This window comes from Hippopotamus amphibius, chromosome X (assembly GCF_030028045.1).
Source record: "Hippopotamus amphibius kiboko isolate mHipAmp2 chromosome X, mHipAmp2.hap2, whole genome shotgun sequence".
NCBI lineage: Eukaryota > Metazoa > Chordata > Mammalia > Artiodactyla > Hippopotamidae > Hippopotamus > Hippopotamus amphibius.
In genome coordinates this window covers 126,142,039-126,214,127 of record NC_080203.1, presented here as the reverse complement: position 1 = coordinate 126,214,127, position 72,089 = coordinate 126,142,039, and the positions used below count along the sequence as shown (strand labels likewise).

The following is a 72,089-nucleotide window of genomic DNA, read 5'->3' as shown; positions in this document are numbered from 1 at the left end:
GTCTGGGTATACGCCAAGGAGCAGGATTCCTGGATCATATAGCAACTCTATTTTTAGTTTTTTGAGGAACCTCCATACTGTTTTCCAGAGTGGCTGTACCAATTTACACTCCCACCAACAGTGTAGGAGGGTTCGCTTTTCTCCACACCCTCTCCAGTATTTATTATTTGTAGACTTTTTAATGATGGCCATTCTGAGCACTGTGAGGTGGTACCTCATTATAGTTTTGATTTGCGTGTCTATTTTGAGTTAACTTTTGTATATGGTATAAGATAAGGGTTCAACTTCATCCTTTTGCATATGCATATCCAGTCTTCCCAATACCATTAGTTGAAGAGACTATCCTTTCCCCATCAATTGGTCTTGGCACTCATGTCGAAAATCATTTGACTGTATATATGAGGGTTTATTTCTGGATTCTTCATTCTATTCCATTGGTCTGTACATCAATCTTTATGCTAGTACCACACTGTTTTGATTACTATGGCTTTAAAATACATTTTGAGATCAGAAAGTGTGAGACTTCCAACTTTACTCTTCTTTTTCAAGATTGTTTTGGCTAGTCTGGGTCCCTTAAAATTCCACATGAAGTCTAAGATGAACTTTTTAATCTGTGAAAAAAGTGCCATTGGGATTTGGTTAGGGCTTCCGTTGACTTTGTAGATCACCTTGGACAGTATTGGCAACTAAACAATATTAAGTCTTTCAACCCATGAACACAGAATGTCTTTCCATTTATTTGAGTCTTTAACTTCTTTCAGCAATGTTTTATAGTTTTCAGTGTATAAGGCTTTCACCTCCTTGTTTAAGTTTATTCCTAAGTATTTTATTATTTTTGATGCTATTTTATATGGATTTTTTTCTCAATTTCCTTTTAGATTGTTCATTGTCAGTGTATAGAACCATAACTGATTTTAGTGTGTTGATTTTGTATCCTGCAACTTTGCTAAATCATTTATTCTAATATTTTTTGGCATGGAATCTTTAGAGTTTTCTCATATAAGATGATGTCATCTGCAAACAGAGATCATTTTACTTCTTCCTTTCCAGTCTGGATGCCTTGTATTTCTTTTTCTTACCTGAGTACTCTGGCTGGGACGTCCAATACTATTTTGAATAAAAGTGGTGAGAACAGGTATTCTTATCTTGTTTGTGATCTTAGAGGAAAAGCTTTCAGCCTTTCACCAATGAGTATGATGTTAGCAGTGGGATTTTCATATATGGCCTTTATTATGTGGAGGTAGTTTCTTTTTATTCCTAGTATGTTGCTTTTATCATGAAAGGGTGTTGGATCTTGTCAAATGCTTTTCCTGCATCATTTGAGATGGTCACGTGGGTTTTTTCCTTTGGTCCTTCATTCTATTAATGTGTTATCCTTAAATTGAGTAATTCTCATATGTTGAACCACTCTTACATTCCAGGAATAAATCCCACTTGATTATGGTATATAATCCTTTAATGTGCTGTTGAATTGGGTTTGCTAGTATTTTGTTGAAGATTTTTGAATATGACCTCATCTCAGCTAATTACATCTGCAGTGATCCTATTTCTAAATAAGGTCACATTCTGAAGTACTGTGAGTTAGGACTTCAACATCTCAAACCCCTGCGACTTCCACCAAAAGTATGCACATACTTTATTTATTTTGAGTTCTGCAGTCCCAGAGAATTGCTTTTCATTGGTTACAGAGGTCCTTTGAATGGAAACCATTTGTATCATTCCCTTGATTTTTCTCTCCCGTGGAAACCAGCTACTTTTGAATAGTGAGTTCATTTTTAATTCAGGAAAATAAAAAAAATAAACGATTGGTATGTAGGTCAGTTCCTAGTTCTGCCTTGGTTAGAAAACAAAGGATCAGGGCTCAGCTAGAACTTGCATAGTTCAATTATTTCTTAATATGACCTTTGTACAGATGCTCGTGTGCATTTCACCCTGCTATTTCCTTGTGACCTAGAGATAGTAAGCCTCCAAAGATCTGGCTTGAGGCTCGGTTAAAAAGTCGCAATTTATTACATCTTAGAGGAATCTTATTTGAGGCTTTTAAGAATCTTCTTCTGACCTCACTCAACCAGCTTGTTTTCTCTGCATAGACATCGATTATTTTAAAATGAACTTCATATGGCTATTTAAGAGAATGTGTTTTTCTGCCAGCTAGACGATTACTGTAAGATTTTAAGCATATTGTTGAGACTTTAGTACATAATCTCTCAAAACATTCAAGGAATATATAGGCTCTTTGGTTGCTTTGTGGTACCTTTCTCTTTCGGAAATCCCAGTGGTGCCCTGACCGCCCTCCCACATCATCCTAAAGCTCTGACCAATTTCTTACAGCTTTAAGACCATTCTCATGCACCTCACTGATTAAAAGCCTTCTACACAAAGCTTCAACAGGTTGGAAATAAAGTTTCCACTGCAGGAATATTTTTCATATTTAAAATTAAAATTGCAGCACAGCTCTGGTTAGAAGAGTAGCATTTTTAACTAAGGTGACATCAAGTCACACATGATGCAGATGAATCACTTTATGGTGCTTGCCATACGTGACAGAGCAAGATGCTTCAGAAAAATTAGGCACTGGCTTCTAGCATCTGTCCATGTAAATCTATTTCTTGAAAAATGTTCACATCCAACCTTCTTTTGGGAGATTAGGAAATAACAGAATGACTTTTACACAGTCAAGGATCATATTTTCTTATGCATCAGGAAGAAGGTTATAATGTTTATTTAAAAAGGACTTTTTTTTTTTAAGCCAACAAATGTTTATTCAGTATTTGTTATTTTCTAGCATTGTGTTGGGTGCTTGGGGTCAGAAGGATCAAAGTATAAAATACATTTTCTTTTTTTAAAGGAGAATTTTTTTTTTCCGGCCATTCTGCACAGCTTGTGGGATCTTAGTTCCCTGACCAGGGATTGAACCAACCCCTTGGAAGTGAAAGCACTGAGTCCTAACCGCTGGACCACCAGGGAATTCCCTAAAGGGGACTTCTTATTTATAACATTTTGTGTAGTGGGGTACTAGAGCCAGCTCACACTGGCCTATGAGAACTAATTGTTAAAAAATTCAGGACATTTGTGAGTTAATTGGCATTATGTTGGTAGCTTGAAATCAGTCTTAATGGAAGTATTTACACCAAGGGAATCAGCAAATGCTACAAATCAGGACTTTTACCAGCACACCATTGATTTTTGTCCCTCCTTTTTAAAAACCTGCCAAGCAAATCAACATTATGCTTGAAATGCCTGCCATGTCCTTTTTAAGATGGTGGTCTACCCCACCCCCCACCCCCAAAAAGACACATTTTATTTTCATGGAATTTCTAACCTACTTGAGGGGAAAAAACAAACAGGGAACATCAAACAAAAGAGTATAACATGAACCATGACAACAAGAGGAGTCCAAAGAGAGAGAAAGGAGTAGGCACACATAGCACAGCGACAACACGAAAATGTTGGACTTTGAGCCAGGCTTTGAAGGACAGGTAGGGAAGGAAAATGGGCAATCAAGCAGAGAGAGGGTCGTGAAGAAGAAGCAGGAGGCAGACAGAGGAATAAAATCTCCTGTGAATGTGCAAAGCAAGTGTGGAAGGAGAGAGAGCAGTGATGTGGAGACAGCTAGCAAGTGTGGGATGGCAGTTTGTGAAGTCTTTCTTGTATCAATACATCATCTCATTCTGATCTTCTAAGCAAGCCTGAGAGACAGGGCAACTGAGGCACAGAGAACTGGTGCGAGGCAGCTGCGTGGGCCTGTGTTCAGAACAAAATGTTTGTCTTTGAGCCCTTGTTCAGCATTCTTCCCACTGTACTGTGTTGACTCTGCTCATCTAACATTGTACAGCAAGTGACACAGAAAAGCAGCAATGAGAAAGGATTTTAAACAAGTAATATATTTAACACACCCCAGTTTACTTTAAATGTGCAGGTATGATGTTCTGGTGGCTTTGAATGACAGTACAGCCTAAATTCAAAGTATCATTGCTTTCAAGAGTTCAGACCCGATTTCTCTGCAAGGCACCCACAGCTTTGTTGTATTCAACACTAACTCTTGACAGGAAACAGAATTAGAACCAGAGCTCAATTTCTAAGAAAAAGAAAACACAGAACAAATAAAAAATAGTGCTATCTAACCTATGAGGGCTGGATTCTTAGGTCCCCTGAAAGTCAACTTTTCTAAAAGAAATGTTTTTGTTCTTCTCCCCATACTGTACACCAACCCTCAAGAGGGATAAACAAAAACTGAACTTTTGAGTTTAAAATTTTCCAGAAACCTGACTCTCAAAAACAGTGTTAAGTGAAAGAAGCCAGACACAAATGAAATACTTAGGGTTTCATGTCTATAAAGTAGGAGAAACCAGGCAAAACTAAACTGTGCTGTCAGAAGCCAGCCTGGTGGTTACCCTTGGTGGAGTGGGGGGCATGGGGACAGGAAGAGGTCTTCAGAGAGCCTCTGGGTGTAGTAATGTTCCGTTTCTCCATCTGGATGCTATTTTCACAGGTATATTCATTCTATAAAAACTCATCCAGCTTCCACATACACAGCTTGTACATTTTTCCTTAGGTCTGTCATACTTTGATTTTAAGAAAGTACTTAAATGTTTCCTGGATCCTTAATCAGGATAGAGGCAGAATTATAATACTTTAAGAGACAAAGATTGTTTGATGCAGGAAAAATCCTTGATGATAAGAGAGTGAAGTATTAGAAGTCTGACTCCAGCAGATGTTGGGGCAAAGCCATCTTAGGAGGTGGGACAGGATGAAGGCCATGTACGCAGGAGCACTCACTGGTATAGTCCAGCCCTCCAAATGAGCGCCAGAGTGGAGCTAAGGGATACTCAAGAGGATTAGATGCAGTAGGTGGCCCAAGATGGCATATGATATATACTATTATAATACAATAGCTAATATCAGGATCTGGCCCACTCTTGGAGCCACTTTCGCATAATTCAGCTGTCTGGTTGCCCTTTGAGGTCTTAATTCAGAAAGAAATGATTTTAGATGAAGATGGTAAAGACCATGCTCATACAAGCAAAGTGAAATGTTTGATCTTTAGTCACTCAACGAATAGGATACAATTATATAAAAAAGCAGGGAATAGGACCCCTTGAATTTCACTCACTGTTTACTCTTTATAATTTTAGCAGATATTCAGAATCATAGGATTTTTGAGCAGAAAGAAGTGTGTAATTTAAGAAACATTCTATCTTCTCCCTTCCAGCTTTTTAAAGCCTATGCTTATATCAAGTTAGATCATCAGAAAGTTCTGGATCATGTTAGGTTTGTCTCTTACCTCCTTGGAGCAGGAGTCTGATCTTTTGCTATGCTTCAGAGCCCACTTGTGGTCTGATGAAGCCCATAGGACCCTTCTTAGAATAACTATTTCAAGAAAGAAAATGCAGGGGCTTAAAAAAAAGTTACACTAAAATTCAGTTATCAAGTATTTCAGTATAGCAACATACATGCTTCGTAACTAAAGCAGTACAAACAACACCTGCCTGAGGTCTAACGTAATTGTAATTTCAAAGTAGCAAGGAGAATAAATGAAGATTTGAGGTATCTGCAACTACTCTATCATGATAACAAAATATCTGTGATTTCTATCAATGGCAAAGGTATAGCTAATGTGAAAACACTGTGCTGGCTTCATGCTGAAAAAAAATCAGTTAGAAGCTGATGAAAGTAAGGGTACAGTTCTCTTCTATTCAAGCCCATGGGTCCCATGAATACTCCACAGACTTGGGATTTGCAAATCCCCACTAACAATCTCCAACTGACCTATATTTGCACTTACTAGCCATTTGACCATAACATTCTTGATTTCTTAATAAAATGGTTTAAATCTTTGTGTAATATGTAGTTCAAGGTCTCCTGAATAAAGGGTTTAGATTTTAGCATTAAGAGAAACCACCTCCCTGGGGGTGGCTGTGGCTCACCGAGGAGACAGGGGCACTGGTGGCAGGGGTTCTGGGAAGTGCTTGTTGGCATGAGCCCTTCCAGAGTCTGCCATTAGCCCCAGCAAAGAGCCTGTGGGCTCCAGTGCTAGGTGGCCTCAGGCCAAACGACCAACAGGGTGGGAACACAACCCCACCCATTGGCAGACAAGCAGATTAAAGTTTTACTGAGCTCCGCCCACCAAATCGGATTAAAGTCTTACTGAGCTCTGCCCACCCAGCCCTACCCACCATCAGTCCCTCCCATCAGGAAGCACCCACGAGCCTCCTAGATAGCTTCCTCCACAAGAGGGCAGACAGCAGTATCAGGCAGTATCAGCAGTATTTCGTCTTGTGGAACTGAAAACCACAGCCACAGAAAGACAGAGAAAATGAAAAAGCAGAAGACTTTGTACCAGATGAAGGGACAAGCTAAAACCCCACAAAAACAACGAAATGAAGAGGAGATAGGCACCCTGCCAGAAAAAGAATTCAGAATAATGATGGTGAAGATGATCCAGGACTTTGAAAAAAGACTAGATGCAAAGATCAAAAAGTTTACCAAAGACCTAGAAGAATTAAAGAGCAAACAAACAGAGATATGCAACACAATAACTGAAATGGAAATACACTAGAAGGAACCAATAGTAGATTAACTGAGGCAGAAGGGCGAATAAGTGACCTGGAAGACAGAATGGTGAAAATCACTGATGCGGAAAAGAATAAGGAAAAAAGAATGAAAAGAACTGAAGACAGCCTAAGAGACCTCTGGGACAATGTTAAATGCACCAACATTCGCATTATAGGGGCCCCAGAAGAATAAGAGAGAAAGGACCTGAGAAAATATTGGAAGAGATTATAGTTGACAACTTCCCTACCATGGGAAAGGAAATAGCTACCCAAGTGCAGGAAGCGCAGAGAGTCCCAGGCAGGATCAACCCAAGGAGGAACACACCAAGACATAGAGTAGTCAAACTGACAAAAATTAAAGACAGAGAAAAGTTATTAAAAGCAACAAGGGGGCTTCCTAGGTGGCGCAGTGGTTAAGAATCCACCTGCCAATGCAGGGGATACAAGTTCGATCCCTGCTCCAGGAAGATCCCACATGCCACGGAGCAACTAAGCCCGTGTGCCAAAAACAAACAAACAAACAAAAAAAGCAACAAGGGAAAAATGACCAATAACATACAAGGGAACTCCCATAAGGTTAACAGCTGATTTCTCAGCAGAAACTCTGCAAGCCAGAAGGGAGTGGCACGATATATTTAAAGTGATGAAAGGGAAGAACCTACAACCAGGAATACTCTACCCAGCAAGGATCTCATTCAGATTCGATGGAGAAATCAAAAGCTTTACAGACAAGCAACAGCTAAAAGAATTCAGCACCACCAAACCAGCCCTACAACAAATGCTAAAGGAACTTCTCTAAGCGGGAAACATAAGAGAAGAAAAGGACCTACAAAAACAAAAACAAAACAATTCAGAAAATGGTAATAGGAACATACATATTGATAATTACCTTGAATGTAAATGGACTAAATGCACCAACCAGAAGACACAGACTGGCTGAATGGATACAAAAACAAGACCCATATAGATGCTGTCTCCAAGAGGCCCACTTCAGACCTAGGGACACATACAGACGGAAAGTGAGGGGATGGAAAAAGATATTCCACGCAAATGGAAATCAAAAGAAAGCTGGAGTAGCAATACTCATATCAGATCAAATAGACTTTAAAATAAAAAATGTTACAAGAGACAAGAAAGGACACTACATAAAGATCGAGGGATCAATCCAAGAAGAGGAGATAACAATTATAAATATCTATGCACCCAATATAGGAGTCCCTCAATACATAAGGCAAATGCTAACAACTATGAAAGAGGAAATCAACAGCAACACAATCATAGTGGGGGACTTTAACACCCCACTTACACCAATGGACAGATCATCCACAGAAAATTAATAAGGAAACACAAGCTTTAAATGACACAATAAATCAGCTTGATTTAATAGATATCTATAGGACATTACATCCAAAAACAGCAGATTACACATTCTTCTCAAGTGCACATGGAACATTCTCCAGGATAGATCACATTTGGGGTCATAAATCAAGCCTTGGTAAATTCAAGAAAGTTGAAATCATATCAAGCATCTTTTCCGACCACAATGCTGTGAGATTAGAAATCAATTACAGGAAAAAAACTGTAAAAAACACAAACACATGGAGGCTAAACAATACGCTACTGAATAACCAAGAGATCACTGAAGAAATCAAAGAGGAAATCAAAAAATACCTAGAGACAAATGACAATGAAAATACAACGACCCAAAACCTATGGGATGCAGCAAAGGCAGTTCTAAGAGGGAAGTTGATAGCAATACAATCCTACCTCAAGAAACAAGAAACATCCCAAATAAACAATCTAACCTTACACCTAAAGAAACTAGAGAAAGAAGAGCAAACAAAACCCAAAGTTAGTAGACAAACTGGGACATTTGTAGAGACATGGATGGACCTAGAGACTGTTATACAGAGTGAAGTGAGTCAGAAAGAGAAAAACAAATATTGTATATTAACACATATATGTGGACTATAGAAAAATGGTACAAATCAACCGGTTTGCAAGGTGAAATAGAGACACAGATGTAGAGAACAAACATATGGACACCAAGTGGGGAAAGTGGGGAGGGTTGGGGGGAATGAATTGGGAGATTGGGATACCAAATTGTACACTCTAAATATATGCTGTTTATTGTCTGTTAACTGCATCTCAATAAAAGTTCTTAAAAAAAAAAAAAAAAAGAGAGAGAAACCACCTCCGTCAACTCAGAAGGGTTATATGTAACTGTCTTGCTTACATTTTTGCCCACATTAAATTTTCCATTTATTGACAGTAACTATATTAACCTTCGTGGCTTGCTTATCAGGCTTTCTGCCCTTTCACAATTGTAGTTTTCTATGGCTATTGCATGAACCCAGTTTCGTGTGTGTGTGTATGTGTGTGTGTGTGTGTGTGTGTATTCTAAGCCATTGTGTGTGTGTGTTTTAAATGGTTTAGTATAAATACATAAATGAGAGCCATCGTCTGTCACACCTGGGGCTGCAGAGCCACCAGGAGGATCTGGTGGTCTAGTCTCCAGACCATGTGATCTTTCCTAGACCCCAATACCTGCTTCCTGTTGCATTGTTTGCTGGCAAAACTAACCAACAGATTAGATATTTAATCCTGGAAAAGCAAGAGTAAAAGGTCTTATTTCTGGAAACAAATGAAAATGACATATTTTCAGGAAGTTCAGAGCTAAAAGCCCATAGGAGCAGGCAGGCGGAAGGAATAGAATTTGCTAAGGATAACATATTCATCAGACCATGGGAGGAAAATCTCATTTGTGCCCTCCATGCTAAAGAAAGGGCGGGATGGTGTCTGAGTATACCAGTTTGGCTTTTATGTCATCTGTCCATCACATGAAGGTTCTTAGGTACCTTGTGAAAATTCTGAAGTATTAGAAAGATGGCTAGCTTAGGAAAGGCTGTCTACCCTGCTCAGGAGAGCACCAATGAGCTTCTCTATTCTTTCTGGAACATTCTTGAGATTGAAAATTTCATGTGGATAATCCCATCCCCAATCCCAGTTCATTTTCCTCCACCATTTCAACCTCTTTCAAATACACACACAAACGCACACCACAAATTGGATTTTTTCAGGATCTAGACATTTTGAAAGAAATTCATGATCAGGAATAAGAGTTTACCTTAAGGTTAGAGGAAGGAAGAAAAGCAGGGTGAGCTCTTTGTTAATGTCGTATTTCCAAATATTTGAAAACTCTGGCAAATAACAAGCATAAGATTTAGAACTAGCTTGTACTGCAATTGAGTATGGATTTATAGTCACATGGGAAAGACTGGTCTCCAGCAGACAGGAATTGCCTTTGAAAAACAGTCAAATGCAGAATAACATTTGGTATGCTAGAGTAATCCATGCCCAGATCCTGTCACTGAAGCGCGTGTGAGAGGGTCAACCAGGACTCATCTCTAGGCAATGGCAAATTTCCTCTTGTATTCTAATCTTCCCACCCCCACCCCCCATCCCCATCCCTTTTTAAATGTGATTCTTTTTCTTATATTGATTTCAATTTTAAAACTCTAGGCTTAGGGAGAAAAATTAGAAGAGTAGTATAGTCATTATTTTTAAAGATGTTAGGGGGATAGAAAAAGTCTTATTCTGGTTGATTAAATTAATTGTACTGCCTGCATGATATATAACAAATCTATTTGCTGGATTGGAAAAGGGCCTCACACGGCAGCCGAGAGAGAAGATAGATGAACTGCTTGATAATTTTCTCTACCCTTCTTTAGCAAATGCTGTGGGTGTGATTTTCTTCACTATTCAGCTTGAGAGTGACTGTCACAATGGATGACTCCAATTTAGAGGCAGGCCATCCTTAAATGCATTCTCCATTCTTCTGCCTCTATGAAAGTGACAGTGACAGTATGTGACTCCTCTTTAGAGGCAAAAACCATCCTTAATTGTTCTCTCCATTCTTCTGCCTCTACATTTGAAGCAGGAGACACATGAATCATTTATAATGGGTTTTTTTGGGTAATCATCAAAGTCAGGTCCTTACAACTTTTGGATGTGAATGTCCACCCTAGCCAGCCAACAAAGGCACAGGATGACCTTCAAACCCTTTAAGATGGTCCCCCCTTGGGGCCAAGGATTAAAAAGACTTTTCGTGTTCCCTTGAGAAATTTATGATGCCAGGGTAGGCGTTTAAACAGTTTTATCAAAGAACAGGCAAGAGTTTTCTACTACTTCCCCCACTGTTGTATTTAAGTCTACAGTCCAGGTATCCCACAAATCTCTGCAATTTCATGAGACTTGTGCCCATATAATTGGCACATCTGAAACCGGAAGAACTTAACTAATACAGAAACAAACTCACTCTACTGTCCTTCATTTCTGTACAAGACACAGTTTTTAAAGGACTTTCTCTCCTTCATTTGAGAGTGACACATGGTATGAAAGCCTGCAGGGGATTGGATTATTTTGACAAATGGTCTCCCCATTTTCTCAGATCTCATCTTGCTCAAAAGCTCCTGCTCAAGGGCTTTTGAAGAATAGCTCTCTACTGCCTATGGAAGTGAAACTTAAGCTTATTAGCCTGGACTCAACAGCCCCTGTGATTTGCCTTCTTTTTTTTTTTTTTTTAAACATTTATTTATTTGTTTAGCTGTGCCAGATCTTAGTTGTGACCCGCGGGATCTTCATTGCCGTGTGCGGAGCCTTGAGTTGCAGCAGGTGGGATCTAGTTCGCTGATCAGGTATCAAACCCGGGCCCTGTGCATTGGGAGCATGGAGTCTTAGCCACTGGACCACCAGGGAAGTCCCTGTGATTTGCCTTCTGACTCACCTCCCCTGACCCTTCACTATCACAGGTTACATGCCAGCAATACTCATTAAGAGCAACACCCTCAAAATGCCACACTCTCTCCTCTCTTTGGACCTTCACACATAACATTTCTCGGAATGACTTACCTGATTTGTGTGCCTGGGAAATTCCTATGCATCCTTCAAAACTTAGCTCAAAGCTGTCACATCCTGTCAGCCCCTAGCCAACGAATCCTCCTGCCCTATGCTCCAGACACTTCACACATGTCCATCTGCAAGGGGTCTCAGCCTTGGCTGCACATCCTGAGTTTATTACATCAGAATCTCTAAAGATGAGACCCAGGCATCAGCATTTTTAAAAAACTCCCCAAGTGATTCCAGTGTTTGAGGACCACTTTTTTTCCTCCCCAAAATGAAGACTCCAGCAAGCAGTGACCATGTGATTACTCATATAAACTTAGTGCCTAGTCCCGAATCAATAAATACATAGAGCCTGGGCAGTAACTTTCTTCAAAATGTGTTTGTCACTAATGAATTCTTTAGAATATAACTCCAGGGAACAGCAAAAACTGCTTAATCCAAATCTTTTTCAAACCACCTCCCATCACTTGCAGAGAAGGAAGGGGACTTATCCCTCCCAAATTGCTATTTTTCAATGTGGTTTGACATAGCTTATTCATTTAACACAATCAGAAAAAAATATATAAAAGTAAGTAAAATTAGCAAGTTCCCTTCAGAAACAGTCATCATCTGTAGTAGGGAGAGGGGGTGTTACCTAGTAGAGTCCCTTGTCCATGCTGTCTGCTCAGTAACGGCGGCTAGTATTATGGCTTCCGTTTCCCAGAAAGGCTGCCTCATCAACTTGCCTCACACAAAGGCATCTGGACGTGACACCATAAGAGGAAATAAGATGACTTTCCAAATGCTTCCTTTCATTAATGTACAGCCCATGAGATTTCCTGACCTCATTCATCATAAACAGAGAGGTGGCTGCAGCTTGAGAAATTCAATGGATGTGCTCCCCAGGACACAGGCAAAAAAGACCCAGTTCTGTTCCACCTTTTCTCACTCCATTTGGCTACTGCTATTAAGGCCTGCTTTTCTAGACCCTTCTTTTTTTCTTCAGAACGGTGGCTCTACATTTACCCAAAAAGCCTTCAGATTGTTCGAGGACTAGCCAGCTGCTTGTTAGCTTTAATCACACAACTCCACTCCTACATAGGCCCTTCTCTGCTTGGGCTTGTGATTTCTGCCCTCCCCCAAGCTGAGTCATTCAGTCACAGTCACATTTTTTGCCTCCACCTGAGTGACTTTCTTTCAGCAGGCTGCCTTTGTCAAGCATTAAGTGGCAACATCTATTTATGCCCTAGCATTTCTTAGTATCCAAGGTACAAATCAACCCTGCAGGCTTTTCAGGCATGAATTAAAGTGACAGCCCTCCATGTTACAATGACAGCAAAATTTGAGTTAGCTGCAAGTCTCAATAAAGTATGTTTTTATTTAATTTAATTTTTAGCCAACTCAGGATGAACTTTAAAAACTCATTCTGTTTTCATCCCTTGGTTTCATGCTTTAGTAAGTGCCATGCATTAATTCAATAAGGTTTTTCTTTTGACAATTGTCTTTTTTTTTTAATTTATTTTTATTTATTTATTGGCTCTATTGGGTCTTCGCTGCTGCACACAGGCTTTCTCTTGCAGTGAGCGCGGGCTGCTCTTTGTTGTGGTGTGTGGGCTTCTCATTGCAGTGGCTTGTTGCGGAGCATGGGCTCTAGGCTCGCAGGCTTCAGTAGTTGTGGCACGCAAGCTCAGTAGTTGTAGCGCACGGGCTTAGTTGCTCCTGGCATGTGGGATCTTCCCGGACCAGGGATCAAACTGGTGTCCCCCGCATTGGCAGGTGGATTCTTAACCACTGTGCCAACAGGGAAGTCCCAATGATTCAGTCTTGTAGTGTGGGTTCATAATTATGACCGTAACTTTTCACCGACTAGGCCTTTAGGAATTGATTAAGCTACACACAGAAGACTAGACCTTCTTGGCATAGACTAGCTCGCTGTTGAACAAACCCCTCTCCTTTTCCTCCTGGGCACCCACATTTCCCAGCTGCCCTTGCAGTTAGGTGTGGCCATGTGACTGCATCCTGGCCAATGAAATGCAGACAGAAGTAATGTGGGTGAATTCCAGGCCTGGCCCATTAAAATTCTCTAAGCCCTATCCTCCATACTCTTTCCCATTGTCTCATGACCTTGGAGGCCATATGTTGAAAATGACAGAGCCACATGATGGAAAAAAGCCTGGGTACCAGATTCCCACTTGGAGAAACGTCACCCACCTATCAGGAATACCTTTTTTGGGCCTTACATGAAAAAGGAAGAATTTCTATTTTTTTAAGCCACTGAGGCTTTAGATTTATACGTTATAGCATAGTTTTACCTTAACTACTAAAGATTTATACTGTACTTTTAAAACTAAAGTATTATTTCCCCCCAATAACAATAATATATTTTCCTTGTTTACTGTGTAGAAAATACTCCACACTGGCATATTAATATCACCTGAAAAATGCTTATAGAAATAAATCTCTGATAAAACTTTGTTAATCATAACATCGTTCCTTTTTTGGGAACACAGAAGATTAAAAAAAAGGACTCCCTCAACTGAAATGGATTATTCTAGTTAATATTTTAGGAATGACAGAGGTTATTCTAATAACTAAATCAATTCAGAGTATTAAGCAATTTTGGGAATTGTAACTTTCTCAGGCCCCCAAGACATGATGCAGTCAGTTGCAATGACCGCATTTCTATTTTACAACTAGGATACAATTTGAACTCTGCTCGAACTTGTCTCAACATACCTCAGTACATGTGGAAATGGAAATTGTCATGCAGTTGAGGCTAGATATAGTTAGTTATTGTTTCTGGGACACAAATATATCTAACTTTCATAAGTTATATGCAAAGCTTTATATTCAGTGTCACATTCCTTAACTGTTTAGGCTTGCTGTCAGCTTCACTATTCTTTTGTTTACTCACTCAGACATTTATTAAATACCAACTATGAATTGTCTAGATGCTTGGGGCACAAGACTGAATGTGGAAACAGTCTTGATAACTGAGGAGCTTATAGGTCTGGGTAGAGGGGGACTAATTCTCATGAGGAAAAAGACAGGAAAATCTTCAAATACAAGATTATTAATCTGATAGAGGGCTAGAAAGGAGCAGTGAGAATGTGATAGGAATAAACCAAGGAAGGACATCTCAATCTGAGAGAACAACAAGGACCAAGGCATAAGACTCTGAACAAACTTTAAATATTTGGGGAATGATGAATTCATTTGGGCTAGAGTTTAGGGGGAAACCAGGGAGTACCAGAATAGGGGGCTGGAGAGGCAGATTGGGGCCAAGTTATAGGGCCTTGGATGATAGCCTATAAATCTGGAACATTTATTTTCTGTATAAAAGGAAGGCCAAGAAATAGATAATCATAGATGATAGATTTTAAGCAGAGCAGTGAGTGACCTCATCGTGTTAGGTTTAGGGGAAATAATTCTAGGCACATCACGGAGGATGGCCTAGAACAGAGATAATAACCCTGGAAGCTCAAAGGCCAATTAGGAGGCTATTGAAATATTGAAGCTGGGGAGGCACTTGATTTGGGAGATGTTTCTGAGACAGACATAACTAGGACTTGTTAGCTGTTTGGGTGTAAAGGGAGAAGAAGTTAAAGATGCCTGAGATTTCTAGAGGCAGAATCTGGGTGAACGATGACACCAAAAGCTAAGAGGAAATTTAGAAAGGAGAGCAAAGCAGAGGTGAAGCTAAAGAGATTGGTTCTGGACATGTGATAAAAGTGCCTGTGGAGTATCCAGGTGGCACAGGTACTAAAAGTACACTATAGTTTACAGTCTCAAAGTGCCTCCTTATTAGTAGTTCATATTAATTGCAAATGAGAAAAAGATACTTTTTTACAGTGGAGAAACCTGGAAGTCACCACCTTAATCAAATGATGAGTCAACACCAAAATGTGCCCTAATACAATACACTGATAAGGATGCCGCCATCACTTAAGAAATTCTTCTGCCAGAAATCCATAACCTGATCCTAATCATGGGAAAATATCAGACAACCGCCATTATGTTACAAACAACTGCCTTGTATTCTTCAACAATGTCAATGCCATAAAAGACCAAGAAATGTAAGGAACTCTTCTAGATTAAAGGTGACTAAAGAGATATGACAATAAAATGCAATGTGTGATCCTGAATAGGGTCTTGGATTGGGAGAGAGGGGAACTGCAATTAAAAAACATTTTCGAGGTATAGCTGCTATAGCCGGGTAGTACCTCTTGGGCTCTGGAGATTTCAGACTCGGGTCACGTCCTCACGCCACTTCCTGCGCCTGCGCGCACCTCAGCTACATGGGAGACATCCGGGCACTGCACGGCTGGAGTCCGCGTTGTGCACCTGACCAACGCGACCTTCTTTCTGTGCGCCTGTGTGAACCCATACAGCTGACCTACACGGATGTGGCTGGGAGTGGACTGCAGGTGGGCACATCTATGGTAAGCAACCGAAAGTTCCATTTCCAAAGAAATTTGGTTAGCACTCCCCGCCTGCCACCCAGTTCTACAGAATAAAGAACATCAAAAACTTTACTTCCGGCTGTGACTTGCACACGAAGGGAGGGAAAAATAGCTGCTGCTCTTATTATTAATTGCTTATGGGGCGCTCCAGCTTTGACCAAGAGATTAACTGTATTTGGAAGGTTCAAATTCAAAATATAAACACGTTTATTTTAAGCTCTATCTTAGGTAGCAACCTAAGAAAAACAGATAAGAGACCCAGGGACTAGAGATCCAGTGTCTAAAAGAAAATTCCTGAACCAATGGAAGAGAAGCAGTATTTGGAAAAGCGAATACAGTTTTCTTGAGCTGAAGAAAAATGTTTCATCTTCAGATGAGAAGTCCCTACCACAGTCAACACAAAATTGACAAAAATTGGTCAATACCTGTAGGTGAAAAGCTGATGTTTTACATTTCAAAGATGAAGAATGTCATCGATTTTCAGAAAAAAAAGATTATCCACAAAGTACAAAATCGGGCTTCTCCTGAGTGTCAGAGTAACAGGATACACAAGATAGCATATATAGTATTTGCAAGGGAGAAGCTGTTTGTGACTCAATAATAATATATTAAGTCATGGGTGAAAGCCACAGAAATAATTCTCATTTATATACGAGCTCTGAAGAGTCCATCCTCTGAAAAAAAGTCACTCGTGTGTAGTATAAGTGACTGAAAGATTAATCAAAATGAAGACTTTTGAAGTAAAAGTGCATGGTAGAAGTCCTGATGGTGAGTGTAAGTCAATTAAATTAGGAAGTCAGTATAATTATTATAAATATGGTCTAAAAACACTGCAAATGTTTTTTTTGTTTTTATAAATTTATTTATTTATTGGCTGCATTGGGTCTTCGTTGCTGTGGGCAGGCTTTCTCTAGTTGCGCCGAGCGGGGGCTAGCCTTTGTTGTGATGCACAGGCTTCTCAGTGCAGTGGCCTCTTGTGGCAGAGCATGGGCTCTAGGCGTGTGGGCTTCAGTAGCTGTGGCACGAGGGTGCAATAATTGTGGCTCACAGGCTCTAGCGCTCAGGCTCAGTAGTTGTGGCGCACAGGCTTAGTTGCTCCGCGGCATGTGGGATCTTCCTGGGCCAGGGATCGAACCGGTATCCCATGCATTGGCAGGTGGACTCTTAACCACTGCGCCACCAGGGAAGCCGTACTGCAAATGTTTTTAAAAATTCAAATTTTAACCCATTTTGTTTCTTTTAAAAAATTTATTGATAAGAATAATTTGGTTCAATTGGAAAATTATTGAGACTTAGGAAAGTTTGAATTAGAAGTACCTACTGGATAATGGTACTGTGTATCACTATTAAATTTTCTAAATTTGAGAATTGCACTGTGGTTACATTACAGAATGGCATTGTTCTTAAGAAATACTGACGTGTCACTGGGGAAACAGCTATATACACATACAAGAGGGAGAGAGAGAAAGAAAGTGTGGTTAAATGTTAACTGGTGAAGCGGGGTAAAGGGTGTACTGGAGTTTTGTGTTATTATTGCACATCTTCTTTACAATTGAAATCATTTCAAAATAAAATGTTTAAAAATAGCTTTTTAAAAAAAATGTAGGATCGGGATGTTATTAATATTCTGGCGAGAGATATTTCCATGCAGTGGTTGGTGCCAAAGCCAGTTTGGGTGGGCTTATGGAGCAAGAGATGGAAAAAGTAAAGAAAATGAGAGGTGACTCGTGGCTCTAAGATACAAATATTACTTGAGTCTTGGATATTCATAGTTTGAGTTTTCATAGGCAGATCACACATGTAAATTCCGTGATTGATGTACCCATATATATTTTTTCCATGGTATAATGTAACAAGACATAAATTGTGCAGGACTGTCATTATTCTAAACAGGAAATTCCAATTAATTCCAAGATGGAAATTAGAATTCAGGCCAAGGTGCAGCAGCAGGTGAGGAAAGAGAAATACCAGCATCCCAAAGAGTCTGAGGTTTGTTACCAGTGACCAGGATGCTGCATTCTCATGAGCCCCTCCCCTCCCCTGGAAAGTGTTTAGATCCTGCAAGCCTGGGCAGGATTCTTGGGTACAGATGAATGATTGCTTTATAGGCTCTGGCCCTCAGTGGCTACATAGTTATACTCTTTACTCATGAAACAAAACGTGGTTGTGTAAACACATTACGTGTCATTACCAAAAATCACAACATGGCTTCTTCCTGGCTGCCCAGCTAAGTAACTAAATTACCCACTCTGCCAAGGAGGAGAGAAAACTGGACCCAAGGGAAAACAGGGAAGAGAATGACTATCAAGATAGGAGTGTTTGAAATGAATGGATAAAGAAGATGTGGCATATATACACAATGGAATATTACTCAGCTATAAAAAGGGATGAGATGGAGCTATATGTCATGAGGTGGATAGAACTACAATCTGTCATACAGAGTGAAGTAAGTCAGAAAGAGAAGGACAAATATTGTATGCTAACTCACATATACGGAATCTAAAAATGGTACTGATGAACTCAGTGACAAGAACAAGGACGCAGATACAGAGAATGGACTGGAGAACTCGAGGTATGGGAGGGGGCAGGGGGTGAAGGGGAAGCTGAGACGAAGCGAGAGAGTAGCACAGACATATATATACTACCAACTGTAAAATAGATAGTCAGTGGGAAGTTGTATAACAAAGGGAGTCCAACTCGAGGATGGACGATGCCTTAGAGGACTGGGGCGGGGAGGGTGGGGGGGACTCGAGGGGGGGGAGTCAAGGAAGGGAGGGAATACGGGGATATGTGTATAAAAACAGATGATTGAACTTGGTGTACCCCCAAAAAAATAAAAAAAATAAAAATAAAAAAAGATAGGAGTGTTTGTAAAACCTTTATTCGTGATTAAAGTGTTTTTAAAATATATGAAGGACATTTTAAAATGCACAAAATTCCAGTATCTCAACAACATAATGATTTGCATTTGTTTTGGAGTTCTTTCAAACTTTTATCCATATGGATATATTGCTTCTAAGTTCATCAAACTATATATATATATTTTATACATTTATAAATTTTATACATTATGTAACTATTTTAGAAACACTTTCCCTTGATTTTACACTTTTATCATAAATGTTTGATAACCATGTTACATTCCATTGTATTTACATATAATATATGTACTTTATTTAATCATTTCCTTATTATTAGATACAAATGCTGGTTTTTTAAAATTATGAATAATTCTGCTGTAAATGTCTTCATACATATGGATTTTTCTCCTTTTGAATTTTCATATTTCCTCACTTCCAAGATACACATTTTTCTTCCTTTATTATATATCAGGGTACATTTTGTTATAAGGTGACAATATTTGTTTTTTCTCTTCAAAAATTATTATTAAAGATGTTGCATCTTAAAATTGATAGTCTTAGAATTGGAGAAATATAATAATTCTATAATATATATTCAGAATGGGGGTTTACTGAATCAGAATAGGTTTATGATACTTGATATGTGTATCAAAATGTCTTCAGAAAGGATTTTACCAATAACAACATCAGAAATTTATACGTGTTATTATTTTCCTACAGCTCGGCCAGCATGTGAGATTTGACTTTTCTTTTGATTTTAAATAGTCTTAATAGATGCAAATTGTTTCCTCATTATTATTTTAATTTTTAATATATTTAGCTGTTCTGCTCTTTGTATGTGAAGGAGCTATGGATGTAAGGAGAACAAAAGGCAAAATTTGAAGACATCTCAGAAACCAGAAGAAAAGGCCTTGAGATTTAGTCAATAATTTAGAAGGGAAAAAGTAAGAGGTACCATTTTGCTTCTTGGCTCTACCCCTCCCATGTTGTCATATGTGTGTTATGCATAGCACAACTGGAAGAGGGCGGCGATTTCTTTATAGATTCATAGAGACTTTGAGCTAGATAAACCCTTAGGAATCATCTGGTCAGAGCCCTCATTTTACAAATGATTAAATGAAAACCCAGTGAATTCAACTTTTTCAAGATTTTGCAGCTAGGAAGTGGCAGGGCCAAAATTTGAGACCTTTCCACCAGGCACACTGCCTTTCTGGTGCAAATTTCATTTGAGGGCTGATGACACGTCTACCAGTCCTTGCAATTTAGGCTGGGCAGTTTAAAATTTAGGCTTAGGTATTATTAATTCTTACTAAATAAATTAGTCAAGAAAGTGAATTCTTATGATCTCAGATTTAAGATTACAGAGCCAAACGTGAAAAAATTTGCCTGTATCTGAATATGTTGTGTAAAATTAGAAGCACATACCATGCACTTCCTGTAATTGGCTTATGTAATAATTCTGAGTAAGGTGTCTTATGTTTACTAATTCAGATTTGTAGATGATTAAGCCCTCTGGGGAATTGAATCACCATGCTCTTGAATTTTTCTCACAGTAGATTCAGTCTCATTGCTATTAAATATTGATGCTGTGCTTACCTTTTCCAAACCAAATTAGCACTCAAATTTTCCATCTAAAGAATAGCATGTTTTTATCCCATCATCTTTATCATTGTTATTTCTATTCTTTCATGATTTTATAAAATGTTCTAACAACTGTTAACACAAGTCTCAGGCTTTATCAGTGTGTGACAACAATATTAAATCACACTTATTAGTATCTCAAACCCCAACTGCTCTGTCATGAGCTCGCATGAGCAAAACTCATGGAAACTGGCACTCTTCAAACTATTTCCCCAACTATTTCTGAGGTCCCCACGGGTAATGCTTCATCAATGACCAGAACTTGCCACCATCTTTTATCCCTGCCTCTTTGTCTTTCTTCTGGACAGTAATGCTGCTGGGTACCACTGTTCTCCTTTGGCAACCCCTACTGATCCATCCCTATTGTGGTCTCAAACCAAGGTTAGTACTCCTCCAAATCCCCCCTGTCTAAATTGTGACAAAACTGTACTTTTAAAAAATCTATGTCTTGAAGGCTCTGAAAAAAGGAAACTGAAAACAGAATAACTTACAACATCCAGGAGAAGTAGATATCTTTAGAGATGACAAGTCTAAACCCAACTGAAACCCTGCCTAATTCTCAGCGGTCCCTCACATGGCAAGGAAGCAGTTTGAAAGGAAACAGGCAACTCTAGGTATTGCCCTATCTTGGAATTCAAGTCCCATTGCCCCCCAATTTAGAGAAAGAAGAAATCCTCTAGACTTTCTCAAGCCCTAGCCTGGCTTTATTTTCCTGCCCTGGAATTTACCTCTTCTGAGATTGACTGACAAGGGGAATACCATTACCCTTTGGCAGCCAGGTAGTGGTAGTAGAAGTATGGAAAGATGGTGGTGGAAATCCTATACCACTCTAAGGATTGATCTGGGCATCTGGGCTTCATAGCTTAAACAAAATAATCGTAATAGTAGGCAGTATTTTTTTCCAAGTCTGTTTATACAGCCTTAAAATTACCACATTGTGGGGAAACATTTGTGCTTCAGTGGGAAACTGGATTTTCTAGAGTATAGGGCACCTCTCTGGGTCATCCAGTTCTAAGAGAGCTATCTTACAACTCTGTAAATTGACAACTGATCAATGCAAAATACTTGTCGTTTGTAGACATCAAATTATATCCTGTGTAGTAGAGGGGTAGAGCTTCAATTGACTTCTCTCCTATTGTGGAAGAAGACAGTTTTGTCTCAATGTGCATATTCATTTCACTGTTTCTCATCTCTAATTAACATCCTGCACTGATTCCACTTCTGATCACCAACTAATGATTCTGATTCCAATTCTGGTGGCAGGAGGTGGAGGGAGAGGGTTTCCCCATACTACCGAGCGATTTTCTGACACTAGCTGAGTGTCCTACAATTCAACTCAGTTCTGACACTCTCTACTGAGAGGTAGCATCAGATCCCATAGGTTAAGGGCTGAGTTATATAAGATTGCCCCCTACACCATTTCAGACACCAGTTGCAAGTTCAGGTTGTCACCTGTACTTCTGATGGACTGGCTATAGATCAAAGGTTCCATAGACCCCCTCCTTGGGTTCAGTTAATTTGCTAGAGTGGCTCACAGACCTAAGAGGAACATTTTACTTACTAGGTCACAGGTTTATTATAAAAGGGTATGAGTCAGGAATTGCCAGAGGGAAGGGATACATAGAGCATGGTATGCAGAAAGGACACAGAGCTTCCATGCCTCTCTAGGGGCGCTCTTCTCCCTGAGTCACCATGTGTTCACCAACCGAAAGCTCTCTGAACTGTGTCCTTTGGGGATTTTATGGAGGCTTCATTACATAGTCATGATTGAGTTAAGTCATTGGCCATTAGCAATCAATTCAACCTCCAGCCCCTCTGCCCTCCCTGGAAGTCAGGGGGGGTGACACTGAAAGCTCCAACTATCCAATCACATGGTTGATTCCCCTGACAGCCAGCCCCTATCCATAGGTGCTTTCTAAAACTGACCTCATTAACATAAACTTAGGTGTGGTTGAAAAGGGTTTGTTTTGCATATCAGGACACCTTTATAAGCTCTTATCACTTTAGAAATTCCAAGGGTTATAGGAGCTCTGTGCCAGATATGGATGAAAGCCAAATATATATATTTTTATTATAAACCAAAATATCCCAATAACTGTCTGTTCTTTGGACTCTCCTTTGAACTGACTGTAACACCTTAGCATTCTCCTTGTTAATGTGTTGAATAAGATCTTTAACACAAGTTCATTTTTATATCTGTATGAGAGTCATGATTTTACCATTAAAATTTTTTTTTCTTTTAACACCATGTGTGGGACCTTAAACCATCATTTTGTTACCCAAAAACTGGGTTTGCCTCTTGGTGGTTGTGGAACCAAAAGATAAAACTAAGCCAAAGAGTAGGAGAAGCAAGGATTTATTACTTGCAGCAAGTAAGGAGAACACTGGGGATCTTTCCCAAAGCTGTGTCTCGCCAAACAGCAAAACTGGGGAAGTTTTAAGCTAAGGGTATGTGCATATTCATGAAGGGGCTTGAGCAGAGGAGAACTCAATTTAAAATTGGGGCAAAGGTTGACAGAGTTCAGGCTTTAATCTGTTGAAGTCTTGTCAGGAGGATCAGAAAAGGTCAACATCATCATTCCTCAGGTGATCTGGTGGTTGAGCCCTAGAGGGGGATTTGAATTCTGCAGAACAGCTCAAGAAAGTGCTTCAGGCTAACCTTTACCACCGAAACAGAACTGGGGGTCTTTACAGTCTTGACTATGTTTGCTATTGTTACTTCTCTTGCCTAATAACAGCCCTTTGTTCCTGCATTCTTTTTTCCTTTAGGATCATTAATTACTAAGACCTGTTCAAGGGCAAGCATTGTGACCAGGCTTAGATCACAAAATGGCTTAGGCCAAATATGGCTTCTCTTAGGTCAAGAAAACCATGCCTGCTTCTCTTTCTCTAGGGACCCCCTACCCTATAGTTTTCATTAAATCAAATCTCGTTCAGTTCCTTGAGTTAAGTTTTGTGGGGGGCAAAATGAGGACTGCAGCCCAGGAGACAGCCTCTCAGATAGCTCTGAGGATCTGCTCCAATGAGGTTGGGGGGAAGGTCAGTATATATGTGATTGTGGTGAAGGGGGAGCACGTGCCCTCAAGCACATATTATTTTGCAGAAGGTTTCTGCTAGTCACCAGGAGCAGTCATCACCATGAAGGATGTTAGTGCTTTTCTAGATATGAGGAGAGACAAGAATTGGGCTCGTACAATCAGCTCCTGAAAATATCTATCTGAAGACCTGTTCTGTCAGTTTTTTCCAGAGCACAGAGGGCCTTATTGCTGATCTGCACCCTGAACTCCTTTCAGGGGGTGTTGAAAATCAGCAACTGTCAGCATGAGTGACAGAGATAAAGTCTGTGGGCCCCCCCTCACCTCCAGCATCGTATACAGACACACACATAATACACATGCACGTGCACACAACTCCCTCAAATAAGCAAGAATTTTTAGCCATAAAACACTCTGAAATCCACATTCAAGAAGAAAATACTTTAATGCAATAGAGACACGGTTTTGATGATCCAACAAGCAGAACGCATGCTGTCTCAGCTTGAAAGGTCCAAATTTGGGTTTTTTCCCCCATATCCAGAAAATCTTCAAAAATGTAGAATACTTGGCTTTCATCTATATCAGAGTTTGTCAACCTCAGTACTGTTGTCATTTTAGACCAGATAACATGCCGGTGGGGGCTGTCCTGTGCATTGCAGGATGTTTAACAGCATCCCTGGCTCAGTAGCACCCCCACTTACACTCTTGACAACCTAAAATATCTCCAGACATTGCCGAATTTCACGGGGGAGTGGGGTGGCAAAATCACCCCAATTGAGAACCACTGGTCTATTTTATTAAAAGTATCCCACAAGGGTTCCTTCCAGACTAAAGCGAGGATCTTTCCAAAAATAAGTGAATGTAGTCAACTAACATGTTTCAACATGGATGGGTCTCAGTAACAGTGTTGAGTGAACACAGAAAGTTGCAGAATGCGTTGCACAGCACGATACTATTTATGTAAATCTTAGAATCACAGAACCTTATCACATGCATTGCTTATATTGTTAGAAACATGCATATAGAGTAAAAGTATAAAACCATTGTCACGAGAAAGAAACTTTCCTCTGTCCTTCTAGGTTCTTCTGGCTGGTCTAAAAATTAAATTGACATGAGACAGATTAACAGGAGAAAAATCAAACAAAAATTTAGTAATATGTATACATGGGAGAGACCCAGGAAAACTGAGTAACTAACTCACCAACATGGCCAAAGCCCTCAGGTAAAATACCAACCTCAGATAAAGACAAAAGATCATGTTGAGCTAGGGAGTCAGTTATGCCAGATTACCAGGCAGAGCATAGTAAACAAGGGTGATCGTGATGGAGATTTAAGTCATTGCCTTCTCCTTTGATAAGAGTTTCTAGAGGTTCGGTCATCCTTCTCTTTCAGGTATGGAGAGGGAGACACCCTTACAAATGGAGATTTCCCTTACAAATGGAGATGTTTCTACAAAAGGGCAGCTCCTACTGGGCTTTTGGTGCCCTTCCAGTGTCTGCTGTTTCTCAGCAAATAACCAGCGTAAAACAATGAATGTGCCAGAGACATATTTCAGGGTGGCAAATTCTGCTCCCCTACACCACGAATATGAAGTGTACACACCAATTTCAATGAGTATGGTTGTCACCGGGAAAAGAAAGGCAATTAGGACAGGCTGGGACTAAAAAGAAAATTCAACTGTATCTGTAATACTTTGCTTATTTTTAAAAAGCGATCTAAAGCAAATACTGCAAAATGTTATTTTTTCACTTCCAGCTAGTGCATATATGGATATTATACTACTCTACAACGTTATTTTTGGAAAGAATTCATAATAAAATATGAAAAGTACAGCCTAAATTTCACATAATGTTCTTTGAAGCCATGTGTTATTACTTTTTCAATCATATACTGTTTTGTATTATTCATACTGCTGCTTGCCTCCACCATTATAGGTAGCTGTGAGCTGGCAGTGTTCTGTAGTGCAGTTTCCCAGCTCAGACTCTACTGACAACCGTAGGACTAATGCTCTCACCTTGTGTTTGTGGAGTGCTTTATCTTTTCCCAGTTCTCTTACATCTGTCTTCTCATTTCATATTCACAATTTCTTTGATCGTCAGTGTTAGTCTCGACTGTATTCACTGTGGAAATGTATTAAAAAGGCTTCCATGAAAGCATTTTCTTTGGCAACTACTTTATTTTGGGTTACCCCAGAAACCAACTCTGAGACAAGGATCCTAATTGGGAGGTGACCCCTGGAAGCATGTGTAGGAGAAGTGACAGGGAAGGGCAGGAAGCTGATAAATGGCATGTCATAGAGCAGGCGACAGATGAGGGCAGTGGAGGCTAAATCCTGCTGGGGAATTTTGAGAAACAGTGTAAACACATCTCAGAGCTCTCCCTACTGAGAAGCAAGACATATGGGTTATTTTGCCTCTGACTCCCAACTGTTATTGACTGAGGGCTGTTCCCAGAAATGAGAGCTTTCCATCACTTCTGACCTTCCCACTTTGGGGTTAAGCAGAAGCCCTCAGATGTAAATACCTGTAAATGGATGCTGTTGGCATGTACTAGAAGTCTGAGTGCTGGGAGGGTATGAGCAGAGTCCCCCAAATATCTGCTGCAACACCTTTCTATGAATGTGTACATAAGATGTCTTACATTTACAGCCTACATAGCCTTTTCACAAATATCCATTAAGTCCTACGAATCTGACGAACCCTAAAATTTCCCCATGCTTACACTTCCCCTTCCATCCCCACCCCACGCCCAACCTGATCCCCTGACAACCATTGATCCTTTGACTGCCTATAGTTTTGCCCTTTCCAGAATGTCAGAGTTGGAATCACATAGTATGTAGCCTTTTCAGATTGGCTTTTTCACTTAGCAGTATACCTTTAAGGTTCCTCCATGTCTTGTCATGACTTGATAGCTCATTTTTTAATCACTGAATTATTACATTGTATAGTTGTGCTAAATTGTGTTTACCCATTCATCTACTGAAAGATATCTAGTTTGCTTCCAGTTTTTGGCAATTAAAGTATCTATTCCTCCTTGTGTGAATTTTGGTAGATTATGTCTTTCAAGGAATTGGTCCATTTCATCTAAGTTGTCAAATTTGTGGGCATAAAGTTGTTTATAATATTCCTTCATTGTCCTCTTAATGTCTATGAGATCAGTAGTGATGGCTCCTCTTTCATGTCTTTTATTACTAGTTTGTTTCTTCTTTTTGTCTTCATTAGCCTGGCTAGGGGGTTATCAATTTTATTGATCTTTTCAAAGAACTAGTTTCTGGTTTTGTGAATATTTTTCAATTGTTCTTCTGTTTTCAATACCACTGATTTCTGTTGTGATTTTTACTATTTCTTCTGATTGCTTTAAGTTTACATTGATCTTCTTTCTTTAGATTAGATTACAAATTTTAGATCTTTTTTCCTTTCTAATATATGCGTTCAATGCTATAAATTTTTCTGCGCACTGCTTCTGCTGCATCCTACATATTTTGATAAGTTGTATTTTCATTTTTCATTTAGTTCAAAAATTCTCTAAACTTCTCTTGATTATTCTTTGACTCATGTATTATTTAAAAATGTATGTTTAATCTCCAAATATTTTGGGATATTCTAGCTATCATTCTGTAACTAATTTCTAGTTTAGTTCCACCATGATCCGAGAGCAGGCATTGTAAATTGATTTCTGTTCTTTTAAATTTGTTACGGTGTGTTTTATGGCCCAGAACGTGGCCTATCTTGGTTAATGTTCCATGGGAGCTTGAGAAGAATTTATATTCTGCTTTGTTGGATGAAGTAGTCTATAAATGTCAATTAGATCCAATTAGTTTGTGGTACTCTTCAGTTCAACTATGCCCTTAATGATTTTCTGCCTGCTGGGTTTGTCAGTTACTGATAGAGCACTGTTGAAATCTCCAACTGTAATAATGGATTTATCTATTTCTCCTTGCAGTTCTATCAGTTTTGCCTCACATATTTTGATGCTCTATTGTTAAGTGCAGACATAATAAAGATTGTTATGTCTTCTTGGAGAACTGACCCCTTTATCATTATGTAATGCCCTCCTATATCCTGGATCATTTTCTGAAGTTTGCTTTGATGTTGCTACTTTGATATTGTTACAGTCGATATTGCTACTCCAGCTTCCTTTGGAATAGTGTTAGCATGGTATATCTTTCTTTATTCCTTCACTTTTAATCTGTCAGTGTCTTTATATTTAAAAGGTGCTTCTTTAAATATAATAGAAAACATATATTCGGGTCTTATTTTTTAAATATACCCTGACAGTCTCTGCCTTTTAATTGGTGTACTTAGATCATTCACATTTAAAGTACTTCTTCATATAATTGGATTAATATCTCTATGTTTACAACTGCTTTCTACTCATTGCACTTGTTCTTTGATTCTTTTTTCTCTTTTATTCTACCTTCTCTGCTTTTAACTGAGCATTTTATACAAATCCATTTTCTCTCTCCTATTAGCATATTAGTTATACTTCCTTAAAATTTTTTTTTAGTACTTGCCCTAGAGTTTGCAGTATATGTTTACAACTAATCTAAGTGCACTTTCAAATAACACTACACTGTTTTGCAGGTAACTCAGGTATCTTATAACAGAGTATTTCTAATTCCTTCTTTCTATCCTTTATACCATTGCTGTCATTCATTTCACTCATCCATAAGCTATAATACCCAAGATTGTTACTGTTACTTTGAACAGTTATCTATTAGATCAATTAAAAGTAAGAAAAAGAGAAGATTTTATTTCACCTTCATTTAATCCTAACACTCTTTCTTTCTTTCAAGTCAGATCTGAGTTTCTGACCTGTATTGTTTTCCTTCTTTCTGAAGAACTTATCTGAACATTTCTTGCAAAGCAGATCTGTTGGCAACAAATTCCTTCAGTTTTTGTCTGAGAAAATCTTTTTCTCCTTCATTGTAGAAGGACAATTTGATGGATAAAGAATTTTAAGCATTTGTTTTTCTTTCAACAACTTTAAATATTTCACTCCATTCTCTTCTTATTTGCATGGTTTCTGATGAACAGTCTGATGAAATTCTTTTCCTTGCTCCTATATAGGTAAGGTTCTCCCCTGCCCTTGATTTCTTTAAAGATTTTCTCTTTGTTTTTGGTTTTTTGTTTGTTTGTTTTTGGCAGTTTAAATATGATACAGCTAGAGAGAGAGAAAGAGAGAGAGAGAGAGAGTGTGTGTGTGTGTGTGTGTGTGTGTTTTCTTCTTCATTATGCTTGGTGTTTTCTGAGCTTCCTGGATCTGTAGTTTGGTGTGTATCATTAATTTTGGAAAATTCTGAGCTATTGTTATTTCAAATATTTCTTCTGCTTTTTTTTTTTTCTTTTTCTTTTCCTTCTGGTATTCCTATTATGTTATTATGTGTATGTTAAACCTTTTGTAATTGTACCACAGTTCTTGGATATTGTGTTCTGTTTTGGCATCCTTTTTTTCACTTTGCCTTTCAACTTAGGAAGTTTCTGTTGAAGTATCATCAAGCTCATTGTGCCTTTCCTCAGCCGTTTCCAACTTACTGATGAGCCCTCAATGGCATTCTTCATTCCTCTCACAATGTTTTTGATTTTTAGCATGTCTTTTTGATTCTTTCTTAGTTTTAATCTCTATGCTTATATTACATTACCCATCTGTTCTTGCCCATTGTACTTTTTCCATTATATCCTGTTCTGATTCATCATCACTTGGGATACTGCACTTCAGTTCTGGGGTTAGCTACCTGAATTAGCATCAGATCTCACAATTTAAGACCTCAGTCCTCCACAAGACTGCCTTTACTTTAGACACCAGCCACAAGTGGGGTTCCCAGACTCCCTGCACTTCTGACCAACTGGGTATAAATTTGAGAGTTTCCCACAACCCCTTCAGTTTTAATAGTTCTTTAGAATAACTCACTGAATTCACTGAAACTGCTGTACTTACAAGTACCTTTTATTATACAGGACACACAAAAGACAAGGTCTAGAAGGGCCCTGGATGCAGAGCTTCCATGCCCCATCCCGTTAATCAGGGTAAATCACCCTTCCATCACATCAATGTGTTCACCAATCAGGAACCTTTGTGGAGCTTAAGTATCCAGAGTTTTTATATGGGGTACCATTACATAGGCATGATTGAATAAATGATGGTCACATGATTGAGCTCAATCTCCAGCTCCCTTCCCCTCTCGAGAGGTCAGACTGGCCCAGAGTTCTAGCCTTCTAATCAAATGGTTGGTCTTTCTGGTGAGCAGCTCCCATCCTGAAGCTAACAGTGGGCCTACCATGAGTTGCCTCAGTAGCATAACAAAGACATTCCTATCACTCAGGAAATTCCAAGAGCTTTTGAAGCTCTTTGCCAGGAACCAGGGACAAAGATTAGATAAATTCTTTATTATACCACAGAGCCCTTAATATACTAAGCATAATTATTTTAAAGTTTCTTATATGATAATTCCAAAATCTGTGTCATATCAAGGTCTGGTACTGATGTTTGCTTTGTATCTTCAGAATGTATATTTTTATTACCCTTTAACATACCTCATAATTTTTTGTTAAAAGTGGTTATGGTGTGTGTATCTGGTAATAGGAACTAAGGTAATCAGCCTTTTAGTGTGAAATTTTATGTAAATCTGGATTGGAGCTGGGATGTATTTAATGTTTACTATAGCTGTATATGCCATTGGCTTTCTCTAGTTTCCTTTTTTTTTTTTTCCCTGCTTCAGTATTATCTTTAGGTTTCCCTAGGAACACTTTCTTAAATAGAGTCTGTATCTTACAGATCTCTCAGTTGAAATCACTGTTATTATCCTGGAGTCCTGCCAGTGTGGTGCTAAAATATTAAGGAGGGGAAGCACTCTATTATCTTATAATTAAATCCCAGTTTTTTTTAGTGGGCCTGAGTTATTGAGCTGTGACCTTCAGAAGCAGTTCTTCCCCTTTTACCCTCCTCATATTATGTGAAGCAGGAAGGCTAAAGGAGACTGCAGTTGTCTAATTTTCCTTCCCCTTGGCTGTGCTGGGTCTTTGTTGCCCCATGTGGGATCTTTAGTTGCGGTATGTGGGATCTAGTTCCCTGACCAGGGCTTGAACCTGGGCTGCCTGCATTGGAAGCTTGGAGTCTTAACCACTGGACTTCCAGGGAAGTCCCTGGGCTTATTTTAAATGGTTACTTTTCCCCTTCCCCTACACAAAGCAGAGGAGATATTTCTCCCATATGATATTCACTCCTGGTAGTACACATGGAAGTGAAACCACAAAAGTGTGGGAGGCCCCCTAAAAAGTGGGCAACCAACTTTACAGCTAAAATTGCATTCTGTAAACACAATATTTTGCTCATTAGTTGGTCAAATTAAATGTACTTTTCAAAAGTGGGATCTTTTAGTGATATTTGGTTTTGTGATTTGAACCAGACTTCATTTCCACTGTATCAAATCCCGGTGGCCTTTTCAGTGGCAGAATGGATTTCTAGCAAGTTCTGTGCATTACAGTTGTTAATTCTTAAGTAAAGTTACTCCAGAATATACTTTTTCTGACTTACAAGCAGACCTTCACTCCACCTTATGAGCTTCCAGCTGTTTTCCTTTGAATCTGAAACACATTGGTAGGTTTCAGCCCAAGAGACCTACTGTTTGATAAGGCACTTCTATTAGGATGAACAGGCAGTGGACTAAAGAAAAGAATTTCAACTTTTTGTTCAAGTGGTTAAATCTACAACTGCATCTTCCTAAATTAAGTCTGTTTTGTATCATCTGTCTGTAGACTTACATTAGCAGTCTTATTGGTCAGAAGATTTAGAGAAAATAAAAGAACATTGTGCTTCTGATTTTTGTTCTTCCTGTAATCCAGTGGTTCTCAGTTGGGGGCAATTTCATCCCCAAGGGGACATTTGGTAATGTCTGGAGATATTTCTAGTTGTCACAACTGGGCAGGGGTGGTGGTGCTGGTGTCTTGTGGGTCAAGGATGTTGCTAAACATCCTACAATGCACAGGAAAGTTTCCCACAGCAAAGAATTATCCACACATTCTCTGGTCCAAAGTATTAATAGTGCTGAGGTGTAGAAACCCTGCTGTAACCTGAGAAATTAACCACCATTAACTGGAGGCCTATCTCCTCCACTAAACCAGAATCCTGATGATCTCATTCTTCTTATCTCTTTATTGGTTTTTATATTATAAGGTTAATGCTTCTCTTTGGATTATTTTTTCATAAGGCCCAGGAAGTAAGTCTTAAAATCCTGCTCTGCAAAGCCTACAGGTCAATGATTTATAGTATCATTTTCTTACTGGAGGTCTACTAGGTGCTGGAGTCCTAAGAATTAAATTAAATTAAATTTTCAAAAATTACAGTCTGCTTAGCATGCAGGTTATAGAAGTAAAAATTAATAACACGAAGTAACGCTAAATTAGAGCTTCAGATAAAATTGTGGAAACAGCCTTGGTGGAGGGATGAGAACCAGCATCTTTAAGCTCCTGAGCTGCAAATATTGTTTAGAGATGATCTCCTACTTAATCCTCATAACAGTCTCACCAGACAGCCTTGTTCTAATCGAATAAAGCAGTCAAGAAGAGAACAGAGTGATACCTTGAGGAGTTTCTTCCCCTTCCTGTTAATAACTCAAATATATCTCTTGTGGAATTTTACAAGCTACAAAATGTCTACAGAGGAACATAAAAATCACCCATTATTCCAGTCTCACAGTTAACTAGTGTATTACTTTGTACCTTATTTTTTGCATGTATAATGTATTTTAAATATGATTGTATTTAAATATAATGTATATATCACATATGTTTTCCTTTCCGTACAGTATTATTCCATGGACATTTTTGTAGGTCAGCCAATATTTTGTTTTTGTTTTTTTATTGAAGTATAGTTGATTTACAGTGTTGTGCCAACTGAAATATTTTTAATGGTTGTGTAACTCTTCATCATATGACTATTTCATGTTTAACCATTCTCTTTGATGTGTAACAATTTTCTGTATAAAACAAAAACAGAAAAGAGTACTTTTGTTCTCTTGAATAGCACCAAACACTGAACTTCAACAGCAAAAAAGAAATACTACCACCAAAACAAAACATAAACACATCTTTGACTTTCCATTACATCTAATGATAAAATTAATGTGTATATCGGGACCCACACAATGGAGGCCACCCCAGCAGCACGGCCCTCATAACAATTCTAAACCTAAGTCAGCCTGCACTTATGTGAAATACCTCTCAAGGAAAGCTAACACACACCAATCACAATCCTCCAGCTTACCTTTAGCTCGCTCGCCTTACCCTAGAAAATAAGATTTGCCCATCTTGTAAGGAAATCCACAGCCTCCTAGCCACCTGTGTGCTGTTTGCACATCACCTCTTCCAATACTCTTTAAAACTCTTTCTTGCCTATAATCCCTCAGGAAGAGCAGTCTGCTGCTTGTGAGGCACTGAACCCCCACTCCATGGATTGTTTTCCCTTGAATAAAGGACATCAAATTCATTAATAAATTAAGTTTTGACATTTGACACTAACAATGCTGGGTTTTATAAATAACTGTTAAATGATACACAAATCCATGTACAGTGATGTTGATCATTTTTACTGGGCCCAGAACATGTTTGGTGTCTGCTTAAGAAAAAAGGGAGAGGATAATGAAGTAATCAGAATTCATAAATAGAGTTTCATTTTTAAGATAAATGGTATGCTTAGAAGTGGCAACCTGTTTGTGTGTGTGGGGGGGGGGGATATCTCTTGATTTTTTAAAAAGTACTCTGGTGTGATTTATGAGATTTATATAGATTTATATAGATTTGGTCTTTGTTCATGGTTTCTGGCTCAGAGCTTCCCAAAACCCTTGGAATTTCCTGAGGATAAGAGCAATGGGAGCATCTTTTGTTATAATATTTGGTCTCCTGTCCTCAGTTCCTGAAATCCCTTCAGAGCCATAAAGGTGAAATGGGCGTCTTGTTATTCAAAACAAGCCCTTTCCACCACCACTGCGTTTGTGTTAATGAGGTGACTTTTGGAAAGCTCCTAAGGAGGGGCTGGTTGCCAGGGGAACCACCCTTGATTAGAGTGTTGGAACTTTCAGCCCCACCCCCTGATTTCCAGGGAGGGGAGATGGGCTGGAGTGTGACTCAATCACCAGTGGCTAGTGAGTTAATCAATTATACTTGTATTATGAAGCCTCCATAGAAACCCAAAAGGATGGGATTTGGGCGGGGTGGGGTGGGGTTGCTTCTGGGTTGGTGAACATGTAGAGGTGCTGGGAGACTGGGACACTCAGAGAGGGCTTTGGAGTTCTGTACCCCTTCCCCATACCTTGCCCTCTGCCTCTCTTCCAATTTGGTTGTTCCTGAGTTATATTCTTTTATGATAAACCAGTGATCTAGCAAGTAAAATGTTCTTCTGAGTTCTGTGAGCCACTCCAGCAAATTAATCAAACACAGGGAGGGAGTTATGGGAACCTCTGATTTACAGCCAGTCAGTCAAAAGTACAGAGAACAACCTGGTCTTGCAATTGGCATCTGAAGTAGTGGGGTGGGGTGAAGTGGAACAGTGTTGTGAGACTGAACCCCTAACCTGTGGGATCTGATGCTCTCTCCTGGTAGATGGGGTCAGAATTTAATTAAATTTGTGGGTCACCCAGCTGGTGTGGGGAATCCTCCCACACACACATTGTAATTGGTCTTAGAACCTTAAGAACCAAACTATTAATTTTAGTATCAACCCCAGGAGTTCCAAGCTTATTATATAAGATAAAGTTATTATTAGGATTTATACTAATATATATGATATATATATCATCATATATATAGTAACAGCTATATAGTATTGTGATTGTGTTCAGAGATAATAGTCAAAACATGAAATATATAAAATACAGAATTAATTTTGGAAGTCATCTTAGTCATGGCCTCAGAGGGTGCAAGGCTGGAAAGACAAGGGTCCTTGCTGAGTCAGTAAGTGGCATAGCTGGAAGCCGAAATGCCAGTCTTTGCCCTCTGCTCTGCCTAAAGCAGGGCCCAGCTGTCTCTTGTTGTCCAATAGATGCTGATAAACCCAGAGAGGCAAGCTCTTCAGTTGCTCTTTCATCACATTGCTAACAGATCTGACTGTAAAGCATTTTCTCTCCTAGAGTCAAAATATAAAGGGAAAGCCCCAGATGAATCTGACCCCAGGAGTTTTGAACATAAAAAGCCAGTTGGTAACACGTTACAATTTTAAAGCACATTTAATTCCCTGCGAGGCAGGAAATAATTTCATGTGAATTCAACCAGTGCACGTAACAAGATCATTACAGTACTAGCAAAGAAGATCATCTGTTTCACTTTGAAAAAAGAATGAGATAAGTAAGACAAAGGTTTAGGAGACAGAATGGTGGTCTCAGGGACCCTTCATGTCCTGGTTGGTGCGTTAATTTGCCACCAATATTATTTCTCACAGTTGATGGCTGATCTTGGTGAGTAGAAATGGCTAGAATAGTCATTAAGAAATAGAATTTTCTTTATAAAAGGAAAATTGCCTGCTGATCTATCAGTTTTACATAGTGTTTATCACCTCCGTGGTCCATTTAACTTACTGGTTTTCTATTATCGAGAAGAGTTGCAGAGAAGTGAGGGTACAAGGAGAAATAAAGAAGTTTGAAGCTGAAACCAACCCCAACATTAAAAATATAGCCTTTACTAATTGCATTCTGCTTCTGTTAGCCTCTGGGCAATCTGAAGGATACATCCATCAAAATTGCAGCCGTCGTGTGGAGCTTTTTTTTTTTGAGAATCACCATAAAACTGGTTCCCGTACTGTGGACCTAAAAAGAGGGGATGTGGAATGCTGCTTCTCTCTCTTGACATTTTCCTTGATTTTCAAAGGAATGGTGACTAAGAACTTCATGAAATTTAAATATGGTTACTGATAGAAATTTAGATTGTCATGAAAAGCACACTAAGAAATTTATATGGTAAGGAAAATAAAAGATTTGCTCTAATAAATGTGGTGACATATATATATATAATTTTTTTGTTAGGTCTAGTAATATTTAACTATTGGAGTTTTGGGGGTTTCTTTGCAAATTTGTCAGCTTTAGACATATTGAGATTATGTAAGTCCCTGGTCAACATTAATATCATAATAAGAATTTGCAATGTAAGTGTTTATCCATTTTTTTCATTAAGTACACAAATTTGGAAAAATAAATTTTAAGGCTTATGTAGAACAAACTGACATGAGTCACATCAGATTCATGAGAAAGAAAGATTGAGTTGTCATATTCAGTGGTGCCTCCGTCTGTTCATTTATTACTTTGTCCATCAGTACATCCTGGTACATGCTTAAAAGAAAGGGCCTGATGTGTAGCATTTGCCAGTTTCTGTGGTGTATTTACCACCACCATGGCCAATTTCAAGGCCACTGAACACCAAGTTGCCAAGAGATGACAATAATCAGCTCCCATTAGGTGGTAAGGGCTGGCTTGAGCATTCTACTGCCCGTAACCAGGAAGGAAAGGAATGTTCAGGGAAACTCAACTGCTTAGAATGTTCACAAAACAGTTGAGAGGGGATGAGAGGGGATGACCGGCTGAGGCTGCTGAGACAAGCAGAGTCAGACATGAAGAGCCTTGAATGTCTAGTCAAGAGATTCAGTGACCATAGGACTTGGCAGATGTTCAGGTAAGAGATGATAGTGGCTCTCACCATTGTAGTGACTGTAGTATTTTGAAGGAATCCTGGGAAGAAATGGTGGTGTCCTTAACAATGGTAGTGCCATGGGATTTTGTAGATAGAGAGTAAAAAGATGGCAGAGACCCTAGCTATGTTTATATCCGTGGGATTTTGTAAATATCCAGGTAAGAAATGAGGATGTTCCTACCTAAGTAGTAGACATAGAATATTGAACTCATACAGGTACAAAATGACGATCAATTTAACCAAGGGAGTAACCGTGGTATTTTGTAGATATCCAGTTAAGAGAGAATGGTGGCCTTAACTATCAATACAGTACTGAAATTGGGATTGCTCAGGTAGGCAGGTAGAAGCTGATTGTGTCCCTTACCACATTAGTGAACATGGTATTTTGTGGTAGTCTCAGTATGATGGTGAACCTAACCACAAAAGCAACCATGGAATTTTTCAGGGGTTTAGTGCAGAGATGATGGTGTCCTTAACCATGAAATTGATGATGGGATTTTGCAGGTATTCAGTCAAGAGATGATAGTGATCCTACCCCCAGTAGTGAACAAGGGATTTTGCAAGTATCCAGGTTAGAGATGTTGGTGTCCCTAAAAATGTGGTGACCATGGGTTGAAGGTATCCAGGTAAGAAATGATGCATAACTAACAATGGTAGTGCCAAGATATTTTATGGTTACCCAGGTTAGAGATGATGTGTCCCTAACAATGGCATTTATCTGGATAATTGGTAGGTTTCCTTGTAAGATACATTTTTCTAAACCTAATAGAGACTACAGGCTTCTGTATTTATCCCGGTAAAGATGATGTGTCACAAACCACTATGGTAACCAAGGTATTTTGCAAGTATCTAGTCAAGAACTGATGGTAAACCTAGAGTGAATGTGGGACTCTGAAGGTATTGTAGGGGAAGAAAACAAGATTTCCCTGTACTGTTCTAGGTTTTTGGCTGAAACCTTCCTGTAATAAAAGATTAACAGGAGAAAAAGAAATGATTTTAATTACGTATGTACATAGGGGACCCCCACAAAGATACGAGACTCAGAAAGGCAGCCAAGCAATTGAGGTTTATATACCATCCTGAGCTAAGGGAAGAGACAGAAGTCTGGGGTTTGCAAAGGGAGGAAGGCAATTTATAGGAAGGTGAGAAGAGGAAAGAGATGGTAAACAAAGTTTGCCCTGCCATGCAAACTTTTTCAGGTGAAAAAGTGATCTCTAGTAATAGCTTTCTTCCTGGTGCAGGCCTGCTTTCTAATGTAAATTTCCCTTACAAAAAGGTAACTTCTACCCTGCTTTCAGAGCTTCTATGTCTAGTTTCTCAAAATAATCAGCTCAAAACAATCCTCATGCAAGCAGGCCTATTTTGTGATTGCACACTCTGCTACCCCTCAGCATCCATTAAGGAATGATGGTGACTTAAATCATGGCAATGACCGTGGAATTTTTAGGTGTCCTGGTAAGAGATGGTATATCTCTAAGATTGTCACAGTGTTTTTTTGCAGGTTCCAGTAAATAAATGAAGGTGAAATTTACCACAGTAGTAACCCTGGGATTTAATAGATAACAAAGAAAGAATGTGGACCTTAACCAAGTTTACTTCACAGTATTTTGTAACTGTTGAGATAAGTTATCATGATGTCACTCACCACAGTACAGACCATGGAATTTTTTAGGTTCCAGTCAGTAGATGATGGTGAACCTAATAGTGGGAGTAGATGTGAGACTTTGCTAATATCCAGGTAAAAGATTATGTGGGCATTAAACACAATAGAGAACATGATTTTCAGATATCTAGAAAAGTGATGACGCTATCCCAAACTCTTTTTATAACCATGTGTTTTCGTAGGTGTTCAGGTAAGAAATTAATATCCCTAACACAAGTAGTAAACATCAGACTTTACTGTTTTCTAATTCAGAGATGATTTTGTCTTAAAACTTAGTAGTGATGAAGATATTTGCAAGTGTCCAGAGACTGTATCACAGAGTTCTTGCTGTAGTAGTGACCATGGGATTTTTTGCAGGTATCCAGTGAATAGAAGATGGTGTCCAAAACTACAGTGCTGACCTCAGAATTCTCCAGATATCCAGGTGGAGTTGGTGGTTGCCATAATGGAACAGACTGATGGAATTAGCAGGGGCCCAGAGGGAAGAACATGCATTCCTAACCAGGGTTGTCACCATGTGTTTTTTCAGGTCCCAGTCAAGAGATGATGGTGTCTCTAACTACAATGTTGACCTTAGAACCAAAGGATCCAGGTAGAGTTTATGATTCCCCTAACAATAGTAGTGATCATAGGATTTTTTGAGGTCCATGTAGGAGACGTGCCTCTAATCATAGTTGCCACCATGTGTTTTTGTAGGCTCCAAGCCGGGAGATAATGGTGAAGATCATGGAATCCAGGCAAGAGATGAGGTGGACCTTAAACATTGTATAAATCATCTGATTTTCAGAAATCTAGGTAAGTGATGATGGTGTCCCCAATACATGTTGGTACCATGTTTTTTGCAAATATTTAGGTAAAAAAAATGATGTGGAGCTTACAAATACTGATAACTGTGAGATCTACTTGAGCCGGTTTTCTAATTTAGAGAAAATGTGTGTTTAACCTTAGGAATGAATGAGATTTGCAGATATCCAGGTAAGTGAGCACAGTGTTCTCCACCACAGTATTGACCGTGAGATTTTTACAGGTGCAAGGTCAAGAGATGATGGTACCTGTAACAACAGTGTTAACCTTCAAGTTCTACCAGTGTTCAGGTAGCATTGATGGGCCTATAAAGATGGAAGTGACAAAAGTTCTTTGCCAGTGTCCTGGCTAGAAAAGTATGTCCTTAAGTACATCTGCCATACTGTGTTTTTTTTTTTAGGCTCCAGTCAGGGGATCACAGTGACCCTAACAATGGTGGTTAATGAGACTTGGCTGGAGCTAGTGATTATGTGAGTCTTACCACGCTATAGCCCTTCCGACCTTCAGAAATCTACGTAAGTGATGATGGTATCCCTAACATTTATATTACCATGTTTTGTTTTTGTAGATATTCAGGTAAGAAATGTTAGTGTTCTCACAAACATTAGTAAGCATTAACCCTTACTGTTTACTAGGATTTTTGCAAGTCTCCAGTCAACAGAGGATATTGTTAGTAACCAAGGGGTAACCAGTGGAATATAACAAGTATCCAGGTAGAGTTGATGGATCCTACAATGAAGGAAGCCACCAGCTTTATTCATAGGCATCCAGGAGAAAAAAGATGTATAAGTGGAAACATTTGTAACACTGTGTCAGGTTTCAGTTAAGAGAGCATGATGAACTTTGCCATGGTTGTTGACATGGATTTTGCTGGTGTCCGGGTAAGCGATGATGTGGGCCTAAACCATAGCGCAGACCATCGGATTTTTAGATATCTAAGTAAGTGACAATAGTGTCCCTAGCACTTAATGTGGGTTTTTTTTTGTTTGTTTCTTTGGGGGTTTTTTGGGCTGCATTGGGTCTTCGTTGCTGTGTGCAGGCTTTCTCTAGTTGTGGCGAGCAGGGGCTACTCTTCGTTGCGTTGTGCGGGCTTCTCATTGCGGTGGCTTCTCTTGTTACAGAGCAGGCGCTCTAGGTGCTCAGGCTTCAGTAGTTGCAGCATGCAGGCTCAGTAGTTGCAATGCGTGAGCTCAGTAGTTGTGGCTCACAGACTCTAGAGCTCAGGCTCAGTAGTTGTGGCACACGGGCTTAGTTGCTCTGCGGCATGTGGGATCTTCCAGGACCAGGGATTGACCCTGTGTCTCCTGAATTGGCTGGCAGGTTCTTAACCACTGCGCCACCAGGGAAGTCCAACATGTTTTTATTATAGCTATTTAGTTAAGAAATGATAGAGTCCTTATCAACTCTAGAACTCATGAGATTTCACATTTTATATTTTGAGAGAAAACTTGTTCTACCCTTCACATGTCCAGAGATTACAAGTATACAGGTAATTATGGTGTTCCTCCCCACAGCAGTAGCAGTAACCATGGGATTTTTGAAGGTATACAGTTAGGAAATGATGATCTTACCCAAAAATGATGTTGACCTTGGAATGCCGCTAATATGCAGGTAGAGTTGATGTGTCCCGTCATGATAGAAGTAAAGAAGGTTATTTGCAGGTATCCTGGTAGAATAAATTGTGTCCTTTGACACATATTTCATAATATGTTTTTCAGGTTATTGTCAAGACATCATGGTAAACTGAACAATGCTCATTAATGGGGCCACTGCTGATGTCCAGGTAAGTGATGCTGTGGGCCTAAACCAGAGCACAGGCCATCTGACCTTCAGAAATGTAGGTAAGTGGTGATGGTGTCCCTAACACTTTGTGACCCTGTATTTGGTACAGCTATTCAGTTTACAATAATATAGGCGTTACCAATTCTAGGCCATGATCAGGGTGAGCCTGTAATTGGTACTTAATAGGAGATATGGCTGGTATCAAGGTATGTGATGAGGGCCTAAACCACAGCCCAGACCATCTGATCTTCAGATAGATAGGAGGTAGTGATGATGGTATTAATAATGCTTAACATAATTTTATTGCACTATTGAGGTATGAAAATGTAGAGTCCTTGGCATTCTAGAAACCATGAGTTTTCATTTTTTATATTTTAGAGAAAATTTATATTTAACCGTGAGAGTGATGAGTGAGCATGTATTCAGGTAACAATCACGTGTCCCACAACACAGAGGTAACATGGGGATTTTGTAGCTGTACTTTCACCACATGATGGCCTCATGACAATGGTATTAACCTTGGAGTACTGGAAGTATCCACGTCTAGTGGATGCATCCCATAGTGATAAAAATAACTGAAGTTATTTACAGATACCCTGGGAGAAGTAGTTGTGTCCTTAAACACATTTATTACATTTTTTTTTTCAGGTTCCAGTCAAGAGATCACAGTTAAGCTCTCAGTGGACATCAGTGGGATTTTTGCACTTAACCAGGTAAATGATAACGTGGGTCTTAGCACAGTACAGACCATCTGATCCTCAAATGTCTAGCTAAGTGAGGATGGTGTCCCTAACACTTGTGTTACCATGTTTTTTGCAGGTATCTCAGTAGGGTCTTTGCTAGTATACAAGTATGGGATTATGTGACATTAACTCGTGGGAGACCTTCTTTATTTCAGATATCTAGAAATTAATGATGTTGTAGAAACTCTTTTATTAACCTCTTATTTGGCATGTTTGCTGTTAAGAAATTAATTTGTTCATAGCAACACTAGTAAGCGTGAGATTTTACTATCTTCTTGTTTAGAACTAATGTGTATTTAACATTTGTAGAGATAGATTTGCAGGCATCCAGGTAATTTATCATACACTCCATCACACCTTATTGACAATGGCATTTTTTTTTTTTTTTTTTTTGGCTACACCGCACGACATGCGGGATCTTAAGTTCCCTGACCAGGGATCAAACCCATGCCCCCTGCAGTGGGAGAGTGGAGTCTTAGCCACTGGACCACTAGGGAAGTCCCCAACCATGGGATTTTTGCATGCATCCCTCCAAGAGAGGATGATGTCTTTTTCTAAGGTTTGGCCTTGGACTTCTGCAAATATTGAGGTAACACTGAAATCATACAAGTGACCAAGGGAGTTTGCAGGTGTTCAGGTAGAATAAGATGTATACCAAACACATTTTTCACAATGTGTTTTTCAGATTCATGTCAAGATATCATGGTGAGCTTATCAGTGGTAGTTAACATGGGATATCAAGGTAAGTGATGATGTGGTCCTAAACCACAGCGCAGACCATCTGATCTTAATATATAGGTAAGAGGTATATAGGTTAGGTATCCCTAACACTTCTTGTTACCATGATTTTTACAAGTATTCAACTAATAAATGATAGATTCCTAACCAATTCTTATAGCCATTGGTTTCCACATCTTATATTTTAGAGAAAAATTATGTTTAACTCTGAGCGTTGAGGGATGGTATGTATCCAGGTAATTATCATGGTCTTCCCCACCCTTACTGCCAAGTAGTAATCATGGAATTTTCACAGGGGTCCTACAAGAAATTATTATGGTATCTGATAATGGTATTGACCTTGAATTAATCCAAGTATCCAAATAGACTTGATATGCTCTATAATGATGGAGTGGCCATGGTTATTTGCATATGTTCTGGTAAAAAAAGGTTGTATGCTTTAACATATATTTCACAAGGTGCTTGTCAGGTTCCTACTAAGATACCATGATGAATTAAACAGTGGTCAGTAACAGGGGGACATTTCTGATATCTAGGTAAGTGATGGTTTTCATATCACAGACCATTTGATCTTCATATATCCAAGTAAATGATGTTGGATCACTTAAATGTGTTTTACGTGTGAGTTCTCAAGAAGTATTCAGGTAAGAAATGATAATGTTTTGCCAATTCTAGTGACCATGTTATCCTGCTATTTTATATTTTACAGAAAATCTATGTTTAACCCTGCAAGTATTGAGTAATTTGCATTTATTCAGGTAACTATCCTGGAATTCTGCTTCCTGATAGTAAACATATGGTTTTGTAGATGTACAGTCAAGTGATAATGATGTCTCTAAGTATGGCTAGGCCTTGGATACTGCAAAAATCTAGTTGATGGGTCCTGCAGTGGTGGAAGTGAAGAAGGTTATTTGCAGGTGTTCATGTGGGAAATGTGTGTCCATAAATACAACATTTGTCCCAATGTGTTTTTCAGATTCCAGTTAAGAGATCATAGTAAACCTCATCATCATTATTAAGAGAATTTGCATGTATCCCAGTAAGTGATGATATGAGCCTTAAGCCCCTTACAGATCATGTGATCTTCAGATATAGGTAAATGAGGATGATGTCACAGTATTAACCATGGGATATTTGCAGGTGTGAAGTTAAGAGATAATGCTGTCTCTAACAATGGTATAGAATTTGGAGTATTGCAAGTATCAGGTAGATCGATGGGTCCTACAGAGATGGATGAAGAAGGTCATTTAAGGTGTCCAGGTGAAAATGTGTGTCCATGGACACATTTGTCACAATATATTTTTCAGGTTCCAGTCAAGAGTCCATGGTGACTTCATAGTAATTGTTAACAGAGACTTTGCTTATATCCAGGTGAGCGAAGGTGTGGCTTTAAACACCCTTCAAATATCTGATCTTCAGATTTCTTGGTAAGTGAGGAATGTGTGTCTAACATTTGTGCACCATGTGTTTTTTAAAGATATTCAGGTAGGAAATGATACTGTCTCAACCAGATCTAGTAAGCATTAGCCCTTACAGTGTGAGAATTTAGGTATAATGTATGTTGAACCTAGGTAGTGATAGAGGTATATGCAGGCAAGGGATCCTACTGGTCCACACCACAGTATTGATTGTGAGATTTTTACATGTGCCCTGTAAAGAGATGATGGTGTCTCTAAGAACATTATTGGCCTTGAAGTACTGCCAGGTTGATGGTTCCCTCATTGATGAAAGTGACCAAGGTTATTTGTAGGTGTCACTGTAGAGCAAGTTGTCTCCTTAAACATATTTGTCATGCGTATTTTTTTCACATTCCAGTCAAGGAATCACGGTGAATCTAACAGTGGTCATTACCAGGACATTGCTAGTAACCAGGTGAGTGATAAAGTGGATCTGACTACAATGCACTGTCTGATCTTCAGTATCTAGTAAGTGAGGATGGTGTCCCTAACACATGTGTTATCAGGTTTTTTTGCAGATATCTCATTAAGGTCTTTGCTAGGAGGTATGGTATTATGGAATATTAACTCATTAGAGACTTTAGTTGTTTTCACACATCTAGGTAATTAATTAATAATGTTCCCATGATTCTTAAAATAACCTTGCTTTTGGCATGTATACCATTAAGATATTCATTCATCCAGAACAACACTAGTAAGCATGAGCATTAACTGTATTCTTGTTTAGAAATAGTGCTTTTTATACTCATGGTAACAGATATGCAAGTATCCAGGTAATTTATCATATTGTCCATCATGATATTGACCGTGGAATTTTTACAGGTATCCCTTCAAGAAAGGAAGGTACCTCTTACTAGGGTTGAACCTCAGATTTCTGCAGTTATCCAGGTAACATTGATGAGTTACAAAATGATACAACTGACCAAGGCGATGTTGTGGGTGTACAGGTAGAACAGCATGTGTACTGCACATTTTCCACAACATGTTTTTCAGGCGAGCCTAATCAATGGTAGTTAACAAGGCACATGACAGGTATGGAGGTAAGTGATGTTTTGGGCCTAAACTACAGCACAGATCATATGATCTTCATCTATTTAGGTAAGTGATAATGGTGTCCCTCACACTTCTTGTTAGAATGATTTCTTTGCAGGTATTCAGGTAAAATGATAGAGTTCTTACCAATTCTAGTAGCCATGAATTTATACTTTCATATTTTAGAGAAAATTTATGTTTACCAGTGTGAGTGTTCAGGGATTGATTGTGCTGGTAGTTGTTGTGGAGTGTCTCACCACAGGGGTAAGGATAGGATTTTTGCAGGTATCCAGTCAAGAAACGATGGTCTCTTGTGACAGTGGTATTAACCTTGATTTAATGCTACTATGCGGGTAGAGTTGATGTGTTAGGTAATAATGGAATTGAACAGGGTGGTGTGCAGGTGTCCTAGTAGAACAAGTTGTGTCCTTAAACACATTTTTTCCCGTGTGTTTTTTCCAGTTCCTGTGATGAGAACACAGTGAACCTAACAATGGTTGTTAGTGGAAGCTTGCTGGTAACCAGGTAAGTGAAAAGTGGGTCTTACCACACTGTGGACTATCTGATCTTCAATAAAAAGGTAAGTGAGCTTGGTGACCTAACACTTGCGTTACCACGCTTTTGGGTTTTTTTGGTTTTTGTTTGTTGGTTGGGTTTTGTTTTTTTGGTTTTTTGCTTTTTGTTTCGCAGGTGTCCTGTTAAGGTCTTTGCTAGCATACAGGTATGAGATGAATGGCATTAACTCATTAGAGACTTTCTTATATTCAGATATCTATATAATTAATATTTTCAAGTCTTAAATTTACCTTGTTTTTGGCATGTAGGCAGTTCAGAAATTTAACATGTTCCCAATAATACTACTAAGAATAAAATTTTATTATCTATTTAGAAATTCTGTGTATTTAACACTTTTAATGATCGAGTGATGTATATGTATCCAGGTTCTATCGTATAGTCCACCACTGCTTTATTGACAATGGGATTTTTGCAGGTATCCCTTCAAGAGAGGAAGGTATCTCTTTCTAGGGGTTGACCTCGCCATTCTGCAGGTATGCAGGTAGCATTGACGGGCTCCAAAATGATACAATTGACCATGGGAATCTGATGGTGTACCCTAGAATAATATGGATATCATACACATTCTCTAAATGTGTGTCAGGACGTGATGGTGAGCTATCAGTGGTAGTTAACGTGGGAAGTGGCTGGTGTCTAGGTAAGTGATGACGTGGGCCTAAACCACATCACAGGCCATCCGTTCTTCATGTACGTAGGTAAGTGATGATGGCCTTCCTAACACTTCTTGTTGGCATGATTCTGTTGCAGGTGTTCAGGTAAGGAATGCTAAGAGTCCCTACTAATTCTAGTAACCATGAGTTTACACTTTTTATATTTTAGTGAAAAGTTGTCTAGTCCTGTGAGTATTGAGAAGTCTGTCCAGGTAGTTGTTGTGAAATCTCACCACTGTCATAACCATAGGATTTTTTAGGTATCCAGGCAAGTAACATTAATCTCCTCTGACAACAGTGTTGACCTTGAATGGAGGCAAGGATCCAGGTAGAGTTGATGTGCTCCATAATAATGGAGGTGAACACGGTTAGGGGCAGGCAGGCTGGCCTCGTGGTAGAACAAGTTGTGTCTTAAACACATTTGTAGCATGTATTTCTTAGGTTCCTGTTAGGAGAATGGGGTGAACCTAATGGTTACTAACATAACACTTAACCAGGTAAGTGTTAAAGTGGGTCTTACCACGATGTAGACCATCTGAACTTCAATATCTAGGTAAGTGAGGCTGCTATCCATAACGTTTGTGTTAATGTCTTCTTTTTTTTTTGCAGGTATCATGTTAATATCTTTTCCTGTTACACAAGTACAAGGTCATGTGATATTAACTGATTAAAGACATTCTTATATTCAGATATCTATATTAATTCATGATTTCAGTCTCATATTTACTTTGGTTTTAGCATGTAATCAGGAATTTAATTTGTCACTCATAAGACTAGTAGGAATGAGATTTTTTGTATTCTTCTATAGTGATAATATGTATTTAACATAGTAGTGATAGATGGATTTGCAGATGGGACCTTGCTGGTGTCAAGGTGAGTGATGAGATGGACCTAATCCACAGCAGGGCCATCTGATCTCCAGATATCTGAGTAAGTGATGATTTGTGCTAACACTTGTTACCATGATTTTTTTTTTTTCAGATATCAGGTAAGAAATAATAGAGTCCTTACCAATCTAGAAAACAATAGTTTTCACTTTTTATATTTTAGAAAAAGTTTAACACTCTTAAGTATTGCGGGATTGCACGTACGCAGATATTTATCATGGTTTCCCCACCACAGTACTGCCCGTAGGGTTCTTACAGGTGTCCAGCCAAGAAACTATGGCTTTTCAACCCTGGTATTGACCTTGGATTACTGCAAGTGTCGGGTACTGTTGATGTGTCTTATAAAGATAATGTAACCAAGGTGTCCTAGTAGAAAGGACATATTTCATGTCTTTTCCAGGTTCCTGTCCATACATCACTCTGAACCCAGCTTTGGTGCTAATGGGGGACACTGTTGGGGTGCAAGTATGTGATGATGTGGGCCTAACCCACAGCACAGGCCATCTGGCTGCACATACATAGGAAGTGATGATAGTGACCTTGTTACTTGTTACCACGACTTCTTTGCGGGTATTCAGGTAATGACAGATTCCTTACCAATTCTTGAAACCATTAACTTTCAGTTTTCATTTTTTAGAGCAAATCTTTAACGCTGTGAGTCATGAGGGATGACACAGATCAAGTATTTATCATCATATCCCAACCACAGTAGTGACCATGGACATTTTGCAGGTATCCTGTAAAGAAGTGTTATTACCTGACAATGGTCTTGACCTCAGAGTACTGCAAGTATTCAGGTAGAGTTGATTTCAAAATGATGGAAATGACTAAGGTTGTTTGCAGGTGTCCTGGTAGAGTAACTTGTGTCCTTTTACACATATATCATAATGTACTTTTTTTTTTTTTAATTTATTTATTGGCTGCATTGGGTCCTCGTTGCTGCACACGGGCTTTCTCTAGTTGCTGCGAGCAGGGGCTGCTCTTCATTGTGGTGCACAGGCTCCTCATTGTAGTGGCTTCTCTTGTTGTGGAGCATGGGCCCTAGGCGCGTGGGCTTCAATAGTTGCGGCACATGGGCTCAATAGTTGTGGCTCACGGGCTCTAGAGCACAGACTCAATAGTTGTGGCGCACGGGCTTAGTTGCTCCGTGGCATGTGGAATCTTCCCAGAGCAGGGCTCGAACCCGTGTCTCCTGCCTTGGCAGGCGGATTCTTTACCACTGCGCCACCTAGGAAGTCCATAATATGCTTTTCAGATTCCTATCAAGAGAGAAACCTTGCAGTGGTCATTCTCTGGGGACATTTCTGGTATCCAGTTAAGTAATGATGTGTAATGATGTGCACCTTCACCACATCAGACCATCTGATCTTTACATATCTAGGTCAGTGTTAGTGAGTGACTAAACTTACTTAACATGTGTTATTTTTTTTCAAGTAATTAGGTAAGAAATGATACTGTTTTACCAATTGCAGCAATCATGATATGCTGCTATTTGCCATTTTAGAGAAAATTTATATTTAGTCATGGGAATGTTGAGCAGATTGCGGGTATCCATGTCATGATGATGGAGCTGTGTGGCACAGTAGTAATCATGGTGTTTCTGCAGGTGAGCAGGGAAGAGATGATGGTGTATCAAACCTTGGCATAGACCTTGGAGTACGTCATGAACCCAGGGAGAACTGATGGGGCCTGCAGTGATGGCGGTGAGCAAGGTTATTTGCAGTGTCCTAGTAGAAAAGATGTGTCCATAGACATATTTGTCACAAAGGGTCCTTTACATTCTTGACAAGGAGTCATGGTGAATCTCAAAATGATCCTTAATGGGACTTTGCTTGTATCCAGGTAGGCGACGATGTGGGCTTTTAGCTCCCTACACACAATCTGATCTTCAGATATGTCGGTAACTGTGGATGGTGTTCCTAACTATTCTATTACCATGGTTTCATTTTGGGGTTTTTTTTTTAGCAGGTATACAGTTAAGAAATGACATTGCCTCAACCAGTGCTAGTAAGGGTAATGCAGGTCCAGGAAACTTATTCTCCTGTTGAAATATTAACTGTGAGATTTCTACAGGAACTCATAGAAGAGATGATAGTGTGCCTAACCATGGTGTTGACCTTAAAGTTCTTGCAAGATCCAGGTAGTGTTTATGCTTCCCCTAATGATGGAAGTGACCAAGGTTATTTGCAAAGGTACTTATTTTGGACATAGACAAATATGTTCTTTCACACAATTGTGGAATGCATTTCTCAAGGTTCTAACAGTCATCATGACATCACAATGAACCAAATAACAGTTGTCAGTGGGACCTTGCTAGTAACCAGGTATGTGATAGAGTGACTCTTACCCCAGTGCAGATCATTAGATTTTCAGATACCTAGGTCATTGAGAATGGTGTCTCTAACACAGTATACCATGATTTTATAGGTTTCTCATTAAGTTCTTTGCCTAGTGTACAGGTATGACAGGATGTCACATTAATTAGATATCTTCCTATTTTCAATTATGTAGGTACTTAATGATATTTTGAAGACTCTTAAGTTAACCTTGTTTTCTCATGTAGCCTTTCAGAATTAATTTGTGCCTATACTATTAGTCAGCATGAGAAATTACTATATTCTTGTTCAGAGATCATTTTTTTAAGGCTATTGTGATGGTATCCAGGTAATGAATTTTACATACCTATAATACTGACCATGGGACTTTTGCAGGTATCCCTTCAAAAGAGGAAGGTTCGCTTACTAGGGTTTGACCTTAGGTTTCTGCACTTACTCAGGTAATGTTTATAGACCCCTAAATGATATAATTGATGAAGGGAATTTGCAGGTGCACAGGTAGAATGAGCTCTGTTGTACTGAGCATATTTTGCACAACGTGTTTTTCAGATTCATGTCGACATACCTTGGTGAGTTTCTCAATGGTAGTTAACGTGTGACATCGCTGGTTGAGGCAAGTGAAGGCCTGGGCCTAAACCATAGAGCAGGCCATCTGGCCTCGTATATCCCGGTAAGTGATGACGTGGTCTCACCCTGACATTCACACAGTCTTTTTCTTTTCGTGCAGGGGTTCAGGTAAGAAGTGAGAAGGGTTTTACCAATTCTAGAAGACATGTTTTCACTTTTTATATTAGGAAAAGTTTATGCTTAACCCTGTGAGTGTTGAAGGATGACACATGGGTAGGTATTTATCATGGTGTCCCCAGCGCCATTACTACCCGTAGGTTGTTCACAGGTGTCCAGTGAAGTAATGATTTTCTCTGACATCACTATTGATCTTTGATTACTGAAAAGCTCCAGGTAGAGTTGGTGTATTCCTTAATGATGACGTCACCAGGTTATTTGCGGAGATCCAGGTAGAAACAGCTGTGTCCTTTAACACAGCTTTCCTGATGTCTTTTTCAGATTCTTGTCAAGACATCACTTTGAACCTAGCATTGATGTGAACAGGGACGCTGTTGGGGTGCAGGTAAGGGATGATGTGGGCCTAAGCCACAGCATAGGCCATCTATCCTTCATGTACGTGGGTAAGTGATGATGGCCTTCCTAACACTTCTCGTTCGCATGATTTTGTTGCAGGCATTCAGGTGAGAAACGCTAAGAGTGCTTACTAATTGTGGTAAGCCCGCGTTTATGTTTTTTATATCTTAGAGATAACTGATGTTTAAGCCTGTGAGTGTTGTGGGTTGATCACATCTTGTAAGTGTCATGGAGGTGCCACCACAGAAGTAATCGTAGGAGTTTTGCAGGTGTCCAGTTAAGAAGTGAAGGTCGGGGCTTCCTAGGTGGCGCAGTGGTTGGGAGTCTGCCTGCCAATGCGGAGGACATGAGTTCAATCCCTGCTCCAGGAAGATCCCACATGCTGCGGAGCAACTAAGACCGTGTGCCAAAAAAAAAAAAAAAAAAATTAAAAAAAAAAAAGAAGTGAAGGTCTCTCCTGATGATGGCGTTCAGCGGAATTCACGCAAGTACCCAGGTAGAGCTGATGTTTTCCATAAGAGTGGAGGTAAATAAGGTTAGGTGCAGGTGTCCTGGCAGAAGAGATTGCATCTTTCAGCACATTTGTTGAATGTGTCTTTTCAGGTTCCTGTCAAGAGAACACTGTGAAGCTAACGATGGTTGAAAACGGCACCTTGCTCTCAAGCCGGTCATTGATAAAATGTGTCCTGCCGCAGTGAAGCCCATCTGTGGTCTTCAGTATGAAGGTAATTGAGGATGGTGTCCCAAACATTCGTGTTCCCATGTCTGTTTGCAGGTATCCTGTTAAGGTCTTTCCTAGTATACAGGTATGAGGTGATGTGACCTTAACGCATTAAAGACATTCTCATTTTCAGATATCTCTGTAATTAATGTTCGAGACTCTCATATGTACCTTGTTTTCGGCGTGCGTGTAGTTAAGGAATGCATTTGATCCTCCATATATTCGTACCAATGAGATGTTTTTGTCTTCTTGTTTAGAGAGAACGTATTTAACATGATAGTGATGAACAGATGCGCAGGCCGTCCAGGTAACGTATCATATCGGCATCATCAAGTTACTGACTGGGAATTTTGTCAAGTATCCCTTCAAGAGAAGATGGCGTTTCTTGCCAGGAATTGACCTTGCATTCCTGCAACTGGCCAGGTAGTGTGGATGGGTACCAGAGTGGTGCAAACGACCAAGGAAATTTACAGCTTGCGAGGTAGAATGATTTCTGTACCCCAAACATTTCCCACCATGTGTTTTTCAGATTCGTGTCAAGACAGCACGGTGAGCCTCTTAGTGGTCGTCCTCGTGGGCCATTGCTGGTACGGAGATAAGTGCTGGTGTTGGGTGACGTCAGAGCACTTTCCATCTGACCTTCATGGACCTAAGTATGTGATGATGTGTCCTCCAACGCCTTGTTACCATGGCGCCTGCAGGTATTGAGGCAGGAAACGATAGTCTTTACCACTTTGAGACACCGTGACTTCTCACTTGTTGTATTTCTGTAAGTCTTCATTGTTAACCCTGTGAATGCTGAGGTAGCATGTGAATACAGGTATTTCTCATGGTGTTCCCCAGTACAGTACCCGTCATAGGATTTCTACAGGTGTCCAGTGAAAGAAGGATATTCCATCTGGCATTGGTGTTGACCTTGGATTGCTGGCACGTATCCAGGTAGGTCGATGGGTCTCCTCCTGGTGAAATGACCACCATTATTTGCAGGTGTCCTTTCACAGACGTTTCATGTTATCTTTCTAGGTACGTGTCAAGACATCATCATTAAACCAGCACTGCTCCTCAGTGGTGGACAGCGCTGGTATGCAGGTGAGTGATGATATGGACTAAAGCAGAGCACAGGTCATTTGATCTTCATGTAGCTGGGTGAGCTCTAGTCGTTTCCCTAACAATTGTTATACCATTTTGTCTTTGCAGGTACTCAGGTAGGAAATGGCTGTTGTCACCACGTCTGGAAACCATGAGTTTTCATGTATCATATGTAGAGACAATTCTGGGTGAGCCATGTGAGTGACGAGCACTGGCCATATTCAGGTGATCATCGTGATGCTCCTAGGCGTGAAGGTGGCTGTGGAATCCTGCAGGTGTCCCACGATGAAAGGCTGTCAGGTCCGCCAATGCCCTCGGCCTCGGCTTACGACCAGTATTCAGGTAGAGTGGCTGTTTTCATGGTGAAGGAAATGTCTAATGTAATTTTGAAGGTGGCCCGCTACAAGTTCTGTCCTTGTGATCGTGTAGCGTGTATTTCTCAAGTTCCCATCACGAGATCGAGATGAAATGAATGGCTGTTAAAGGGGGTCCTTTCAGGTGTCCAGGTAAGTGATGATGTGCACCTCCGCCAGGTCAGAGCATCCTGCGTTCACATCTCTAGGTAAGCGGTATTGAGTGGCTAAACTTCTTTTCCCATGTGTTTCCTTTCAGGTCTTCAGGTAAGGAATGATAGTGTTTTATCAGTCCTAGCAGTCATGTTGTCCTCCTAGTTTATATTTTTGAGAATTTATTTGCAACCCTGCGAGTGTTGCAGGAAACAGGAAATTATGTTCCCCAATCAGTGATAGTAGCATTAGCCATTTCTTTTCGAGTGTACATACAGCGTGTGCTTAACCGTAGTTGTGACAGAGGCATATGCCGGTGGCAGCTGAGTTATCGTAGTGTGGACATCACAGCATCGAGCATGGGATTCCTAAATGTGCTCAGAGAGATGTGTCTCTAGCACTGAAAGTGACATTGAAGTTCTGACAGGTCCAGGTAGAGTGGATGGTTCCCTTCATGATGAAGGTGTCTAAGGGTCATTTGCTGGTGCTGTTTTTTCTTGCATTTATTTGTTTGACACATGTAAAACAAGCGTCCTTCAGTCCTTAAACACACTTGACCTATATGATTTTACGTGTTCCAGCAGTTCTGAGACCACAGTGGACATACCACTGCTCATGGATGGGAGCTTGCTGGTTGGCAGGTATGTGATAAAGTGGGTTTTACCCCAGTACAGGTCATGTGACCTCAGACATCTAGGTAAGTGAGCGTGCGGTCCCTTCACACAGTGTTCCCATGTTTCTTTTACAGAGATCCTGTTCAGGTCTTTGCTGGTGGACAGGTAGGAGATGATGTGACAGTATCTCAAAAACATTCCCAATAGAGATAGTTACAAAATTAATATTTTTGAGTCTCTTACATTTACTTTTTGTTTCATATATGTTATTATGAAATTAATATGTCCTTCCTAATAGTAATAAGATTTTTATTTTCTTCCCTAGAGATAATATGTACTTGATTAGTATTGAAAGATGCATGTGCAGAAATTCTTGTAGTTTATTATGTTGACATCATAGCATTTTTGGCTCGTGGGTTATTGCAATGAGCCCTTCAGACCAGAAGGCCTTTTTTCCTGAGTTTTTACCTCATCTTCTGCAAGCAATTGTGCAGGTAGTGTTTATGGCTCCCCAAATCATGCCCGAAGTGATCAAGGGAATCTGGGGATGTAGAGGGAGAATGACATGTGTACATAATGCATGTACTGCAATTTGTTTTGCAGATTCAGGATAACACATCACAATAAGCCCATCAGTGGTAATGAACGTTGCACATTGTTGGTGTGTAGGTAAATGATGATGTGAGTATAAATCATAGCACAGACAATCAGCGTTCACACATCTAGGTAATGATGATGTTTCCTCATACATCTTGTTATCATGACTTTTTTTGCAGGCAGTCTGGTAAGAAATTATAGTGACCTTACAAATTCTAGCAACTATGTTATCCGGTAGTTTATATTTCAGAAAAATTAATGTTTAACCATATGAGTTTTGAGTGACTGACGGATATCCATGTATTTCTCATAGAGCTGGGTATCACACGTCTAAGCCATGTTCCATGCAGGTGTAAATGTAGAAGATAATGGTCTAACAATGGCCTGAACCTTGGAGCATAGCAAGATTCCAAGTAGATTTGATGAGTCCTGCAGTGATGGTCATGACAAGGTTATTTTCAGGGTCTAGGTAGTAAATAAACTTGTGTCTCTAGATACATTTGTCACACATTTGTGTGTTTTCCAGGTTTCTCTCTAGGGATCACAGTGAACCTTATAATGATCTTCAATGGGACATGGCTTGTATCCAGGTAAGTGATGATGTGGGCCTTTTGCACTGGACAGACCATGTGATCCTCAGATATGTTGGTAAGTGTGGGTAATGTTCCCAAGTGTTACGTTGCACTGCTTTTTTGCAGGTATTCAGGTAAGTGATGATAGTTTTTTATGAATTCTGGCAATCACGTTATCTTACTGATTTATATTTTTGAGAATTTATTTTTAACCCTGTGAGTGTTGAGCGATTCACGGGTATGCACGCAGTGATGACTGAGTGTGTGGCACAGTAGTGACCATGGCATTTCTGCAGGTGAGCAGGGAAGAGAGGATAGTGTTTCTAACCATGGCATAGAGCTTGGAGGATGCGTGCCCCCAGGGAGAACTCATGACGGGTCCTGCAGGGAAGGCAGTGAATGAAGTTATTTTCAGGGTCCAAATAATTAATTGTGTCCATAGACACATTTGTTACAATGTGTTTTCCAGGTTCCTGTCTAGGGTTCATGGTGGACTTCTTAATGATCATTAAAGGGATGTGGCTTTTATCCAAGTAAGTGATAGTGTGGGCCTTTTGCAAGTGACAAGCCATCTGATCTTCAGATATCTGGGTAAATGAATATGATTTCCCTAACACAGTGATACCCTGTTGTTTTGCAAGTGTTCTGTTAAGTCCTTTCCTAATATGCAGGCATGAGGTTATGTGACTTTGGCTCATTAGCAAGCTTCTTACTTTCATATGTGTGAATGATGATGCTTTGAAGACTGTCCGTTAAGTATGGCTTTGGCGTGTATGCAATTCAGAAATTAAATTCACCCCAGCAGTACTAGTGATCAGGGTATTTGACTGTGTTCTTATTCAGGGGTTATGTGTTTTATATACTCATAGTGATAGATGGATAGGTAGATAGGCAAGTGTTTCTCATATTGTCCATCAGTCATTATTCACTTTGGCATTTTTTCTGGCATCCCTTCAAAAGAGGAAGGTATCTCTTATTCGTGTTTAATCTGATTTCCACAATTGTCTATGTAACGCCAATGTATCTTGAAATGGTAGAATTGAACAAGGAATTTGCAGGTGTCCCAATGGAATAAGATGTGTACCAAACACATTCTATACAATTTTTTTCAGCTTCATATGAAGACATCACAGTGAACCTATCAACAGTAGATAACAAGGCACATAGCAGATATTGAGGTAAGTGATGATTTGGGCCTAAACCACAGCCTAGATCATGTGATCTTCACACATGTAAGTAAGTGTTCATGGTGTCTCTAACACTTACGCTCACCTGTTTTTTGCAGGTGTTCTGTTCAGGTCTTTGGTCGTACACAGGTATGAGATGTGACGTGAACTCATTAGAGGGCTGCTTATTTTCAGATATCTGTGATTTTCTGATATTTGCCTTGTTTTTGGCAGGTGTAAGCTAAATTAATTTGTCCTTAGTAATACCAGCAAGCGGTAATTTTTGCTGTGTTCTTGTACAGAGATAATGTGTATTTCTTACTTGTAGTGCTAGACAGATTGCAAGCATCCACGTAGCTTATCATATTGTTCTGCGTTATTAACCATGGGATAATTGCAAGTAGCCCTTTGTGGGAGGAAGGTGTGTGTAACTAGTGTTTGACCTCAGAGTTCTCCAAGTATCCAAGTAATGTTGATGGGTCCCAAAATGATACAGACGACAAGTGAATTTGCAGGTGCACAGGTAGAATGAGATATTGTACCAAGCACATTTTTCACAATGTGTTTTTCAGGGCTTTCCAAGAGAGCAGGCAGCAAGCCTGTCTATGGCAGTTGATGGGGGGACACCGCTGCTGTCGAGATAAGTGATGGCATGGGCCTAAATCGCAGCCCAGACCTTCCGGTCCTCCTGTAGGTAGGTAAGTGATGGCGAGCATCAACGTTGCTTTTCACCATGACTTTGTTGCAGGTGTTCAGGTAAGAAATGATAGAGTCTTTACCAAATCTAGAGACCGTGAGTTTTCACTTTTTATATTTTAGGTAAAATTTATGTTTAACACTTGGGAGTGCTCAACGGTTGCAGGTATACAGGTATTTATCATGATTTTCCCCACTACAGTACTACCCATTGGATTTGTACACATGTCCAGTCAAGGAATGATCGTTTTCCAACCTTGGTGTTGACCTTGGATGACTGAAAGTATCCAGGTAAAGTCGATATGTCTTCTGATGATGAAGTGACCAAGGTTATTTGCAGGTGTCCTGGTAGGAGACATTGTGCCTGTTAACATATGTTTCATAACATCTCTTTCAGGTTTCCTTCAAGAGATTGCGATGAACCTACCATTGGTCGTTTTTGGGGGGACATGGCTGATGTGCAGGTAAGTGATGATGTGGCCTAAACCACAGCAAGGCCTTCTGATCTCCAGGTAGCCACGTAAGTGATGATGGTGTCCCTCATGCTTGATTTCCTTGTAGGCGTTCAGATAGGAAGTGATGGATCCCTTAGCAGTTCTAGAAACCAGTTTTCATTTATTATACTTTAAAGAAATTTTTTGTCTTTCTCTGTGGGTGTTGAGTAATTTCACACAACCAGGTAATTAGCATGACGGCCCCAGCCATAGTAGTGATCATGGAAATTTTGCACACTTTCCCTTAAGAAATGTCACCTTACCTGAGAATATTCCTGACTTGGCTTACTGCCAGTATTCAGTTAGAATTGATGCTCTCATAATGATGAAAGCAGTGAATGTTCTTTGCAGGTGTCCTGGTAGAACAAGTTGTGTCCTTTCATACATACATCATAATGTCTTTTTCAGGTTCACGTCAAGAGATCGTGGCGAACCTGACAGGTTGTTTTCAGAGCCATTTCTGGTATCCAGGTAAGTGATGATAGGCACCTTCACCACATCAGAGACCATCTTGTCTTCATACACTTAGGTAAGTGATATTTGTTCCTATTTTGCCATGGCATTTGGGGGCTAGGTTTTCAGGTAAGAATTGATAGTGCTTCACCAATTCTAGAAACTGTGTTATCCTCCTGTTTTATATTTTAGAAAAAAATTTATGTTTGACTGTGTAATTGTTAAGAGACTTGCAGATATCCATGTAATTCTCATACAGCTGCACGTCACAATAGTAACCATGGTTTTCTTTTGCAGGTCAGCATTCAAGATATAATACTGTGTCTAACAATGGCCTAGACCTTGGAGTTACTGCAAGATTCCAAGTAGATGTGACGAGTCCTGAAAGGGTGGTAGCGACAGGATTATCTTCAGGGTGCAGGTAGTAAACGTGGGTCCATGGACACATTTGTCACAGTGTTTTCCAGGTTCCTGTTGAGAGGTCATGGTGAACCTCATAATGATGTTAAAGAGACATGGCTTGCGTCCAGGTAAGTGTTGATGTGGGCCTTTTGCTCACAACAGACAATCTGTTCTTCCTATATCTAGGTAAGTGTGGATATTGTTCCTAACCATTGTGTTGCCATGCTTTTTTGCAGGTATTCAGGTAAAAAATTATGCTGTCCCAACCAATGCTAGTAAGCATTAGCCTTGATGATTTTAGGGCTTAAATATAACATGTATAACATATGTTTTTCCTTAGTAGTGAGGGAAGGACATGTAGGTATCCAGGTCAGTTATCATTTTGTTCAAATACTATATGGAGGTGCTCAACAATCTCTTAATTGGTGTCTCTAACTAACGTGTTTTCCTCAAATTTGCAGGCAAGAGTTGATGGTATTCCTAATCAAGACAGTGACCTTGGGATTTTATAGATATGCAGGCAAGATATGACCTGTCCCTACTGTGATCTTGATCCTGAGCCTTTATAGATATTCAGGCAAGAGATGGTATTTGTCCAGTTGCATTAGTCACCAAAGGTTTTTGCTGGCGTGCAGATGGAAGATGATTGTGTCTGTGTTTACGGTGTTGCTCTTTGAACTTGCTTGTATCCAGGTACGTTGATCTGTCCCTTACCATGCTAGTGGCCTTCTAGTTGTCCAGGTAAGGAGTGGTGTGTCCTCAACCACATTACTTACCCTGGAATTTTGCAGACATCCAGGTAAGAAATCATGTGTCTACAACAATATTGTTTATCCTCACATTTCTTAGGTATTCTGGAAGAGATGGTGGTGTTTGTAACAATGCTAAAGACCACAGGATTTTGCAGATACCCAGTCAAGAGATGATGGCATCTCTGTCAACACTGGTGTCCATGGAAATGAAAGAAAAATGGAATGCTTTTTTTGTGTTAGCTATATATTTTGTTAAAAGAATTGTAACATTCAATCACTGTTAAATAGTATTCACAATCACATTTTCTTATATCCATTTCTTTATTTGTTCAATTTCTCCATAATGACATTTGTGCCAGGAATCTTAGGCCCACATTTATGAAATATTTTAATATCTGGGAGTGATAAATACAGATGTACTTCATGTAAAATGTGGTTATTCCTAAAGAAAATTAGGCTACAGATTCACTTCTTAGTTAAAGGGTTAGGGGGAACCAAGGAGGAGGAATATTGGTGTATATATTGTGGAGAAAAACATTTGTCCTCTCAGCCTATATGAAAAGCTGTTAGATGATGTGTTAGAAAAATATGTGAAACATGATCTAGATTAATGGGGTACTCAAATAGCTCTTATCTGATTATTCAGTTATTAAATTATTGTTCAGATTATACCATTAAAACACAGAAAATGAAAGCTGAATGAGAACATGGTGATCAACTAGTCCAACTCCACCATGAATGAGAGCGTACCAAGTGCAGAGAGGTTAATCAAGGTCACACAATCGTCCAGTTACCAAATGCTCTTTCCACGATCCTGTTTTGTTTCTTTGAAAGCCCGAAGCCGATCCAAAGCAGTAAAGCAAGTGCTCAAGTGCTTGTGGAATTCATGTATCTCAGAAAAGGCACTTCCAATTGACGACAGTCTCTGTCATGCCCTTTGCTTTTTTGTTTGAATATTCAATGTAAAACTCTCCTGAAGAAAGCCCTTGATCTCATTCCTAACCCCTCAGCTAGCAATGTCTCCAATGAAGAGAAGCAACCTAGTCTGAATCTCAATTCAGCCACGGAGGATCCCTGTGAAACGTCATTCTCTTCTGATACCGCCGCTCATCTGGGATCCATTTACAACCATTGCTCATCTGAGTATAGAATCACTGCCCTGCATTTCAACAGCTTTGGACATAGGTCAGACCAAGACCCATTAAGTATCATTCCGTAGGGAAAGACAAGAAAAGGGGTTAACGGGCAATAGTTGATGAGGAAAATGATGGAGGAAGAAAATTAAAGAAATAAGGGTGAAAAAAACACTTTTGACAAGATGCTTTCACCACAGGCCATGCACATAAGTACTCAGTAAACATTTATTGACGTAAATGAATGCTTCTTGGTAGTTTGATGATTATGGATTGGCTTATTCACCCACTGTTCATCCCACCAGTGTGTGAAGGCAAGGCAGCTTGTAACATGGGTGTGAGTGTGATTTAGATTCCACCATCAGATGTGCTGACTTAAAGAAAAATGCACATTAGAGTTGTGCATTTGTTTTATTCCGGGACCTTGCTGAGGTTTATCACCCAGGAGATAGCCTCTCAGCTCTGAGGGAACTGCTCCAAAGAGGTGGGGAGAACCCAGCCCATATATGGTTTTTGGCGAGGGAATATGTGCCGTCAAGCACACATCTTGGAAAAAAGACTACTGCTAATCACCAAGAACAGATATCCCAAGTTAATGATTTTAGTGCTTTTCTGTGAATTGGAAGATGCAAGAATCTGGGTTCATTCAAATTCTTCCTGAGGTGTACATCTCATGGTCCAAGGGGCCTGTTTTTCCACAGCACAGAGTGCCTCATCATTTTTTCATCCTAAATTCCTCTCAGGGTGCACTGTTGGTCTGCGACTGCGGTGACTGATGGCTTAATCCTTATAGAACTGGGTGGTAAGCAATGCTCTTTGTTCGGAGTTTATAGATGTAACGTAACAGTGTGTAACTTTTATTGGAACTGAGCCATGGGTAGAAAGGTAGGGACTGGACATCTATTTTATGGGCATGGTTTATGACAGGGATACCATGGTTCTGAACAGATGTGTTTGAGGAGATTGGAATTCATTCAACAGGCAAAACCAAGCTGGAGATGTAGCTTAGGGTCAAATATACTATTCAAGAAAATATTCTTTCACTTTTCCATTTTTTTCCTTTTAAGTTTTTGAAAATTTAACAGACAATATTGTTAAAGGGATAAAAGAGGTTTCAAAAGAAAAAGCCAACCATTATACCACCACTGAAGCACATGAACACTTATAATTTGCCTGTTCTTTGTCAGTCACTATCCATAATAGTACATATTACATAGGGACCATAAGGTCAATATTATTTTATATTTTGATGTCTTTCTCTTAAAATTTTAAATATATATAAACACATTTTAGTGTATGGAAAAATACAAAAATGATAGGAAAAATTAAATGTGTAAATCTATACATGTACTAATTCATTAATAAGTGCCTATCAGTTGTGGGTACAGTTCCATGCTCTGGGGATCAACAGTGAAGAAGTTAGATAAAGTCCATACCCTAAGGAAGAATATATTCTCTGATGGGTTATAACTCCAGTGATGCACACATCCTGATGTCCCTATTATTTCATTGTCCCAGCATCATTATTAATAGCGCTCACTCTCAAAGGTGCCTCAGTTTGGATGATACATTAGTTGTTCACCTTGTATGTAATAGATACTATACAAGTGAAGACATACATTAATAGCAGGATAATAAGTGCTATACAATATCATAAGATAAGGTGATAGGAATGGGGAAAGGGACTTCTTTTGTTTGAGTGGTTAGGAAAGTTCTCTAAGGAAAGCTAAGACCAAAATGACAAGAAGGAGCCAATGCAGTGAATATGGAAGGGATAAGCATTGTAGGAATATCGCAAGTGATGGCTGTGTCCAGGGGACAGAAAGGCAGTGTGGACGGAGTGCAGTGCACGAGGAGAGGGCAGCGCAAGCGTAGGCAAGGGCTGAATCTTACAAGGCCTCGTGTGTCGTGGGGAGGAACTTAGCTTTCATTTGAAATGCAATGGGCAGTCTGAGGGAGAGCAAAGTAACCTAATTTGTGGGTCTGTACCCAATTTATTCACATCCATAGGACACCAAATCAATATCTGATGAGGTATTTCGTATTTAAAATACATTGGCTTCCTCTGTGACTATGGCCCTATGTTTTAGGCATTCCCAGGGCTCTTATGGCCTCTGACCAGTCCCCTCAGTGTCTGAATCTCTTATCAGATGTACCGTTACCAGCCAGCGAATTCTGTTTCTTGGTTCTCATCCTGAATTTGAGACTCTGCTGATTTCTTATTTGGGCAACATCTGAGACATAAAACAAATAGAAGCATTTCCATTATTCACCCACATAAATAATTAGTCACTCGAGGCTGCCCTGGATAGCAGGGCCGTATACAGCAGGCCAGCTACCAAATCTGTCATTATCTCAAGCATCACCTTCCCTGGCACCTGGAGTCCTGTTAGGACCTTCATCATTTCCCCTGTCATCCTTTGGTTCTTCTAGTTTTTTCTCTTTCCCTCAGGATTAGTTAAGACAGATGCTAATGTGTCAGTGAGATTTTGAAAATAACACTTTTCATAGCAGTGGTTTGAGCTAACGGTGTTTTTCATCTCAAATGTTTTACAAACATTAATTAAGCTTCTAGCTCCGTGGTAGGCTTAGGCCAATCTGGAGAGAGTTCTCGCTTTCTCCTCAAGCTACAGAAAGTCCCCTGGGAAACAGAAGGCCTGGGGGCTAGAGCCTAACAGCCTTTTTCTTGAAAGAGGGTTGAAAAACCTTTAGAACTTTTCTGATGCTTGGAAAGTGAAGTCTTGTAGTGCTTTATCAAATGGAACCCCTTGGAATGTTTTATTAAATGAAGTCTAGCTAGCTTAAGCCATCTGTCAAAAAAGTATTTTTTAAGTTTTTATGGAAAAGTATATACCTATTGAGTTAGTGCAGTAGAAAAATAGAATAAATCACAAACCTAAATCAATTCAATTAGACAATACTTATTTCTCAATAGGAAGAGGAAAAAAATAACCCTGGCAGGTGTGAGTGAGAAGAAGGAAGGATGTGAGTGAATAGGAGGTCCTTGAAAGCATTCTTTCCTTTTCCTTGTTCAGATGAGGAAATTCAAACAAAAGCTTTAGAAGAAACACCTGAAAAAACAGTAGCCCCAGGTTCAAAATGCAGAAACGCAGGCGTAATGCAATGGTGAAATTCATTCATGGCCATTTTCATCAAAATCAATGATTCTCAACCAGGTGTGTGATTTTGTGCCCCCCGCCCCCCGGGGACATTTGCCAATGTCTGGAGATATTTTGAGTTGTCACGACTCCAAGGGCAGGTAAAGTGACACTGGCATCTAGTAAATGGAGATGAAGGATGCTGCTATGAACATGCCTGCAATGCACACGGCAGCTCCCGTTCCAGATAATGATCCAGCCCCAAATACCAACAGTGCCAAGGTTGAAGAACTCTGCTCCAAATCATTACCTTGTTGGAGAGGTAGCTCCAGTCTTCCAATCCAATTGAAATTAGTGACATGCCATTGATATGGTTGACCTCAACCTCCCCCAGCTCAACTCCAAGCGGACCCAACATGATGCTCTTTCCCACTGCTTGCTCTAGGACACCTTCATCAGGCTTGGCAACCCAATCTATGCACAGAGTCCAAACTTGAACATGTTCCCAGCTGCGACACTGTGAATTTTCTCAGAAGGTAATGTCTATGCTTTTATTTTGAAGTGATCCAGGCTCCTTTTAATCAGGAGGACTTATGCACAGTTCTGTTCAAATCTATCAGCCAGTTCATGTCATTTGAGTAGAAAGAAGGTCAAATGCCAGATCAAAGAAAGACCCTTCTGGTGAAGCATGCACAGCACATGTGTTAACTTTTCTGTGCTAACATCAAGCAAGGGGAAGCTTTCTGTTCTTCTTTTACCCCTTGGTCACAATCATCTGTTGACCTACTTCTGGCCTTCTGCTTAAACACTCATGTGCTGCAGGCTGTAGAAAATGCAGTCCAGGCGAGAAAGTGGGCACAATGGGGAAGGATAGGAGATACAACTTCAACTGCAGGAGCGTAGAAACTCCCTTTTCCTATTTACAGATTTGACTATGAAGCAAAAATATTGAGATGGTAACTTCAACCAAAATTATATTCTACTTAAAAAAAGATCTGGGAACCATCCTTGTTTATATTTCTCATCCATTACAGTCAAGACTTAGTAAAATACAAAGACGACTAGAACAAAATTCCAGTCTTTGAGTTCAGCTAAGCAGGGCAATAGGTAATAAAACAGTTTTCTGAGACAGCAAATAGAAGAGAGGTTACCAAGGACTGGAGGAGAAGGAAATGGGGAGATATTGCTTCATGGTTACAGAGTCTCTGGGGTGATAAAAACATTTTGGAAACATAATGGTGATGGCTGCTCAACTTTGTGAATGTAATGAGCGCCACTGAATTTTACACTTAAAAATGGTTAAAATTGCAAATTTTATGTCATACATATTTTGCTGCAATAAAAACACTATCTGTGAAGTGTGACAATAGCCATAGATGAGGTACGCGTAAAAGATCTTGAGAGTGAATAGAAGAAATTTAAAAACAAGATGTATTGAGTTCATACTTTTCCTTAGGCCCTTTTCTAGGCACTTGATAGTCTGTGTCAGTCTGGATCCTCCTAGAAGCAGATGCCAAGAGGAAATGAGGAATTAAATGTGCTGGAGCCATATTGGGGAAGCCTCTGCGCAGAATAGAGTGAAGGAAGCAGGAGCCGGCAGGGGGAGTCTTCCAGCTGCAGTGTGGGTCTGACACGGGTGAGAGGAGAAAAAGGGAGAAAGGGAAGGGGGGCAGAAGGATTCGGCAGGGAGCCCTCAGATGGCAGTGAGGTCTAAGAAGGCTTGGGCCAGATGGATGGGACATCTTCCAGCTCATCTTCCACTAAAGGAGTCTCTTGTCCCACAGCAATGGGCTGGAAATGGTTTCTCTGCTGTGCTTCGTTGTCGGCTGCTTGCACCCTAGGGAAAGTGCAGCCTCAGTGCAAATCCACTGGAGCATCCAGAGCTGAGGCTGAGAAATGCTTAGGCTCCCAGCAGCTGGCTCTCTAGAAGGAGCTCTGGCTGGTGTACCTCCATGGTCACTACACACCTATCATGTTCAAAGTTCACAACCTCTTTTCCAAGCATTTTATAATCTCCGGTCAACAAAAGGGGAAACAGGGCTTAAATAAATTGCCCCAAAGCACATGGCCCTTAAGTGGTCTAGCCAGCTTCCAAGGGCAAGTTTGGAAGACCCCCAAAGCAGTGTTTTGTCTCCTGTCGTGTGGTAGGTTAAATTATTGTTCAGCAAGCATTTAGTCTCCTACCCCCACCAATCTCACGAGAGGGATCATTCTCTGCCTCATTGACATGAACTTGGCATGTGTCTTGTTTGGGCCATGGAACGTGGGTATAAAGGACTGTGAGCCAGTTCTGAGCCTCAGCTTTGAGAGGCATCATGTGTTTGCCCTCATCTCTCCCAGGAGAAGGCCGTATCAGAAGATCAGAGGCCCAGTCAAACCCTGCCTGTAGCAAAGCACCATACCGCCCCCAACCAACCTGCAGATCCAAAAGTGAGCAATAAGGCGTGTAGTTGTAAGTCACTGAGATTCGGGGTGATGTGTTAGGCAATATTACTTTGGCAAGAGCTGACTGATACATACCATGTTGCCTTTACAGAAGGAGTAATTGATGCTGCCTGAGGGAGATGGTAAAGACTTCATGAAAGAAGTAACATTTAAGCAGATTATTCTTAAAAATAAAAAAATAAATTTTAATTCCATTTTTGAAAAAAATGGTTTATCTCTTCATTGTCAAAATTTTGGAAAATATGGCAAATATTAAAAGGAAAGTCAAAGATTACATCTGTTGATATTTTTTATATTAGAGTCCTTTTCCATGCGTACTATGCTTTTATACACTCTGGGGCTTTGCCTTTTATGGCCTAACCTATTATCATCATTAATCTGCATTCTTATATATGATCAAATATTCTTTGAAAACATAATTTTTTTTTTAAATTGTAGTGCTTGCACAGTATTCATGGCAGCACTAACTTGAGCTTCAGTGACAAGTGGAAGCACACCAGAAGGATATTCTTCCATTTAGTTGTTTAAAATTATTTATTGAGTACTTACTATGTGCCAGGCAGTGTTCAAGGCACTAGGAAAACAACTGTTACAAAGAGACAAAGCCCCAGTGTCTATCAAAAGGTGATCAGTAAAAAAAATCATAGTCTACCCATACAGTGTAAGACTACACAGCAACAGAAAAGAACTAACTACTGATGTGGGCTGCCACATGGATGAACCTCAAAAACATGCTGAGTGAAAGAAACCAGACACCAAAGGCTCTATGTTATGATTGCATTGTTGTAAAACTCTAGATGATTCAAACCAGTCTATAGTAATAGGAAGCAGACTAGCAGGTATGGGGGAAGAGGGGACAGGGAGAGGAGAAGGGAATTATAAGAGGCATGAGAAACCTTTTGTGGTGGTGGGTATGTTTATTATCTTAATTGTGGTGATGTGGTCATGAATGTATACATATATCAAAACTTTTTAAAACCTGTTTTATTTTATATTGGAGTATAGTTGTTTCACAAGGTTATGTTACTTTCAAGCATACAGCAAAGTCATCCAATTATACATACACTATTCTTTTTCAAATTATTTTCCCATTTAGGTTATTACAGAATATTGAGTAGAGTTCCCTGTGCTATACAGTAGGGCCTTGTTGGTTGTCTATTTTATATATAGTAGTGTGTATATGTCAATCCCAGACTCCCAATTTATCCCTCCCCCGCCCGCCTTTCCTCTTTGTTAACCGTAAGTTTGCATATGTCAGAACTTTAAATATGTGCGGTTTATTGCATGTCAGTCACACCTCAATAAAGATGTTAAAAAAGTCATAGGAGTAAGAGTGGGGGCTGACAAATTGGAGGATAAACAAGTGAGCAACAGGAAAAGCACATACAAAGACACAGAGGCATTTTATTTAATAAACACACAAAACTTACCATCTCCTAGGCAATGTTGGAAGAGTTTTACAAATATTAACTCATTTTTTTCTCACAGCCTCCCTAGGAGGTAAGTACTATTAATGTCATCCCCACGTTGCAGATAAAGAAATTGAGGCACAAAGATATTAAATAACTTGCCCAAAGTCACAGAGTAAATGGTCATAGCTGGGCTTTGCATCCGCAAACCTAGATTTAGAATCATGCTTTAAATATGATGACAAGCTGCCTTCCAGGAACATATCTGGTAGAATTTGCAGGTATATTTGAAAAGCCATGTGACTGTAACCAAAAGCAAAGGGAGAAGAGAGGAAGCAGAAGACCTTGGAAATGTAGGTTGAGGTCAGTTCATTTCAGTCTGAAAAGTCCAGTCATATAAAGTGAAAATGTATTGGAAGCTTTCTGAATGGTATCTGTATTTTGCGTGGACTCATTTTCATTTATCATCAAATACTAATTATATCCTCAATGGATCTCATCTGAAAGCAACTTTTCCATCACTCTTGTAAAGGACTTAGTCCCAAATGCACAATTGATCAGATAATATTCAATGCTCCCCAGATAGCTTAAGAACCAGGTGACATTGCTCACAAAAAGAGCAGCTCCCTTTCAGAGCAGGCATTTGGAGGCTTCCCTTGGTACCTGCTTGGGGAGATGCAGAGAGATGAGAAAGACAGCCTCCCCATTAGCAATGACAGAACAGCTTTTGCTTTTTTCTCTGGCTTTAACACAGCTCTCTTACAAAATCTCCTTTGCCTGCCTAAAACCCAGAGGAGGGCATGACTGAGAATTGGGCTATCAAATGCTATTAAACCAAAAAGCTGGCTGCTAAGCTTCTTAAAATTTATACCAACTACAGAATACACCTTGAGCAGCAACTGCATTAGGGACAGGAGCCTTCCTGTCCCATGTCTTCCCGAATCCAGGAATTCATTGCTGCTCGCCTTGCCTGGCCTGTGTCACTTCCTCTGGGAGCCCAGCCTTCAAATAGGATACTCTTCCCAAGTCTTTTTCTCTCCTTTTCATTTCCTGCCAAAACATGTCTCCAGCATCCTGAAGAGGTGAATGAGCCATTGGTGGGGTTGCCTTGAGGGACTCAGGAGCTTATCCATCACAGGGGCCAGGAAAGCAGACTAAGCTTTTGGCATTAGTTGGCCCCGGCTGCCATAACAAGATACCATAGGCTACCTGGCTCAAACATGAGAACTTGATTTCCTCACAGTTCTGAAAGCTGGCAGTCCTAGATCAGAGTGCCAGCAGGGTCAGGTTCTGGTGAGAGCATTCTGCCAGCTTGTGGAAGGTGTCCTCACAGAGCCTTTCTTCGGTGCATGCGCAGACAGAGAGATGGTCCCCCTCTTATAAAGCCACCAGTCCTATTGGATTAAACCTCCACGCTTATGACCTCCTTTATCCTAAATTACCTCCTAAAGCCTCATCTCCAAGTACAATCAGATCGGGGATTAGGGCTTCAACGTATGAATTTGAGGGGGATACAATTCCGTTCATCGCACTCCCCCTCCTCCAGATTCTGTGCTGTATCCATTTGATAGAGTGGGCCCTGGCATCTGTGCCTCTCCCCATGTGAAAGCCACCCTCCCCCAACCCAGGCATTTGAGATTGTAAACTTGAGACCCATGTGCTAGATTCAGCTTTCACAAATATTTTGTTTAGTGCAGAGTTTTTAAACAAATTTAAACTGGCTGTCAACATTTAAATTTAGAATACAGCAAATCATCATTTGCATTCCCAGCTTTTCTTGAAGGAAATCTGCAGTGGACTGTGTTTTAGTCTTTGTATTGGCCTTGAGAGCACAAAGTCAAGCTTGTGTCCAAAGGAAAGGACCTTTTGGAATCCATGGTGGGGGAGCCGAATTGCTTCTGGACTCATTTATTTCTTCTACCCCTAATTAAGTTTTTCTCTACCTTTTCATCAAATTATTTATCTTTTATTTTGTTGCACCTTGTGGGTATTTATAATCCACTTCAAATTTAAGGGAAGGTAAAACTCGGGGGATGTGTGTGTGTGTGTACACACATATATGTAAATATACAGCCTCAATATCTGCTTGCTGCAGGAATGAATGAATGAATGAAAATGTGCTTATATGGATATGTGTATTCTCAAAAAGTCCAAAGTGAACTCCTTATTGAATTCAGAAATAAATATGGCATTTGAAAGGCAACTTACTGTTTAACAAAATCTTGAAAAGAACTAATACATAATAAGGGGAAAACATATCATTCATAAATTAGTGAATCTGTATGGCACTTCACAGTTTACAAGGCATGTTTCCAGATACTATCTTATATATGGTTCATATCTGGGAGCCATCAGGGAGAGGAGGGCTTGATGCTTACAGCTCAGCTGTAAAAATGAGCAGACAAGCTCACATCAAGCCCATTTGATGGCTTATCCCCATTCTTGGGGACAGGCTTGAAGACGTGGGTTCATGGGCAGTGCAAAGAGAAGAGACAGATCTTGAAATGTTTGTCCAAGGCTGGCTCCTGGCATATGTAAAACACTCTATCATTCAAGGAGGCTTCACATTAATGATCTCACTAGAGGCTCACAGGCTAAAATTATTTCCATTTCACAAATGTGGAAATTAAAGAATTGTGAATGACATGCCGAGTTCACATGGCTATTTGTGAAAGAGGTGGAGCTAAAACCCTGGACCTGACCCCAAGCCCAGTTTCACTGTAGCAACCTAGCTCAAAGTATAGCCAGGGAACATAGTGCTATGGGATGTCAATAGGTATTATGCAAAACAAATAAATAAAGTTAAGAAAAATTACAAGCTCCATGATGAAATAGATTTGGAAAGTTTGAGATTAAACAAAGTCCAGCATTTTGTAAGACTTCTCAGAGATTTGAACATCCTACATCAATTGCCAAGTTGAAAGGGAGAATTTGGTACATAGTGTTTTCCCACATCGTAAGACAATGCAAGCCATTCTTTAGCGGTCTCACACAACTAGTGTTCTTGAGGATGCACTTTGAGAAACATTTTGCTACATCAATCCTGAGTTACATCCAACCGTAAGTGACATCACAGCTCTGTGAAGTGTTCATTCTTAAGTCCGTATGTTACTGGGTCTAGGGACACAGAATTAGAACACGAGTTCATTGGAAATATGGAAAGTCTTCTGTGTTCATAGTCACTAGCACTCTCTAGGGAAGGATCATTCTTCCCTACCTCATTAATGTTACACTTGGTTGTATAAGTGGCTTTGGCCAATGAAATGAGAATGGACCTACCTCACGTGACTTCCACACAGAGGTTCTAGAGCCAGCAGTGATTTGCTGTGCACTTTTTCCTCTGCCATGATGACCAGCCATGATTCAGATAGAGATAGTTCCTTCAGCCTGGGGCCTGGAGTGAGGACAACATGGAGCAGAGGTGTTAGCCAACCCAACAACTCCCAACAATAAGAAATAATCCTCTGCTGTTGTAAGCGACTGAGATTTGGGGACATTTATTACTGCAGCATAACCTATCCCATCCTGACTGTTGCAATTTCCAAAACACTTATTATCATTTAAGTATTGATAGGGTTTTTCTTCCACAAAGACTTATTTATATGCAATATTTGAAGTCATTCAGACTCAGCAGAAAATTCAGTGGTCTAAATTTAGATCAGTTTCTAACTTGTTTGCTTTTGATAATGTCACTGAACTCCCCTGAACTTCTGCTTTTTAAAAATGCCTACACAGTTGTCCGGGTCCCATGAAGTCCTTATCAGAAAGCAAGCTATAAATCTCAGGGTGTCACAACGGAGGGATGAAAATAAAAATACCTTCCCTTTATACAGCGTCTTTCAGTTTACTAAACATTTTGGAGTATATCATCTCATTTGGCCCTTATTCTAATCTTTTGTGGGTGGATGTTGAATTTTGTCAGTTTCTTTTCCAAATCTATTATGATGTTGTCATATGGTTTTTCTTTTTTTTCTGTTGATGTGAAAAAATACATTGGTTGGGTTTTTAATGTTGAGCTAACTTTGTCTTATTGGGATCAACCTCACTTGGTCTGGTATATTATTCTTTTTGTATATTGTTGGAATAGGTTTGCTAATATTTTGTCAGATTTTTTGCATTTATGTTCAGGGGGGATATTGACCTATCCTTCTCCTTTCTTGTAATAGCTTTGATTTTGATATCAGAGTTATACTGACATCATCAAATAAGTTGGGACTTGTTCCCTTCCCCTCTATTTTCTCTAAGACTTTGTGTAAGATTGGTGTTATTTATTCCTTACATAGTTGATAGAATTCATCAGTGAAACCATTTGGCGTAAAGTTTCTTTGTGGGAAGGTTTTAAATTATGAATTCAATTTCTTTAAGTAGGTATGGTCTTCATATTTTCCATTTCTTTTTGTGTTGATTAAGGCAGACTGTGTTTTTCAATAAATTTGTCCATTTCCATTTAAAAAAAATGCCTACACAGCTCTCTTCACATGGTTGATGATGTGATCATATATATATGGGAGTATTTTAAAAACTGTGAAGTGCTAAACAATTGTAAGACCTGTAAACTGGCCTTCTGTCTTAGGCTGGATTTCAAAGCTCCTGCTTTGTAAATGAATGACAATGAACACAGTGGCCTCCAAGTGGGGAAACAGGAAGTTAAATGCTCTTGATCCAGATCTAAGGTTCCGTTTCTTTGTACAGTTGACCTTTGAACAACATGGCTTTGAACCCCCCTAGTCCACTTACACACAGATTTTTTTTCTTTTCTTTTTTCTTTTTCTTTTCTTTTTTTTTTTTTTTTGGCTGTACCTCATGGCTTGTGGGATCTTAGTTCCCTGACCAGGGATTGAACCCAGGCCCAGGGCAGTGAAAGCACTGAGTCTTAATTCCCCAGATTTTTTCCAATACTACAGTACTGCACGATCTGTGTGCAGTTGGTTGAATCTGTGAATATGGAATATCAAATACAGAGGAACTGTGCATATGGAGGGCAGACTATAAGTTATGTGTGTATTTTCAACTGATTTTGTTCAAGAATCAACCATATTTCATGAATTTTATAGCAAGAGACTTCTAAATTAATGAATATTTAAGTTTCTGCATCTTTTAACAGGTGCTTTGGGCTCTAAGTAAAAGAAACCTCAACTCACACAGACTTGAACAAGAGAATATTTCGCTTGACCAACACCATGTCCAGAGGTTGGGCAGTTGATAGGTAATTGACAGCTTGATAATGTTAAAGACTCACGATTTCTCTGAGTCTCCTTTCCACTGTCCTCAGTACCAGCTTCATCCTAAAGCTGAGGTTTCCTCATGGTCACTAAATGGCTGCTGGAAGAAATATGTCTATCATCTTTGATCACATCAGGTGAAAGACAGAGACAGATATGAATACTTCACTCTTACAAGCTTGTAAGTCCTTCTTCAATTTACCGAAAACATGTGCCAAGGGTTTGCTGAACTAATAGTGGAGGAGTCAGCTCAGGAGCTCAGATGATTATATCAGAACAAAATCAGGGATTGTTAGAAAGGAGGAAAGCAGAAACAGACAAGAATAATTCGCAAGACAGTGCAACAGGAGAAAATCTAGCACCTCGTGCATTTCCACAGACCTGCAAACTGTTTGATGTTCAGATTTGCGAACCTGATAGTTGGGCATAAGTAAGATCTCCTAACACTTAGCTCTACCATCTGTTGCTGACATAACAATTTTACATAATATGAAAAATGCCAGATGGAATCTATGCATTAACTATGTCCAAGATGTTTTATGCTCATAACATACACAGAAGGAATTAGTTTTGTTCCATAGACTGTTGATCTCATAATTCTCCAGTTATAATTTTGGCCATTGATGGAGAAGAGCAGCTCCAGAACTTCCTAAACACTTATGTTGCCATGGTGTTTGGAGGGCTGCATGAACTGGTGGCCCTGAAATTTCTATGTAGGACAGATTTCGAAGCTATAGTTTGTAGAGCTGAGGGCTGGAAAGCAGAAAGCACACGTATCTGAAATTGTGTTTGCACAATAAGCA

General features: G+C 39.7%; 3 long non-coding RNA genes across 3 annotated transcripts; all 3 read left to right on the top strand.

The window, feature by feature from the left end:
- The first annotated feature begins 49,917 nt into the window (after nt 1-49,917).
- LOC130842594 (uncharacterized) lies at nt 49,918-51,090 on the top strand. The gene is made up of 3 exons (XR_009050485.1): nt 49,918-50,413; nt 50,521-50,642; nt 50,896-51,090. It is a non-coding gene; the product is annotated as an uncharacterized LOC130842594 (long non-coding RNA).
- A 193-nt stretch (nt 51,091-51,283) lies between these two features.
- Nucleotides 51,284-51,952, top strand: LOC130841350 (uncharacterized). The gene is made up of 3 exons (XR_009050224.1): nt 51,284-51,577; nt 51,662-51,727; nt 51,836-51,952. It is a non-coding gene; the product is annotated as an uncharacterized LOC130841350 (long non-coding RNA).
- A 1,492-nt stretch (nt 51,953-53,444) lies between these two features.
- Nucleotides 53,445-56,501, top strand: LOC130842252 (uncharacterized). Its single transcript, XR_009050387.1, has 5 exons — nt 53,445-55,194; nt 55,302-55,332; nt 55,755-55,880; nt 56,081-56,169; nt 56,276-56,501. It is a non-coding gene; the product is annotated as an uncharacterized LOC130842252 (long non-coding RNA).
- Nucleotides 56,502-72,089: the final 15,588 nt, after the last annotated feature.